The sequence below is a fragment of the Cyanistes caeruleus genome, chromosome 3 (assembly GCF_971803275.1).
Source record: "Cyanistes caeruleus chromosome 3, bCyaCae1.hap1.1, whole genome shotgun sequence".
NCBI classification, from domain to species: domain Eukaryota; kingdom Metazoa; phylum Chordata; class Aves; order Passeriformes; family Paridae; genus Cyanistes; species Cyanistes caeruleus.
In genome coordinates this window covers 44,669,831-44,741,919 of record NC_141703.1, presented here as the reverse complement: position 1 = coordinate 44,741,919, position 72,089 = coordinate 44,669,831, and the positions used below count along the sequence as shown (strand labels likewise).

The 72,089-nt window shown below is 35.3% G+C and overlaps 1 long non-coding RNA gene across 2 annotated transcripts; it reads right to left on the bottom strand.

The window, feature by feature from the left end:
* Nucleotides 1-22,408: 22,408 nt before the first annotated feature.
* Nucleotides 22,409-67,070, bottom strand: LOC111926182 (uncharacterized). Of its 2 annotated transcripts, none has more exons than XR_015284490.1 (3): nt 66,947-67,070; nt 28,616-28,719; nt 22,409-22,545 (listed from the first exon to the last, which is right to left on the bottom strand). It is a non-coding gene; the product is annotated as an uncharacterized LOC111926182 (long non-coding RNA). The 2 variants fall into 2 exon arrangements; XR_015284491.1 differs by lacking the exon at nt 22,409-22,545 and adding an exon at nt 23,500-23,841.
* Between the last annotated feature and the right edge of the window lie 5,019 nt (nt 67,071-72,089).

Below are 72,089 nucleotides of genomic sequence, written 5' to 3'. Positions count from 1 at the left end.
TGAACTAGATGTGGAAAGTTTAAATTCTCCAGCAGAAGTATTTATTATGTACCCCATAAATGATGGGTCCTGCTGACAATGAAGAGATTCTTTATATTTAATAAATCAGAATGCTTGTTTGATTCTAATTTCATGATTGATTATTGCATAACCTATATAATGCATGTAACATACAATGCTTGTTTACTCTGCTGTGACCCTGGAGTAAAATATAAATGTTGAGTTAATCCATGCAAAAATACTTCCATGCTGCTAATGTTTTTATTTCAGAATGAAACAAGATAGGTGCTACTGACCTTCCCTAATTCCGGACTGGTCACCATTCAGATATCTTGGCTTCTCTAGCTCCTGTTGGAGTCTTTTTTTGAAAAGGACTTTGTGAACACACTGGAATGGTAATTAAAAACTTGAAGACAAACTTGTTGTAGATACTGCACCGACACATAAAAACACTCATTTCCTTCCTGGTCCTGCTGTCCCTCAGACAACAGGTGTGGCACTGGTTACTGCCCAGACCAGCAAAGAGTTCAATCAAACAAAAAAATGGTGCAGGTATGAGTTCTTTCCTTTGTTAAATAAAAACAAACAACTAAACATTTAGCAGCTTCTTGACTCTTGGAACCTGAAACACCACGTTATATATGATCTTCCAAGTGTTCTGCTTTTCTAGGTTTTCTAAGACTCGACCTACTTCAATTTTCAATTCAATTTTCAATAACCTGGTCCTTTTTCTAGTTCTTACTTCTGTCTTTTAATTTCACTGGGACCTTTTTGTTATCTTGTTTTGTTATCTGTATATTTTTTAAAAAAATTATTTATTTTTTTAGTATTTCAGGTATGTCTACTCAGTATGCTGACCTAACTATAGGTCAGGCTGTACTATACTATGAAATTAACTTAAATGTAGTCTCAACACGAGAATGGTAATTAATCTAATTTTCACTCCAAACTCACAAACATGCCTTCAGTGAGTATCTTACTGGTGTCAAAACACAGGAGTTAGTCTGAACCCTCACTTCCACATCATTGGGGATGTCAGATAGCTGTCTCACTTCTAAATAAGTGAAAATAAAAGGTGAGATTTTCTCCTTTACATATTTAAGTTTTAGATAGTAGTATTGCTGAAAGGGTATAGCTATATATATAGACATCACTAAATAAGAATGACCATGTTACAAGGATAGGAACTGAAAAATATATGCTGTAATTTATGTTTTGCCACATAAAAGGAAGGAAAAAAATCTTTAACCATCTTTATTATATTTTACTGTTTTTAGGAAAGGAAGTTCCTCATCTGCAAATTAAATGTGCTTATATTTTTTTTCAGATGAGCAGTTTTAAATATTTTTTCTCCATTCCACAACTCTTGACAAAGCCAGTGCCTTTAGACAGTTCTTGTCACTGTATAACAGTATCTGTACTTTGAACAGATTAAGAGGTGAATGTTGTTTGTGGTGCTTTAAACATGTCCTATGAAATTTTCAAATTACAGCCATCTCATTGTCAAGATTCACGGTGATAGGAGGGGCTGTCTGGAGTTTTCTCATAATTTTAGTTCCTGTGGGCAATGTCTAAGATCATGATGATACAGAATCAAGCATATCAAATGACAGCAAGCTTGGAAGTTGGAGAAATTGTGATTATGTGCCAGAGGCATGAACTCTAGCTCCACTGTAATTGTCACTGTGATCTACTGAAATGAAAATAAAATGCATTTAATGGTGCTTTTCTCAATTAGCAATATCACTGCACAATGCTGAGAATATTTAACGACTTCAGCAGAATGACAGCAGACACAGCTTTATCCTACATAAATGGAAGAGTTGTAATAGGCTCAGACACAAATGTATATAACACAGCTGGGGATTGCTCAGTTCGTAACCTGCATTTCTCAGCATTTCCTCACACCACTAGAGCCAAACGAAGCTTTCCCCAGGGATAGCATGAGGGCAGTACTTCTAAATGGCATGCTGTCACATATGTCAAGCTCTTCCATGGCTTAAATCTGCCCTAGGCTCAACAGCAGATATCACTCAGCAGCACACTGAATTATTACTTCACTGCAACCCTATTTGGAATGATTACTTTATTGAGATCTTATGAAAGCTTTCTCCTTAATTTTATCCAAAATATTTAAGAAATGTTTAGATTACTGATTTCTTTACTGCCAATGGCAGAATGAAAACTTTCCAGAAAAGACTTAAAATAAGAATTTTGAAGATTCTTCCTTATTGGAAAATATTGTTATCATATTGGTTTTTATCATAATGCTGAACATTATTTGCCTCACCACTAAGATATCTATTGAATGATCATATCTCATTTTCAAAATGTTCAATATAGATGTCATCACATCTGATGTTACAAGTCACAATGTTGAATTAGATTATTTTTCTGAAATTTGTCACTGAAACATCATTTTTAAATGATGTCAAATCCTACTGATTTGACTTTATGTGTTTATCCAGCTCTATTTGATATCATCAAAATACGTGTACTGTAATAGAATCTTGGTTTTCAGTACTTGTATGAGTAGAAAACCATTCTAAAATGATTATACTTGCCTTGATTTTTACAGGGATTGAGTATGAAAACAAAAAGAAATAAAGTATATATATAGTTACATTTCATGGAAAATAAACAGCACTGCAAACACAAGTAATTTGTACAAGAGGAGAGACAATTTTGTCTCATTTCTCATTTCTTCCTTTCAAAAGTATTTTGATAGTGAACCCATTCCTCTGTCTTTTATGATGACACTTCATGCACAGCCTGACCAAGAGTTACTTTCATATATAAGGTAACTGGTCAACAAACTGATTTTTTGTTAAGGTCTTAAATGAAATGGACAGATATTAGCATAAGTTCTTCCCAATTCTTTAACAATTTGTACAGTTCTATAAGATATCACATCAAAGTGGAATCAAAGAGTGGAATCAAAGAGGTAACACTGTCATGTATGTTGGAATGGTGAAATCAGTTTAGAATCATCCTCCTGCAGCTGTTGGTTCTGAATAGACAAAAATGGAAAAGGAAGATTTGAATTATAGGTGAATTATCAAGTAGATCTGCTTTTTAACAATGTGCCTTAGGTGCCAAATATCAATACATCTACCACGGCCAGTACTGTTCAGAAAGGAAAACTTTTCATGAAGGAAAAGAGAGACAATTTTAAACTGGCTGAACAAAAGAAAATACTGGTAGACTGAGAGTTACAGATTTAAATAAGTTAAAAAAAAAATGTAAAATCACAATGAAAAGACAGATTCAGCTGTCTTAAGAGAACAAAAGCATGGTGTTAATCATGTTATGTTGCTACAGGTTAATTGCTGGTGATGTTTTATAAGGCTGAAAAATAATGACCAGATGAATATTTGGCAATCTCAGTGCATAAGCAGTTTGTGTTACATAGGTTCATAATGTCTGGAGCAGATGTTTGCTAGCAAAGAAACAGTGCTAAAATTTAATGGACTGTAATATATGTATAGACAATATGTGTGTGCATCTCTGTAGCCATAGAATTTCATTCTGTGTGATCTTTGAGGTGTTTTTGGGGATAAATAGACAGCTCTGAATAACTCCAAATTTTGTTCTCCTAAAACTTGCCCTTTATTTACATCTAGTATGATTTTCTTCTACAATGAATTCCTCTCAAAACATATGATTTTAATTATGATACTGTTAAATCTTAATTTATTCTTATACTAAAAGGATATAATAAATATAAATAAATAATATAATAACTTTTCACTTATTAAAATGCAAATTAGAAAGCAATACTAAAATATTTTATTAACAGATGCAAATAACACAATAAAAGTGTAGATGGTTTCTGAGAGCTGACTTTGACTATTAATTTTCATATGAAATGTCATTTACCTTTATTTGCAAAAAAATGTTCCTAAATCTTTTTCTCAGTGCCCAAGATATAAATAAAATCATATTTCAAGAATGAATTATGATAACTTTCCTTATTCTGTAACATAATTTTAATTAAAAAAATCTTGTTGAAATTATTGTGAATTTCCAATACATTGAAAGAGAAGATTCTTTTCCTCTTCTATAAGGAAAGTGAGTCAGAAGGAGCATAATGCTGTGTTGTAGTGACTTAGATGTTTTTCTATGCTGTAAAACAGGAACCTAGCTACTAGCCTTTGCTTTTAGGAGTTTTTTAGAATTTTACATTACTGTATTATGTCTTACAATGGGAAAGAAATAGTAAAATCAAAATACAGGAATGAAAAACAGCCTTATTTTTCACTTGAGATACTTAGTCATATAGAGGTAAAGCTGTCTTTTACCTTCTATCTCTGTAGTCCTCTGGTATTCCCAGCCACAATGTTTCAGCCTACAGGGAGGTCAAGGTTTCCATCTTGGGCTTCACTAAATAAGCCAGCATTCTTGTTATTTAAATTTTTGTTTCTGATGTTGAAGAAAATACAGATACTGACAATAAGAATATTCTACTGCCCTGTCAGTCAAACTTGTCTGAGGCTTGCTTAGGGAAAAAGAAATCAAACAAGCGGACAGATAGTTTAAATAAAGTCTAAAGTCACAACTAATCTGCCGTGATTTGAAATTAACTAAGTATATAAATATTGTATTGGAACATGACATCAAGTTCTGATAAGTCTTGCTAGGGAGAGGATGCATGAAGTAAAATGCCCAGTTTTCCGCTCTGTCATTCTGTCACAGTGTACCATTCACACTGCAGACAGAGCCAACAAAAAGGAAGAGCTTTCAGTGAAGGGTTATGTGTGGCACAAATCCTTTATACAAACCTAATTCCAATGACAATTTGACATTAAGATGGTAGATTTTACACAGAAATTTTAGCTGCTGGTGAGTGTTCTTTTCTGAAGTCTATCACAGAGAACGTAACCTACATTGGAAATCAGAGAAGAAACTATAGGGTGGGAGAGATTTTGCCAAATGTTTTGGATATGTAGAGAGGAAATTATAAAAATAACTGACAATCCTTTGGCTTTAATATCCTTGTAAATATTTTGATAAGAATTAGATCAGAGAAAATTTGTGACATTTTTATGTTTGGTTTTTTTTTGGTTTTTTTTCTCTACACGAGAAATAAAACCTTGAGTGTCTGTCTCCATCCTCCAACCCTGAAATATTAAATAAGTAGCTTTGGAGACGAGTTGTTTGGAATTTAGGTTCAGTTTCCTAGCACTATGAATATAGAATTTTCTGCTTAAAATAGAACATGTTGAATATGAGAGATCTAAAATCAGTGGGAGATATTCACATTGCTTAACATATATACCTGACTTTGGATGGAACTCATTTTGGGGGGGGATTTCCTGGGTGTCAGGTATGGACCAAGTTGTTCTATCACTACTGCCCTCAGCAGGACAGGGAGGAAAGAAAGTGACATGGAAAAGGTCTCCCTGTTGCAGTCCGCAACTGCAGGATCTCGTCCAGAGAAGCTGCAGGGTTCTGGGGACCAGCATGGAACACCAATGAGACGGGCTCCTGGTTCATGAAACCATTTATTCAGCACGGGAACAAACTCAGACCCAGAGCAGAGAGCCCTGAACAGAGGCCAAGCAGGGGTTTTTGACAGACAGAACTTTTGAGGGTCTCCACCTTTGAGGGTGGAGTTCAGGGTCCACTAGAAACACAACAAGGGAGAACCCCCCAGGGACTCAAACCCAATCAGAACTCCTGGGCCGCTCTTCGCAAGGGGTTTGGGGTGGGGTAACTTCATCCAGGGCTCACACTGCCAATTCCCCAACACAGGGGGTAAAAATTCATACACATGGCTTACAGCCATGCCTCTCCTTTAACAACGCTTGTATGAAACTAACTCTTTGCCTCCCTGAGGCACTTCACAACATCTCCCCTTTCCTCCTGATTCTTAGCTTTGATTGTTGAGTGGACACCATTAGGTACAGAATATCCCTTCTGTCAGTTTGAGTCAGCTGTGGCAGGTCTGTCCCCTCCCAAGATCTTCTCCACTGTCAGTGAGGAACAATGGGGAATGTTGTAGAGACAGTGATGATGATATGCTAGTGCTGCACAGCAATAGCCAAATCACTGGTGTGTTACCAAAGCCTTTCCAGCTACCAGTGCAAAGCACAGCACTACAAGGACTGCTGTGGGGAAGTTTAACTCCATCTCAGACAGACCAGATACACTCAGCTTTAAAGTGACAGAAAGAATTATGTTCCCATTTAAGAAACAGAAATGTCTCCATACAGGTGTGGATTTTTTTTTACATTTGCAATGTGATTTAGGTATGTAAATCACATTTCAATAAAATGAATGAGCATCCATTACTGGAGTCTAAAGAGTAATTGTGATGATTCTAAAGTAGGCATACAATGTTTGATTAAATTGCCTTAAAGGGGGGATTCTTAATCCTAGTTAACTTTAAAAGTTTCCAGGTGATCCAGAATTTCATTCCAGGTGTCTTGTAGGACCTGTATCAATCAAGTGAGTATCTTTCAGATATCTTAGGGCAAAAACAATGGCTGCACTGATGTATATACAAGCAAACCTAAACCAGTGTCTGGTTGTGATGAATTCATTTTTTTTTTTTGTGCTGCACAGACTGTAAGGTTATAAGAGCTGCCTAAAATTTGCCTCCAGTGTTATTTGAAGTTGCTTTAAATTATCTGAGAAAACAGATGGGAGATCCAAGCCTCCATGAAAATGGAGCTGGAGGCCAACTAAGATAGTCTAGGAACCAAATGGCACTTACCGTATTTCTTTAGACAAGTGAATTAAGTCCTTGAAGTCTACTGCCTATACTGGAAATCTGTACACATAATTCACATTTAGACACCACCCATGATCATCCAGGAATATGAAAAGGTATCACAGTTACCATGTGATCACTCTTTAGTTAAGGTATATCTAAATAATAGTATAATTAGACAAAGTACACATAATCAACTTTGTCAACATCCCTGTTTCCAATGTGCATTTATCTGTAAATGCATATGGATACTGCATTTTCTAGCTACTGGAAATATTGTATGCAACTCTTCAGGAGCTATAATTTCATTAATGAGATTAGGATGTTAGAATAAGACATTCTTCAGATCTAATGCTACCAGTGATTGATGAATCTGCATTGAGAAACAGGACTTTGTGTTGGTGATTCTGCTTAACACACTGTGTGTCCAATGAAGGTGGGCACTTTCACTTCTGCAACACCTGGGGTTCCTCACATCAGAAGGTGCAGAAGATTGATATCAACTCTTCTATACTTTCCAATCTTTATGCAATAAATCTCGTGATCAGCCTTGAATACTTCTTACTTTCTTATTGACATTTCAAAAGAAGCAGCACTTACTGAGTAGAAAACACACTAACACATGAAAAGTTTAATTAAATTGTCTAAATCTGGAATAGTATTTAATTGTAATAAGATTCTTGACATAGAATCATAGAGTCATAGAACAGTTTCATTTGGAAGGGACCTTTAAAGATCTTCTAGAGCATGAGACACATTTTTTTAGTGTCATTATATGTTTAGCAGATAATTATTCTGCCAGTTGTGTTTGGTTGCCTAGAAGAGAATGTGTTTCCTCTACAATCCTTATTAACTCTACATAGATGTCCCAGATGCCCTAGAGCTCCTCAGTGGGATAAACATCTTTATATGAGCAACAGAATTAAGGTTATAACGGTTTGAGAAACCAAAACTCCTTATACAGCTTGCAAAAAGATGCTAGTATCTCTCCCAGAGATCAATTCATCCACCCTTCCTTACGCAGTGAATTGTCCTTGGAGGTTATTACAAAGTGAGACCAGAGTGACTAATTAAGACTTGTATGCCTTTTAGATATCTAAAGTAGGGCAGATAAATCCAAAATATATGTACCTAAATTAGAAGACTAGTCTACACTGATTCTCATATAGGCAATGCAGAAAGATTGATTCCTCTAAAGAGCTACATGGAGCAGGCATCTAATTTAAGTGCTCTGCATATAAAATGTCTTCTCATCCTTTGCTAATTATGGAGAAAAACCTCAGGATTTTTACTTTCTCTGTCCTATTTTCTTTCATTTTAGGAGGCAAAAAGGAAATAAAAATATCAGGGGGATGTCGACATCAAAAAATACTGAGAGATGGTGTGACTGTGTTGTTTGAATGTGGTATGAAGGAACTAAGGATATGATCTGGTTTTGAATTATAAACTATAAAATTTTAATATCTTTCTGTAATTTTCAGGATGTGATACCTAAGCTGATAGAGCATTTCCTACAGGAATAATATTTCTGTCTCTGATTTTGACCAGAATTTCCACCTCAAGAACTGTTAATTCTGTTGAAGCTGATATGTTATGAAAAGAAGTTATTGAGAAAATGCCATGTATAATCAATGATATTATCAGAAAATAATCAAAAAAGAACAGTCAATAAGAAGAAATTGTAACCTATTATTTTATAATTAACTTATGTTGAAGATAATTTATTTTTAAAGATTGATGCAGGATTCACTCAGATTTTTAAATAATGTAATATTCAAGTGATATACCAAGAGACTCCCTGGGCTGATTCAACCCTCTGATTATTACCCACTGCTGATACCCTAGGCTGGTAGTGATGATATTGAAAAGAGAAGAGTCAGGGCAATTAAAAGTGACTTTAGGGCACTGGGTGACATGGTTGACAGGGCAGTAGCACAGGTAGTGTTCTGCTCAGTCCCTTTGATGGCGGAGACAAACAGTGAAAGGAATGGGAGAGCTCACATTATTAACAAGTGGCTCAAGGGCCGGTGTCATCAGCAAAATTTTGGGTTCTTTGATAGTGGGGCAACTTCTATGGTGCCTGGCCTTCTGGAACTGGATGGTCTCCATCTCTCTGTTACCGGCTTTAGCTCATGAACAGGCAGAAGTCAAAGAACTGATAGAGAGGGCTTTAAACTAGGTTTGAAGGGGGAAGGGGATGTACCTGGGCTGTCTAGAAGTAGGCCCAAGGGTGGAAAGCCTGAGTCAGGGGTGAAATCAGTAGCCCAGCTGAGGTGCATGTATGCCAAAGCACGCAGCATGGGAAACAAACAAGAAGAGCTGGAGGCCAGGGTGCAGCAGCAAAGCTATGATGTAGTCACCATCATGGAGATGTGGTGGGATGACTCACATAGCTGGAGCACTGCACTGAATGACTAAAAGCTCTTCAGAAGACATAGAAAAGGGGGAAGAGGTGGAGAGGTGGCCCTTTATAGTAGAGTGGCTTTGATGCCATGGATATTGAAACTAATGATGATGAAGTTGAATGTCTATGGGTAAGAATTAAGGTGAAGGCCAACAAGGCTGACAAGCCCTGTGAGGAACAGCTAAGGGATCTGGGGCTGTTCAGCCTGGAGAGAGGGAGACTCCGGGGTGACCTTATCATGCTATACAACTCCCTGAAAGGTGGCTGTAGTCAGGTGGGGGCTGGTCTCTTTCTCCAGGCAGCAAATGACAGAACCAGAGGACACAGTCTTAAGCTGCATCAAGTGAAATACAAGTTGAATACTAAGAAAAAGTTTTTTACAGAAGGAGTGATAAAGTACTGTAATTTTCTGCTTGGGAAGGTGGTGGAGTCACCATCTCTGGATGTGTTTATATAAAAGACTGGATGTGCTACTCAGTGCCATGGTCTAGTGGAGGTGTTAGGGCTGGATTGGACTCTATGATCTTAAAAGTCTCTTCCAACCTAGTGATTCTATGATAATATACTTCAAATAAGTTGGCCTTGATCACTGTAGTTCTTACATGCCTTTTATGCTCATAGAATAAATGTTTCTAATCCATCTAGAAGGAATATCTTCTAATAGAAGGAATATTTTCTAAGTAATGTGACAAAGGGAACTTATTAGACATACCACAACCGATCACAGACATATGGAATTACGGAAAACTTCTTCACCAAAAATGTTATCAAGCATTGGAATAGGTTGCCCAGGGAAGGACTGGAGTCACCATTCCTGGAGGTATTTATAAAATATTACACTTGTAATATTAGGATTGTGGATTAGTGGTAGACTTGACAGAGCTGGGTTAATGGTTGGACTCATTCATCTTAGAGATCTTTCCAACTTAAAAAATTCTATGATTCTATAAATTGAAAACAAAATCATAAATGTGTTACTGCTTAACTCAGATTATACTTTTTTAAGGTTGCATTAAATTCCAGTGTTTCCGTCTTGGACAAAAGCCCAAATATCTCAATATATATTTTTCTTGTATGAAAAACATATCCCTGAATGATTATTTAATTCTCTTTTTCCATCAATATTCTAACAAGATTTTACTATTGATTATTTATTTACTGTTATTCCCAAATTAAAATCTATTTATTCAATATTAAAAGCATTCTACAAGGCTAACTTTATTGCAATGAAATACAAAATAATAAAAGAGTTGCTTGATATTTACTGAGTGACCATTTATATAATTTGAAATATGAAACAAAACTTTGGTGCCACATTTGGATCTATTTCTATTTCTGTCAGAATTGCTATAGCATGGCAGTGAAACTTCAGCCTCTAAACCAAGTGTCTGCTAAAGCAAGATATTTAATTTGCATGCATAACACTAGAGAAGAGGAAATTAATTTGGCTGAATACAATCAATACATATATAATGGCAAACAACAGTCAAAATAAATCTTGCTATTTTTATACCTCCAGGGTGTAATCCAGACAGCTGTAATTAAGCACAGATCTCCTCTTCTAAGGGTTCTGGAAACAGGTAGAATGTGTTAGAAACCTCCATTCATTTGCACTTCAATGTGCTTTGTCTCAGGAACATATAAACCTCTGCTGCTAAATATTAGAGGACTTGTAAAAACAGTCTTTGTATTCTTGATTATTTTCATAATTTAATTACTTTTTTTTTTCCTTGACTCTGTTTTACTTAATTTTGTCCAAAACAATCTGCAATAGAGGGAGTAGCCACTAAGCCGTACAGACTCCTCCAGGCTGATTTGCCTTTGGACATCTGAGCTGGGGATTTGTTCCTAACACTGTTTATTTATTAGTACAGATATTGTGAATTTGTATAAATTTATGTATAAACTGCATTCCAAAACACTCACACAAGACCACAGCATGTATTTCAAAACATTTTGCAGCAGCTGCCAGGGTCAGGGGGCAAAAACAGTGGGCTGATCTCTGAGAGTCGATGAGCCAAGGGTGTCCCAAGGCATGAAGGACACTACCCTCACCAAGGAATGCAGACCCTGAGCCAAAGTCACTGAGCAAATCTGGCCACCCCAATCTCAATCAGACAAAAGGCCAGATGTCCAGAAAAGTACAGAGCAATGAAATAGATTTGAAGATGAAAAGCATGAAATCAGGCCATTGGGACTAACACAATACAGAAACTGACACAGGAATATCTGCAACATAACGTAGTCAAAGAAAGGACCTAAACTTGAATGAAGCTGAGATGAGTAAGATTCTTTTCACAACATTTTCCTTCAAAGCTTTCCTCATGGCAGTCTGATTCCAGGCAGCACAGCAGAACCAGATCACTGCTGGTTTGAGAGCAAGCAGCTAAGCCCCTTGGACACAGCCAAAGGTACTGAATTCTGGAACTTGATACTCAGCTGAAACCAATGATAGCCTAGAGGTGTCATCTTTGGCTCCTCTTGCTTATTTATGTGCCCAACAACACTCATGGCCACATGGCCTTAAAGCAAACCATGTAATAAGGCTTTGATACACAAGTAGAATATGGGAGCTGTCCATGAATCCATGGAGCAACAGAACTTCATAGGACAGTCTATGAGTAAAATAAGGTGAAACACAGATCAATGCTTAGTGCATGCCTCATTGTCTCCTCTAAGAATGAAGGGAGGCTAAAATTAATGGTTTAAGTGTAGACTTTTTTTCACTGATCATGGAGGGTTAACCCACCTGTTGGCAGAGCAAGAACAGAGGAAGAAATAAGAAAAACCTTGTGGCTTGGGGCAGTAACAGAGATATCACTTACAAGTTGTCATCAGAGGCAAAACAGACTTGATTGGAGGAAATTTAATTTAATTTACTGAAAATTAAAATAGATTTGAATCATGAGAAACAAAGACAAAATATTAAAACACCTTCATCCCCAACCTTTTCTCCATTTCCAACTCCTTTAAGCAGCCACATCCCCAGCAGTGTCCTCCTCACCACCCTTCAGCATTTCTCCTTTCTTGAATACTTTTTAACCAATATGCCATCTTGTCTGCTGGGCTCAGCCTTGCCCTGAGATGGGTCCACTCTCTGCTGGAAGCACCTGTGTCTGGAACAGGGATTCCTCTTGCAGAGGCCACCCTTCAGCCCCACCTCTGCCAACTGCTGGGCATCTGCAGCTGCCACACTGCTATTTGTGCGCAGCCAGTGAGTCCTGTCTTGGCTTCCCAGCATACCAGACTCTGCAAAGGCTTCTACAATAGCAGTGAGGTGTAGAATGCTGTGGTGTATATTGGGGAACCTCTATGCAGCAGATTTTTACAAAGCTTAACAGCTTGTCTCTTGAAGTTCAGAGGAATATTCTGATTTGGTGCCACTGACAAATTGCCTAAGCTTATCCACCCAAGATCTTTAATGTAATGTGCTACTAAATAGAAAAAACTATTTTTCTTGCCTGAAAATAAGAATTTCTATGCATGTCTGGAAAACTTTCAAACTAAACAGAGAGTTATCTAATTAATTTTAATGTCCTCGAGGTAACACAATGTAGGGAGGCAGACACACTATTTCTACGTGGTACACAAATTAATAGATGAGATTTTGGTAAATTTATCTATATACATATATTCATGGAGATCTTAATAGACATCCTATTCAAGTTTGTATTAAATTTTAATATTCATGCAATAATTAGTTTAGATGATTAATAGTTTATAATACTTCTGAATAGATTTAAATTAGCCTCTTACACTGTGAAAAGAAGAACACTGCTAAGTCACATGTGTAATAAGATTCCTTCTAATACATGATTCACATTTGTGGAATTTTGCAATATGTTCAGCACCTCCATATGTTGTTGTGGCACCATGCCAGTTACAAATAAGCTTTCTATAAAGTGCAGAGTTTTCATAGCCACACTTTAAAAATAACCTCAGAGGGGAAAGATAAAACATGGAAATCTGACAGAGAATCTGTCAAATGTCAGCTAGGATTACGATTGCACAGAACTTCCAAGAGATAACTAGAGGCCTTTTATCTGCTGATTGCATGGCTGACTATAATTTTCAAATCAAAAAGATGGTCCAAATCTGTCTGTCTATGGAAAATATTTTTATGGTTTCTATAATCAAGTTAAATTTAAAAAATGGTAATGTTATCTTGGGGAAAAATTAATACTTTTTGGCATTTGAATGGCAATGGGATGCACAGATAAAGGCATGTTTAAATATATGAATTATAGAACAACTTATACATCCAAAATCTCTATACCATCTTTTATCCCACAGGATTCTGTTCACAGGGGATTTCACTATTCATAACATAAATATTCAACCAGTTTTCTTAGGAATATATTACAATGAACAGAACTGAAATTAAGTTTTCAATGGCTTGTTAATAATCAGTCTAGAACTTGACCTGAAGATCTTACAGCCTCCTATCTGTGGCCACAGATCTTGCCAGAAAACCTGCTTCTGTGTGAGCTCCTCTCCCCAGGATCACAGGTCATGCCAGGATGTGATAGCATCCTTCAATGCATCTCCACCTGCTGTGGCATGGGATCCTTCTTAGGCTATATTTGCTCTGATGTGGACCACCGTGGCCTGCAGAGAGTTGACCTGCTTCATTATGGTCTTCATCAAGGGCTACAGGGCAGCCTCTGTTCTGGGGCCTGAAGCCTCTTCCCCTACTTCTTCACTAACCTTGGTGTCTGCAGAATTGTCTTACACATGTTCTCACTCCTCTGTCCTGGGCGCTGCTTTACCACAGGTTTTTTTGACGTGTTCTTTTATTCCGTCTTCTTAAATATGTTGTCCCAGAGCTGCTGCCACCATCACTGATGGCTTTGACCTTGACCAGCAGCAAGTCTGTTTGGGAACTGGCCGGCTTTGGCACTACTGGACCTGGGAGAAGATTCTCACAGAAGCCACTCCCACAGCCTCCCCATTAACAAAATCTTGCCATACAAAAGCAATGCATTTGCTTAGAATTTATTAAGGCTCCTAGGAGGATCTTAAACATATTTTCTGGACACTTTTCTTTTGAGATTTTCCTTCCAATTCCAACACTAGACAAATCTAATCATAAAACAAATATGAAATGTATTCAAGAAGATTTAATTCAGGCTTTTCTTTGTACAGCAAGAGAAATTGCAAACTGACTGCTACCCCCTTAATATTTCACAGTAATATAAAGCCATATATAATCACATATCAATATTTTGATTGAAAAGTCAATTATTTGAAGCTAGTTTCCATTCAGTAGTGTGAAGAAAACTCTCAGATATAAGGGGAATTCAGAGATAAATCCAACTCTGAAAGAGTACTTTGAAGATGGAGTACTGCTTTGCTGATATCCTGAAAAAAAGAGCCTAAAATTTTGTATTACATTAGTTTTTGTTTGGTTTTTTTTTAAGGAAATATTCAACATTCATGTATCATTGATATTCACCAATTTTTTAAATCTGTACTCCAATATGGTGGGAAACTGTTCACCTATGTTTCTACAGATAAAATCATACAGGTGACTAAATTTATTGGCAACACTATTGAAGCCTGACAAATGAACTGATGCTTAAAACCCTCATGCATTCATAAACCACCCAAGTTCTCATTTAAATCGAGGGCTTATCTGATAGATATGTCTAGCGAGCACAGCCACCTAAAATGCAGTATAAATTGATTGGTCTTGTCCTTACTAAATAGTCTAATTTTCTTTCTGATTCCAAGTGTTAATTTGCACTGTGAAAGCTGTAATATGTATTCTGGAAAAGGGAGAAGACAAGAAGGTGGCACTCTTTTTTGATTGACTCTTTTTATTTATTTTTTTCTTTTATGTATTAACAGTTACCAATTATTATTAAGTCTTTTTTGTACTCATTAGTCCAAGACCTGGACACAGGACTGTTTATTTTGTCCCAGACTCTCAAAGTAATATCTCTTAACATGTAATGGCAAAGGGCCACCTGTGTCCTGGGGGTCATCAGGCACAGCATCACCAACCAGGCAAGGGATGGGTTTGTCCTGCTCTGCTCTGCACAGGGACAGCCTCACCTGGAATTCTGAGTGCAGTTTTGGATGTCAAAATAAAAGGAAGATGTTAAGCCATTAGGGAGCATCCAAAGGAGGACAATGAGGATGGTGAAGGGTCTGGAGGTGAACCTGCACAAGGAGTGGCAAAGGTTACTCAGTCAGCCTGGAGGAGAGGAGACTGAGGGGAAACCTCACTGCAGTCTTCAATATCTTCAAGATGGGAAGTGGAGGGGCAAATACCAACTCTCATGACCAGTGACATGACCCAAGGGAATGGCCTGATGCTGAGTCAGGGGAGGTTTAGATGGGATATCAGGAAAAGGCTTTTCACCCAAAAAGGAGACTGAACATTGGTGGTTCCATTAGGCTCATTCTAACTATTCAAATCTTGGTGAGAAGTGAAATGGGCCCAGAATTTTCTGCTGTTTTACAACAAAACTCAATTAATACATATGCCTGACACTGAGATTTTTTTCCAAGATCGTTTGGATGTCAACAGAACTTAAAGATCTTCCTGAGCCCCTTCTTAAAATATATTGTAGATACATGTTTTTGCTTTAAACATTAAAGAAGACTTGTTATAAAATTTTATACTTTTTATTCATTTATACATTTTATTCAGGAAATGTGACTCCTCAGTTGTTTGAGCTCCTTTTGACCTCTGCTACTGAGGTAAAGTTGTCTAATTCCAAACCCATTGGCTGCAAACTCTTCTCAAGATTTCTCCAATCAAATCCTTTGCGCTAGTCAGCAAACTCACACCGAATAAAAATGAGCAGCAAATATCTTCTTAGATAAAAGTGCTCCCAACATACATACAATTCATAATGGAATTGTATGTATGCAATTACCAAAGTCAAGTAACTGTAGCAGGATAGTATTATGAGAACTACTGTTACCAAAAAGTCACTGTGGTTTTTTTGTTATGTGAGTTTGGACAAAAGAATGTTTTTCTTGCACGTTGACTAGGAATTGCTCTAAGGAACATCCTCCTGTGAGGATATTGCCTCTTACTGTAGCAAAGAAGGAATATGGGAGAAAAAACGTAATTACTAATGCTAGAGGAAAAATTCAATGATCCAACATTTAAATATCTCTATTCTCGAAAAGGCAGCTGAGAAGAGAATGTTCATGTTATTACACTTGTGGTAAAGTGGTTTGCACTGTACTGTATTCAGCTCAGAAAAATTCCTCTCTGAAAAACAATGTAAATGAAATATTACATTTTCAGTAAGTTTATTCAGACATTACTAGAACTATCCTCAATCTCCAGAGAACTCTGAAACAAAGAACTCTGTCAGACTGAGATAAGCATCAACCTTTATATGGAACATAATCTTCTCTTAATAAATATAAAAGATACATCCAAAATAATATTTGTCTAGGATTTTCCCAGTATGACATGATCATAAAGTCTATTAAGAGACTCTCTAAGCCCTTTCAAAACACCATAGATATAAAAAGCCTGGATATAAAGTAATTTAAGTTGCACACTGAACAAATATATCTAGTAATACTAAGCATGAATTATTATTATGGTAATTCTGGGGAATTGTAAAGGAGTGCCAGCAATGACAACAATGGCAGCATGAGGGCATCGCAAGATCATAGATATATAGTCAGCTGTCATTAAATCCACTTTCAAGCCCATGTTCATATGCTCAAAAATAGATCCCTTTATTGCATAATTGCTTCAAAGAATTAGAGACACCATTTTTGTAAGAAAAAAATGTTACTGATCCATTCTTTTACTTCATTTTTTCACAAAGCAAATCACAGATAATCAGACCTACCAACACTTAAGAAGCAGAGATCATATAATTTTTTTACTAGTACCTTTTTACTAGTACCTCTTGTTTGCTACACCTGTAGTATAAATTTGTTTTGAGCTGTTTCAGAAAATGCATTTTCATCCAGAAGGTTTTTCAATCCTTAAGCAATGTAAGGATACTTTTTCCCATAAAATCATTAAGTATTATCCTTATCGAAGATGTTTCTTAGACAGAAACTTCTTGACTCTAGCACAGAATATTAAATATAAAATTAATAATAAAAGCCTATATTTTTTCCCTAGGGATATGAAAGAAGTTATTTTCAGTTTCTGTCTGGAACAAACAGGACTAAACCTAGCTGTCACAGTGTCCAGTTTCTAGTAGTATCTGGTAATAGATACTTGGAAAAAAAAAACAGGACTTTGAAGATAGGCACAGTATACAGACTTGTTTCTCTAAATTGTCTCCCAACTTCCAACTCTGGAATAAGCATTTTCTAAGTTGGAAGCAAGATGTTTGTCTCTGACCACACTGATTTTATTTCCACTGCTTTCTGAATCCCTAAGGTTTATTGCCATCCAAGTGACAAGTTACACAGGTTTAGTAACATTTTTTATGGAGTTTTTAAGGGCTAGTACATTATGTTAAAATAAAATAACAACCAAAGAAAATCAACCAACCTAAAAATGTCTCAGGAGTCCCTGCTTGTAGTTTTGAGATGACCATGCTCTAATCCTATTCTCACATTTCTTTCCTGCTTTTGAGATTTCTCCAAAGTCTGTCTTTCTGCAGTGGCTTCTTAGGTGATTTCCTGTTAATGCCTTTACTTTTTATACTGTCACACTGGTGAGGAAGTTTGGGGTGCATAGGAGACTGGAAGGAGACACAGCTGGGACAGGTGACCCAAATGGACCAAAGGGATATTCCAGACAATATGACATCATGCTCAGTATAAAAACTGCAAAAGGAAGAAGGAGAAAGAGGTGACATTTGGAGTGATGGTGTTTGCCTTCCCAAGTCAGTGTTATGCACAATGCAGTCCTGCTCTCCTGGGGATGGCTGAACACCTGCCTACCCATGGGAAACAGTGATTCACTTCCTTGTTTTGTTTTGCTGGTGTGTGTGGATTTTGCTTTTCTTATTAAACTGTCTTTATCTCAACCCATGGGTTTTCTAGCTTGTAGGCTTCTGATTCACACCCCAATCCCACTGTTGGGGAAGTGAGCAAAAATGCCTGTGTGGCGCTTGAATTAATAACTGGGTTTGAACAATGACAGCATCAGAAATACTACAGGAAAAATATATCTTTCCACTAATAAAAGGATTGCCTAGGTATATAGAAAAACTTGCTAAAATTATTCCTTTTGCTTTCACTGGGAGTCAGGGTGCATATAATGAACTTCTAAATTCTCTGGAATTTCCATCCTGACTTGAAAATGAGCTGACCAGTCATTGCAGTTTCTTTTATCTCTAAGTACAGATGAATCAAAAATTCTCTGTCCTGGTGCTCTCAAATATTTTTCTCCATGATTTCCTGATTTGGGGATATTACTTTCCTTTTATTCAGACTTCATATTTGGGCTTCCACTTAATAACATCCTTTGCATGAAACATTGCATGCATTTTAGGGAGCTGTTACTATATTAGGAAAAAAAAAAAAAGTTGTAAAGAAGCCTCATAATATTAAGTTTATTTATCTCCTTGCAACACTCCATTAAATAGGAAAATACAACCTCAACTACAAGAACAAGGCAACAATGCATCTCTGAAAGTTCTAGCTAAATCCCAAGACATCGCACTAAAACTTTGGAGCAGGGAACTATGTTATTCAAATTGCAACAATGTTCTTTATTACCTTCTAAGTTAAAGAACTGAGGTTTTTTAAGTTCTATTAGTGGAAAGGATTTCCTGACAATAAAGAAATCTGCCTAAAAATCAAAGCTAGACAATCAATTTAGCCAATTTACTGCAATAATATGATTCTAACATCACAAACTACCAGAGACACAGTAGCTTAAAAGTGAATTTGCACCAAAAAAAAAAAAAAAAAAATCATGTCACTTAGCAGGAAGATTTTCTTGATGGGCAATAGTTTCAAAATGCAGATTTTAGTATGTTCCAGGGGTGTGTTTTACTATGTTCCAGGAGACTCTCCCCATAGCCCTTGATAAGGAATTAAGATATATTTATGAAAGACCCTTGCATGCCTGTATATTCCAGATAGTGGATCCAAGGTGGCTTTTACTGCTAGTATTTCATATCTTATAAACACATAGCTTTTTTTTTTTTTTTTTTTTTTTTTTACCTAAAACTGAAAAAACACATAAATCATTAATTCAAAACTCAAGAAGTGAGCCTTTTTAAAAAGAAACAGGTAAGTCTTGAGGAATGGATGTTAGATACTCCAAGGACATAGCAAAGAGTCAACAGAATGAAATAGAGAAAATTTTTTTCTTACATTAAAGCACTTTTTTATACAATGTCTTTAATTTTTTTAATTGATTTTCTGATTTAAAATCTGCTTTGAGAACATATGGTGGTTTTTAGCATATTTTATTGTTGATTAAGGTGTTCTGGTATTATGGTTTTATATTTGAACTTTAACTGTGATTCAAAGTATGAGCTTGGCTCTTACTGAGGCAAATGTACAGTCATAAAAAATGGTTCAGTAAACAGACATGCAATGGGGAATTCAAAAATGGACATTTGAAGATAAAATTAAAAAGAATGTGAAGTAGAATGGGATAGAATTAGTTGATATAACAATAATAAAAGTGAGTTTTAAACATTTACCTTCTTTAACAAACATCAGCACACATTCACACATACTCATACACAGGCGGACACACATAAAGTCAATTAACTAAGATTATGTAGGCAATTCTGCTTCATTAAATTTTTTTACAAAACAAATTAAAAAGTAATTGTATGGACATGTTTATTGGAAAGCAGAAGCTTTCTCTGTCTCTTAGGATAAACATAATATTGTCACAGGAACTATACAGAGAGTAAAAGATATTTTATGGAAAGCTCTAATTGAAAGGACCATCTCTGACAGGTTGGTCTAGGATTGAAAAATCATGTTACAGAATATTTCTGCCAAGGTACATAGGAGAGGTATGTAATCATCCATCTATGTCTTCCTTCAAATGCTCAGCTGGTAGAGCAGATGGTAGAAGTATAGCCGGCAGGAATCCCTAAGTCTCTGGTTCAATTCCAGATTGAAGGAGGTCCTTGGTTTCCATCCAAAGCAACCAGGACTAGCTGGAGAAACGGGCCCATGGGAATCTCATGAGGTTTAACTAGACAGAGTGCAAGGTGCTGCACCTGGATCACAGCAATCCTCTATATCAACACAGGCTGTACATACTGAGATTAGCTCTGCTGAGAAGGGCTTGGGGGTGCTGCTGGCTGAGAGGCTGAACATGACCCAGCCATGGGCACTCACAGCCCAGAGAGCCAAACGTGTCCTGGGCTGCATCCAGAGCAGCGTGGGCAGCAGGGGAAGGAGGGAATTCTGTCCCTCTGCTCTGCTGAGACCCCACCTGCAGGGCTGCATCAGCTCTGCAGCAAATGAAGGAGATTGATCTGTTGAAGCGAGTCCAGGGGAGGTCAGCAAGATTATTAGATGGATGGAGCAGCTATTGCATGAAGATAGGCTGAGAGAGTTGGGGTTGTTCATCCTGGAGAAGATACAGCTCAGGGGTGAGGTTATTGCAGCCTTGCAGTACCCAAAAGAAGCCTACAAGATAATTAGAGGGACTTTTTCAAGGACATGTAGGGATAGGACAAGGGAAATGGCTTCAAACTGAAAGAGAGTAGGTTTATATTAGATATTAAGAAAAAATCATTTATATGAGGATGGTGAGGCATTGGAACAACTTTCCCAGAGAAGCTGTGGGTTCCCCATCCCTGTGAATGATCGAGGCCAGGCTGGATGGAGCTCAGGGCAACCTAGTCTAATGAAAAGTGTCCCTGCCCATGGAAGGCAGGTTGGAATGAGATGATCTCAAAGATCTCTCCCAGCTCAAGCCATTCTATTAGTCTGTGATCCTATGCTATTTGCTCTATATCCTTTTAATATTCTTCGAGGGTATATATAGTGTGTTTTGATGGTTCTAAGTTGTCTCAGTGTAGCAGCATTTAAACCTGTGTAGAGTAGCAGGAGCAGATGCTAATCTCTTGGATCCATCAGACTCTACAGGCTCTTGCTGATGTTGCCAATGCAATTTCCTAGCAGTTATAGAATTATGTCTGTAACTTCCCAGTCTGTAACTTTGACTAACGCTTTCCCAGTCTATGACTTTGGCACCTGCAATCTCCACATTATTCCTTTAAACAAAATTAGTTTGTACAGAGTTGTACAATGCAATGGTTCAAAGGACAAAAATCTGACACAAATATTATGGATCATGTTTCAGATGCGTTCTATAATATCTTTTATTCAGCACCTTTCACACTGACAACGTTATAAAAGTCCATTTCAGTTTTAGACTCTTCTTTGTAACAATTTCTAAAGGCTTGCTCTTCTGTTTTAGTGTCAACCACAAGGTCTACAGAGAAATTTCCTTAATTTACTCTTTAATTTATATACAAAAAACTCTATTACAATCAAACCAGTACTTGAATACTAAGTAGGAACAAAAGCTTCTTGTACTAAAAGAAGATGTGATGAAATCAAGCAGGAGAAAATAAATATAGGGCAGAAGATTCTGTCAAATCTGCTAGGTTGTAAAAGACTTCTAAATATTTAACAGGAAGTTGTCACTGTTTTCTAATCCAGTCTTCTACTGAAAACTGTGAAACATTGGATTGTGGTCCCCAAAAGCAATCAACAGATATAAAGTTTATTGAAATTCAAAATGTGCAATACTGAAACTTTTGGATGATACATGAGACCCCCTTGCAGGATTTCCCAACTTTCATCTTCTGGTGGTCAGATGCCACTTCTTTTATTTTACAGGACACAAGGAAGAACAATATGTAGCACAGTTGTGAGGATAAAAAAAAATTGCAAAATAGATTTAAAAAAATATTTTACTTTATTGGAACTGTTATAAATGTTTTGCAAGCTTGAAAGTTATTAAAAAATTAGGTTTTGTCATCTGAAACATTTGAAGTAGGCTTTTCAGTGGAATCTTCTGAAGTTTAATGTGAAATAGACATTTTTTCAAGATAGAATTACAGTAAATGTTATTTCCTTTTTAATATATGTATCACAATTCACATTCAAATACCATTTCATAGTTTAGTAAATTGGAAAATTGAAAAGGGATATGTCATAAGTAGAAACATGAATTCTGAAAATACTAAAATGTTATTTTGAATGAAGAAGTTAGTAGTCAAAAGTAAAAACTGTGCTTTAAGCCAACTACCTTTCTTGAAAAGACAAATGTTTAAAATTACAAGTTTCTTTTAATATAAATATAACTGTTATTTGTTTTCTAATTTTTCAAGTTTAGAAATTTCATTTTACCATTACATTCAAAAAATAGAGCTATTAAAAATATTTTTAGTGTTAGTAAAGCCAAGTCTTTTTGAAAGTTTTGAAATATGCAAATATCTCTTCAGTTCTTTACTGCTGCAGTAGTAGAACTTGCTTTGGTGGACTCAGTGGTCTAAACATAAAAAAAAATGACAATAACATCAGTTCCAACTTACTAGACAGTGCCTTCTTAGTTACAGACATTAAAGAAATACTCTCTGCAGGGCTCTTTTCAGATATGCTGCTCATAATAGAGAGGAATTTCAACCTATGAAGAAAATGACTGACAGATTGCATTGGTTATTTCTCTTATAAACAGAGTCAGAATGGAGCTGAAGTTTAAAAGACCTTTTATCAGTAATAGAATAAGGAGTGGGAAAAGGAGTCTGCACTGTTTCTAACAACTCTGAAGATATTTAACACATGCATCACAAGTTTTTTCATTGCTTAAAAATGCAACTTTCCAGGGAAAATAAAAAAGCTATCTACTTAAATGAACTACACCACAAAGAAAAAAGCAATATATTGTTCAATACAATAAAGATGAGTGTGGGTTTCCAGCAATCCAGTCTCTCATTAACAGATCAAGTTTCTTTCTTTCTTTCTTTCTTTCTTTCTTTCTTTCTTTCTTTCTTTCTTTCTTTCTTTCTTTCTTTCTTTCTTTCTTTCTTTCTTTCTTTCTTTCTTTCTTTCTTTCTTTCTTTCTTTCTTTCTTTCTTTCTTTCTTTCTTTCTTTCTTTCTTTCTTTCTTTCTTTCTTTCTTTCTTTCTTTCTTTCTTTCTTTCTTTCTTTCTTTCTTTCTTTCTTTCTTTCTTTCTTTCTTTCTTTCTTTCTTTCTTTCTTTCTTTCTTTCTTTCTTTCTTTCTTTCTTTCTTTCTTTCTTCCTTTCTTTCTTCCTTTCTTCCTTCCTTCCTTCCTTCCTTTCTTCCTTCCTTTCTTCCTTCCTTTCTTCCTTCCTTTCTTCCTTCCTTTCTTCCTTCCTTTCTTCCTTTCTTCCTTTCTTTCTTCCTTTCTTCCTTTCTTCCTTTCTTCCTTTCTTCCTTCCTTTCTTCCTTTCTTCCTTTCTTCCTTTCTTTCCTTTCTTTCCTTTCTTCCTTTCTTTCCTTTCTTTCTTTCTTTTCTTTCCTTATTTTTTTTTTTTATTTAGATATAGGTTTTCACACTTAGCAACACTGGTGAAGCTCTGCACTGCCTATCAGTTTGTCAGCAGTAAACATCGAGCCTTTTCTACTACCTTTGATATGCATGTATAAGAAAGTGTCCTTGGAGTTTAATGTTCATTTCCAGATAACTCTCAGACGACTCCCCAGAAGACTGTTCTGATGGTGCTATTGAACTTTAAAATCTTTAGCATGTGGTCATTAAGTATTCTGCAAATGCTTTCCACACCTGATGTGCTCTTATAAGCTGCCAGGACTTAGCAATTGACCTGTGATGGATGAAGTGAGAAAAGCAAGAGCAGTCTGTAGAGTACCAGTGTCCAAACCCTTGCTCTGTGTCTAACTGACTTCTATGAGCAATATTAAAGTTTTATATCTGGCCAAAGAAAAAAGGGTTTTGCTTTGTCTCTATCACAAACTCATCAAAGTCTTTCACATTTAAAGTGTGAAACCTGGCTTATAAAATCAAGTTGTTACAAGCAACTTCTACTAAAAAGGGTGTGGAGCTTTTTTCTTATCCCTCTCTTTTCCCTTACCTCTTCTTTCCCCACAGTGTGAGCTTTTTCATGGAATTTTAGTGATAGAACTTAGGTATGTGATGTGTACTTCTTGAAGTAATATCAAGGGTATAGTATCATCTTGATTTTTACACCTTGTAATGCATAGTAAAATAATCCTGCTTTTTCAGGAGCCTCAGGAATTTCAGCATTTGAAGAATTAGCTGGTTTTAGTTGTTCACTTGAATTGATGTGTTCTCATTGGACATGATCAGAATAAACTAGTTTTCAACTGAAATCATTCACATTTGCTATGTATATTGAGTATGCATGTGTTCATATTTTCAAAAGCTGTTTCACAGTCTTGCTAACTACTGCTTGTAGTCCTTCAATGTGGAAAAAAATTATATATGTTAGCAGCAAATATCCTTAATTACTACTTCTCTTAAATATGTTTGATTTCTGGCTTAGATACTGCAGTGTTTCTTAGTTATCATATTCATTTCAGTAAATACAGACAGGAGCTCAGTTAATGGAAGATACTTAGATAAAACTCTCTCACTGACTTCCTGGAAATATGCTTTTATTTCTATAAAGAACTGTACTGAACCATCAACTTCGAACATCTAAACATCTACATGTTTTATACATTGTCTTTTGATTTATTTTCAGACTTTTATAGTTACTGTGAATTCCTGGGGGAAATCTGCCCCATGAAATTCGGTGTTGATTTGTTATACAAAAAAATTCATCTGACCTGAGAGTTACCTTAGGGTAGGCCTCAGCCATAAGAGATAACTTCATAAATATTTTCCATCACCTATTTTATCTGTCAAAGGAGGATAAGGAATTAAGTTTTGCTTGGAGGAACTGAGAAATAGTTACAGAGGTTCAAAGTAATGCTGTTTCCAACTCTGAATTTATGGCATGATACCAGTTAGACATTAAGGAAGCTATGCTGTGTTTCTGCTGACTGAAGACTATCATGTCAGGTAGAACTTTTCGTGTGAGCTATTCATGCCCACACCATTGGCTGTAAGATGTCATAGCTTTGATGCAGATTTCCACACTGTTTGATACACAGTACAAAGCTATAGTGCACACAGACTCTGTATAAATCCTATTTGCTTCTGTCACTTCCGTGTCTCTCAGAGATCCACTGGCACGTGACAAATGGTGATCAAGTCAGACTGTAGGTGCAAAAGAGTCAGGTGCCATTTGTCATGCCATTTAGTCCACAGTAACGAGGATGGGGTTGTTCTGTTTCTTCTGAATGATGTAAACATAACCTCTCTTTCATATTACAAAGTCAGGTAGGTTTTAGCAGAGCCTAAGCCTGAGCTTGTCTAAGGGCAGCTGTAGCTCACCTATCATATTGGCCAGTTCAACAGCACTTGTGAAATGCCACCAGGATTTTAAAAGCTTAATAAATCATGTGAAAGAAGCATGGAGCACTTATAAGCTGCCTAGTCTATTCATTGGTCTCCAACTTAGGATCAAACATGATTAATAGCTAATGTTTTTACTTAATCAATAAATGCCTGGGGTTGGAGGGAGGATCCTGATAGGAGTATCACAGAAAGCTCTTCATGTTTATCAAAGAGTCTAAGTTAATACAGGAAATCCAATGTGAACTCAGGCCTATTAATGAAACTATGACATGCATTCACATCATGTATAAACATTTCTCCTCTTAATTCTATTTTTTTTTTGATCTCTTATATTGAAAACAATATTTTGTTCCACTTTTAGTAAAATAAGCATGCAAATTTATTTGTTCTTTACTACCCTTCTCTTTTTTAAGCCAATATTAATGGTCTTCTAAATGGACATCTTGAAAATGAATCTACAAAGAAACATCTTTTAAATAATTCAAATTTTAATTTATTATACTATTGCCATTGATTTCTGTACACTTCAGTCTGAAACTAAATTCTTAATTCAGATTCAGAGTGCATTTATTTTCAACATAAAGAACATATTTTACATGATAGGAGATCAAAGAGATTATGATTTTGATATTGATCGAGTGTAAGCCTCTTATTTCATTAAAAACCACCTTTAAATTTAATGCTACAGCACCAGGAAAGTTTTATGAATTTTGACCTTTTTTTTACACTGAGAATTCCCCTACATACTTAAAAGAGATCAAACTTATATATTCAGAAGAAAAAAAAGAAAAAGGAATGTTAGATGAGTAAAGTCTTTAAAACAAAACAATTAATTTTTGTCTCTAGTGTCACCTCATCAGCAGGATCTGCTATTACCTCTGTACTAAAAGAATGAAATAAAATAATCTTGTAATGGCAAACATGTAAAATCTCCCTTAATCACATATTTAAATAATAAATCTGACTACAACTCCAGCAATAAAAATTAATCTTTTGCTTGTTGCAAGCATACCGCTAATGTAACACTGATTTGTTCCCCAAATATACCTCTCAATGGTAATATCAGAATTAAAATAAAATTGCAAAAAACTTTACAGCTGAAATGTTCACAGCCCATATCTAATAGTCTGTCATGGGAATAATTACCCGTAATGGGTATCCAAGGGATATAATTGTCTGCTGCTGTGAATTAGGAGTGCCACAGGTGGTGTTAATCACTTGGAATGTATTGGAGTAGAACAGCAGCCAGAGACGGAGCCTGCTTAAGCTTGATTTGTGGAACCATTGTTTCTGGACGCTTCAGACATAAATTGAGCACATGGTAGTAATAATGCACAGTCAAGTAGTTATACTGAAACAAAGGGATATAAGTATAAATAAAAAGCGGGGGAAAGTTTTGTTCCCTAGCAAAGGTTGCAGAAATGATCATGAGCAAAGTTGCTCTATGTTGTGGTGCTTGGATATTTTAATGGGCAAAAACAAGCTCAGTAGCTGCTTTTATTCCTTGCACTTGCCTGGTACATATCAGCAAAAGAGCTTTCATCAGTTAGGTACTCCAGAATCTTCCCTTTCATGGAATCCCATAATCACTGACATTGAAATATACTTATGAGGTCATCAAATTCTGTGGAGTATGATTTATATAGATATATCCAAGTGTAGTGCTTTCTTTGATGAGGAAAGTAAAACTTTCTTGAAATATGATATTGATTTATTACAACATCAACATCTGAATTTAAAAACACATCATCAATAGCTTTTCAGAAAATGTACTGACTTGAATTTGTGTGAAACATGTAAGCATACAGTAACTAAATAAGTGTGATGACACCTGGATCTCCTCAGAGCCAAGTCAAGGCCTTGACTGGTTTTCCATAGACAAACTAGAGGCAGAATAATGCAGTCCATGAATGACACCATACATCTTCGAAGATGGTGATAAAATTAAAAATGTAATTACTCCAATCTTTTAAAGGAATAAGTCTGTAAGCCCTCTATGAACTGTAAGAACAAAATCAGTACTCCCTCTAAGATATGAGTGAGTGGACAATTGGTCAAATATCACTTTGGAATATTCATTCTAAAAGCCAAAGTAATGTTTTTGTTTAGAAGTCCATTTGCATTTCAGAGTGCATAGTTTTATATATCCACTACAGAGAGAAAACCAAGTTATAATTGTGACTTTTACAATTTAAAAGATCATACCTAGGAAGTAACAAGTTCTAGCTATGCAAGTGTTTTAAAGAGAAAGGTAAAGAATTAAGTTAAGCCTCAAGTTTGATATTTTAAATTAATCAAGGTTTGGTTAGTACTTTTTTTGTCAGGGTTTTTTAAGTCATCTAGTTTACTATATTGTAAACTGCTGAACTATAATTTAATATCATTAAACCAAGTTTCATACCCCAGCAGTTTCTTCTTCTATCTAAAAATGCATAACTCTATGGGCTAATTACAGTTTGATAGTGAACCATTAAAATGATAAATATTATTAGCCAAAGTTTGAACATAAGGTATCAACACACAGACTGGATTAGGAGAAACCATCTGAACATCATCACAAAAAAAGAAACAGATACTTCAGCTTTTGCAGTTGCATGTTGTAAGTCCTAGATTGTACTTGTCCTTCAGCATATTTTTCTCAAATTTTCAGTTTGTCAGACACAAAAAAAGGAGGGAAAGAAGGTGACAATGAATCGTCATGGCAAATAATCCACTAGGAATATTGCCATAACCATTTTTGTCAAGAGCAGAACTGTTGCTGACAACTACAGCTCAGCAAGACAATAAGAAAATGTGTCATATAAATATGTGTTATGAAAGATGTTTTTTCCCTCGCTGCATGATTTTTTTGGTTATTATTCACATCCTAATAAGTATTTGCAGAAAAGGTACTTTATTTTATATTTTATTTCAAATGTTTCTGTAAAATTACAAGAATTGGTTCTCTGTGTAAGACTCTCAAAAGACTTTACCTGCAGCACCAAATGCCTCTCCTAACAGTAAAGAATTAACACACCATTGCACATACATAAAAATATTTTAATATGTAAATCTAGTAAAAGTTAGTAGAATACAGTCTGCCAAAATTCTGCGTGTGCTGTGAATAATTAAGTGGATTAATACACAGCTGTCTGTTATAAAGCATTTCAGCTTACCTTACAGCACTGCCAAAACAGTTTTTGGAGGAGATGTTGTGGTGGGTTGACCCTTGCTGGACACCAGATTCTCACCAAAGTCATTCCATCACCCTCCTCTTCAGCTAGACCAGGTAGAAAAAAATGTAATGAAAGGCTTGTGGGTTGAGATAAGCACAGGTAGAGGTCATTCACCAATTACCATCATGGACAAAATAGACTGGACTTGAGGAAAATTAATTTAACTTACTGCAGATCAAATCAGAGTCCAGTCATCATCACAATCTCTGAGAGTTTAATTATGTCACATAAATCGAATATGTATATGGCTGCATGACTGAGTAGCAGAAACCGTGTAATTCCCAGTAGATCTTTTCTAGGATATAGGACTTTGCCTTTGAATTTGGACATAATTTCCTCTGTCACTCCTTTCAATTTTACATTCTTTCCAAGCGACCATCATCTTGTAGTCTATGTGGGAAACTGCCAAAACACAATTTTAATTTTCTTTTTCTAAAATTACCAAGATATATTTTCTTGTAAAAAAGACTTATGACAGAAATTCTGGAAATTTGTTTGAATGTTGTGTAGGCAATAAAACAAAAGTAGCAGGGAAGTTTTGAGAAGAAAAGATTATTGGTTTCATGGGGTTTTTTGGCAGCAATCTGCAATGACCTCTTGATTCTTCAAATCGAGACTGGAAATTCTCTAAAATATGCTGTATCTGAAACACAAGCAAAGAGCTCAATAAATAGCTTATTGTAGTCAAATCTACAGCCTGTACTAAGCAGCAGGCAAGTCTAAATAGTCATCAGGATACTTTCTCTCCATAATTCTGTCAGTCTGTCAATGTGACATTTTACCATCATAGAAAAACAATTCACTGATGGAACTAAAATGACATGCATGCAAGGTATTGGGAGACCAGAAAATGCAACAGAAAACATGCAGGTGATACATTTATGTCAGAAATTGCAACTTTTTATACATAAAATGTATATGCATGGATCAGATAAAGCAAGAATTTTTTGTCTTCAGATTTGAAAATGGCACACAGGTACCATTGGAGGTGTATAGGAATATAGGCAACAGTTTCATCCTGTAAGTTTTAGAGGTTGGAGCCATGTGCTTGAAACTTATAGCACAAATAAATTTCTGGCTGCTACAGCTTGACAGTGTGCAACTCCTTTACGTTTCAATAAATTCCCTTTATATTTAGGTATCCTTTTCTATAGGTTTATCCCATCTTATACTTTTGGATCCAGACTGGTTATGGGGAATCATTCATCATCTTTAGCTATATATCTACTTTTCTCAAATCTGTCTGCAACAATCTCTGAGACACGGCAAAGCAGAGAGGATGCAGCACATTTATTGACAACACGACATTTTAAACAAGTAAAAACTGTATGTGTGGAAAATGAAAAATATTATACCATAAGCATATATGAAACAAAAATTATTAAGGTAAAAAACTATGAAATATACTTATTAGAGGAGAGAAAAAAAATATGAAAGAGATCTTAAGTATGAAGAAGAAATGCAGGGGGTCCCTACATAGCCTTCTACAATAACATGGCCAGAATAACAACTGCCCTTAAAGAGAATGGAAATGTAAACAGTATGAGATAAGGGATGGCCAAAATTCTCAGAGAGGACATTTGCCCAAAACTGATAGTCTTGAAGAAGATGACCTTCAGTAGGACTAAACTAAGAAGGCAAATTACAAAAAAAAAAAAAAAAAAAAAAATTGCAAAAAAGACTGATCTTGAAAAAATGTATAGAGAGAGTGCATGCATCTGTGAAAATGGGGACAGGTGGTGAGAGAAGCAGTAGCCATTGCAGTGGGGTGGCCCCTGATTGCAGTTTCCCCAAGGCACACCTGCCCTGCCCAGTCTGGGTGGCACAATCTCCCATGGGGTTCCAGGAGAAGCCTGCAGGCAGCAGTGGTCTTTCTGGAAGTGTGTGGGCAGTATGCATGGGACCACAGTCCCTGGTGTATGGACAAGGAGGTTACACAAAGCTGGGACACCAAACCTCAACCCATATGGCTGGACAGGGAAGTTGAGCTTGTAGCTCTGTACATGTACATTGAAGAGAGTTAGAGATTCCTGAGAATAGTTGTAGAAGAGTGATTAGAAAGTTGTTGGAGTTATTTGTCCAGTGTCAGGTGTTATGCTTCATCTGCTTTGTTTTTGTTATTGATCCTGAAGGTATAATTTCTGAGTGCTGGGTAATCACATGTCATTAATAAATCAATAAAAAGCTTCCTCATTTGACTTAAACTAAAAATGAGTGTTACTTTTTCTTACTGTGTATCTTCATAGAAATATATTAATTCTTACTGAAGCTGTATTGTATGATTAATTGCTAAAGGTATATATAATAGTTTGTCAATATACAAAATATATATCAGCCTGCATTACATTGAGGCTCTAGCCATACTGCTTTTTGGCTAGTGACATTGTCTGGGCAGATCTCTAGTGGTCTGTGTTGGAGGTATGCCACTTGCAGTGTGATGCCCTTTATTTTAATTACTCATGCTCTGATCTTGAGAACAGATTACCAAAAAGTAGTTACTGATATCATCTACACCTAGTCTAAGCAAAGCATCGCAGTAAGGCAAAATTAATATTCTTATAAGAATTATAATTCCCATCAGAATTAAGAATAAAGAAGACTTTAAATGTGAGGGGTTTAGTAGGTTACCTTCTAATAGAATATTGAAGAATCTTGCATTTAATAGTGTTTTATACACAAAACTGCCATAGAAATCAACAAGAACATATCTGTGATTATATCAACTCAACATAGTACATCTATGTGATGGGGATAAATTACAAATGGCATTATATCTTCAGAGAACTAAAATACTGTTGCTCCTAGTTTCCTTTAATGGAACTTTATCATTTTCTATAGGTTGAAGACCCTGCCTAGTATCTTCAGGATTAATTTTGCATTTAGTAACTTAGAAAGCACTAGTTCTTTATAGAACATTATTCCTGTGCATAATTTAAGGCATGGGATATAACTATGTTTGTCTTGAAATGGTTAATACTTTTGTGATTTAAGAGCAATTCATAGAGATTGGTCCTGTTACTATGAATAAGCATTTACATTAAAGAAACCTGAAACCAAGCATAACCATCTTCTGAGTTTAAGGAAAGGGACAGTTTGAGGGAGTTTTCCATTTAGCTCACAATGCCCTTCACCCTTACAGAAATTTACATTTCAGTTGGCATGATAACATATGTACATGAAAAAAAACCTATCCTTTACACTGCCCCAATATATATATCTGCTTCTGTCAGAGCTTATAGGTGTCAAAGGAAACATAACACATTTATTTACATAGATTAGTGTAGTTTAGAAAAAGGAAAGGCAAAAAGGCTGGACAGGTTTTAAAGGCTGGACTTGAATAAATAGAAAATCAAGAACTAATGATTGGAGTTTTCTGCATCCTCTCTTTCTAGGAGCCACTCACACATTCACATCCAAAGTCCTTGTGCTCTAACATTTCCGTGAATGCAAAAAAGAGTTGGCCATTTACAGTAAGAGAAATTTAACCACATTTAGCTAAAAGCCCATGGCTTAAACAGTGTTGATTCTCTACATTTCCTCTTCAGTTAGTGTGGAAAAAAAGGCTGAAAGTTTGAAGGTTCTTTTTTGAACTCATTAAGTCTATTATGTTATCTGGTGAATGGCATTAACAATACTTATCTCTTCCCAATGATTACAAGAGCTGTGAGCACATTCCAGCACCTGAATGTCTAAAATTAGACAGATTCCACATTTAACTGTGAAAATGAAAGCTGCTCAGTAAGACAGATTGCTTTTACAGCTTTTGTCCTGAAATCGGAAAGTGTCAATCTTTTGGGAGGAGTGAGGTAGAACACACACCAGAAAAAAAAGGAAAGAAAATTAAGGGTCAACTGTGTGTTTAAGATTAAATATTTCTTGGTTTCTTCTCTGAAGTATCTTCTCAATAATATGAGTTTATACATTTTTCTTTGCTTCTTTACAATTCATTGAGCAGCTATAAAATGCTATCCCATCTAAACAGAACCACCTTTCATTGTCAGTAAAATTTCTCTAAGTTTTGAGGTACATAATCAGACCCGTTGTACTTCAGGTATTTTTTTTTCCCTGGCTGATGGCATGACATGTGTGTGCTTATATAGCTCATTTTTATAACAGATGCTTACTGCCCTTAGCACCTTTTCCACATTCGTCTTACATAGGTAGAGACATAATGTGGATTGTGTTTAAACTGCAGTGGTTGATTGAGCTGTCTGTCTTCTGAGAAAAAAAAATAAAAATCTGATTTTAATGGAGGGTTACAGAGGGATGGTTCTCATTTGCTGCCTAAAATAATATTTCACTGTCTTGTTCATGCAAATATTGCAGCATGCAGAATGTGAAAATGAATTTACTCAGCTATTGCTCCCTTTTTGCCATGGAAAGCTTTTTCATTTGTACAGCTCTAGCTAGAATGACACACTCTTTGCAGAAACTGAACATTGGAAATATTTCTAAGTTACTTCTTAATGTGTAGCCTCCTGCTGCTGTTGTTTTCGTGCTGTTCTAGCTGTCAAATCATTCTTCTATTTATTAATTTCTTCATCCCTTCCCTCACGTGATGCCTTGGACAGTCTGTGAGAAATGAAGATTTTATGTGTCTCTCAGGGCAGCTTTAATACAGCCACCTCAGTCAGCAGAACATTTTTGAAATAGAGGCGAATTTTTAAAAACATAGGTGGATTTTCTAAAGAGAATTTCTGAAAGTATCAAGTAAACATACCTGGTTCTAGGAGTGAGTTCTGATAACCTGGGCTCCCTAGTGTTTTTCTCTTTGATCCCGCTAGTAATCCTGCTAGGAGGGGCTGGAGGAGGCATGGTTGCATCCTGAGTCAAAAACTGATCACAAGCTTATTTTGACAACAGGGATTTGAAATTTATGACAATGTAAGCCCTTTTGAAAACTGAGTGCTTCTAGGAAAAAAAGCATAATTCACCTGACGCACTGGCACAAATGCATTTTTGCCAAAAGGGTGGTCAACCTGGTGAGAAGAATTTTACACTTGGAAAAAATGGGGGAGGAAGATGCAAGGAAGTAAGGAAAATTAGTTTTAAGTGACAGTTAATTTCATGTATTTCATGGTTCTCTACTGGAATTCTACTCCATCTACATATTTAGGTGAGTTTTGAAGTTTTTTGTTATTTTTTAAGCTCTCAGGAAGTTGAAATTATTAAAGAGAAAAGTAACAGCCAATATAAATTTTAGAGGTTTAAGCTGTGTCCAACATTTAAATAATTAATTAATTTTTCTGACAGTGTAAGAATTTTTACAAATATAAGGTAAAGAATAACTGCTATGATAAAGCATTCTTTAGAAAATACTAGTTAAAGATTTTTAATACAATTAAAAAAAAAAAAAAGAAACAAAAAAACTTCTGAAATACCATACAAAGACCAACAACAATAATCCATTCAGTTGTTCAATTTTGGTAAATCTGTGGGTGGAAAATGGCTTTCTGTTTTCAGCTTTACATTTCATTGTCATTGTGGATCAAATTCAAGATCCCAGAAAACCATCAGAATTACCAAAGACTGAAAAAATTTTTATTTTTTTTAACCTTGAGAGGAAAACACTGATCCTAATCTTCAAAATATAGATTAGATTTTTAGAGTATAAGAAAGATTAAGATACCAACGTTCCTGTTTATTTAGAAAAAAATGACTAATTTTCACCAAAATATTAGATACTAAGAGAAAGTTACTGGTAAAGTATTTCCTTATTCAAAGTAGCTTTTTTTTTATAAAAAATTCTGTAGAAGACAATTTCTTTGAAAGAAGCTCAACTAGCACTAGAGTTCCTGAGATAAGGCAATAACAGGACATTTCAGCTCTATTTTCCCATAGTTTTAGAAACTCCAGGCAACTCCAAACTCAATCAAATACAATTCAAAACCAGCTTGTGTATGTTACTAAATTAATGCTACATGAGATAATTCAAGAGCAACATTTTCTCCTCTGTATGCAAGTGCTGTTATGCTCTATCTGCTCCTTGGTGCAGAGGGATAATAAAACAGGAACCGATTTGCTGTCATATCGTCAGAATAATTTGTAATTAGTGCTTTAAAATGAAAAAAAATGAGAAGATGTAGTATTAATTATTTTATTTATAATCGATTCCATTTCTGCTTGCCTGAAGCATACTTAATTTGGTAGGAATCTTTTAATTTGTAATTAGTCTTTAGGAAGGACTATTTTCTGATACTTTAAGCAGTGCACTACTTATTAATTTGTGTTCTCTCATTTTATCCAATGTTGATGCACTATGGACCAGATTCAGTACCCTCTGAGAGGTAATTGTAAATTAGTTCAGCATTTAGCTCATCTGGCTTTCTTATATTTTTGAACACATAAAACAAGATAAATTATGATTTAGTTTGCATCCTATCATCTCAGCTCAGCTTGTGCATAATTCTTACAGAGAGCAGAACATCTCGAAGAGCTATTTTTTGCTCTATTGATGTAAAAAGTAGTGGCAGCCACTTCTAGCTTTTGGCAGCAGAGGAAATATGGCTGCGACCACATCCACTGAAGCTCTTTTGAGACTTCATTCTGTTTGCTCATGAATATGTGAAACTAAATTAAGTAAATTTTATTTCACGTAATTCATAGTTGATAATGTCTCAGGTTGAAAACATACCATGAAAATAGTTAACTTGTAGTGTTTATGCACTTCTTAGACTACCTTAGCATCTTGGTATTAATTATATTGGTTTAAATATCATCTAGACCCTTTGTGCCAGGTACTGTGCTGTAAGGGGGACCTTACAGAAGCCCTCAATACTTAAAAGGATCTTACAAGAAAGATGGAGAGGGACTTTTAACAAAGGCATATAGTGACAGGACAAGGAGGAATGGCCTTAAACTGAAGGAAAGTAGGTTTAGACCGATGGATGCTAGCTGTGAAGCAGAGAGCACAGGTGCCTGTGAAAATTACAGGCCGCAGAGCTTTCTCAGTCTTGCCTGGGAAAGTGGCCTGGGAAATCATGGGGAGGAATTAAAACAATCCTCAGAGACAGAAAACAGCCTTGCAGGTGCTGTTTGTCTGTTCCTTATTTTCTTGCAAGAGAAAGTCGAGGGGTGGTGAACCCCACTGACCAATGATGGTGATGTAGTAGTTTACTAACCAATAAGAGTTTTCTTTTCTGTACTTTTCACGTATCGGTCTATAAAAAAAACCTGAGGAAATAAACTGAGGAGAGAATTCTCCAGTTTGACTCCATGAGAGTGTCTGTGTCGTTCTCACCATTCCCAATAAAGCAACATAGACCAGATACTAAGAAAAAGGTCTTTACTACCAGAGTGGTGAGACACAGGTTATTCAGAGAAGGTGTGGACTCCTCATCCTGGAGCTGTTCAAGACCAGGTTGGATGGGGCTCTGAGCAACCTGGTTTAATGAAGGTTTCCCTGCCCATAGCAGTGGGAAATGCAACGAGATGATCTTTAAGGTCCCTTCCAACCCAAACCCATATGGCTCTATGTAGATACACAACATATTTAATAAATTATTCCTGTCCTAATTGACTTAGAATGCAAATTTCAGAAAAGACACAGAGGAAAATTTCTGTAAAACAGACAAAACATAAGACTTTGTGGCCTCAAACTGCTGGCTTAAGTAGTCATTCTCTTTTTGAATAATCCAAGAGAATTCTAAATAGGGTGGCTACTAAGAGCATGAAGGTTCTCTCTTAACAAGAAGCAGCATGAAAAAGACAAATGGAGATGATATGAGTTTTGTAGGGAAGCATTTCATCTTTTTTATACTGAAAGCAACCTCTTCAGTGATTAGGTAGTCTCCATCTCTGAAGGTTTTCAAAACATATTGCAAGATAATCTTGTCTAGGTTCCATTTACAAAAAAAAATAAAAGGGATGGAATAGATGGTCCTTCATGGTCCCTTCCAACAGTTCTATATTTTTTTTTAAAAAGTATGTTTAAAAAAAAGGTAGAAGGAGAGAAAGAAAAAAAAAAAAGCTCCCTTAGAGGCATTTTCTTTTTCAGTAATATTTCCCAATTTTTTTAATCAAGATTTATTCTATCTTTAACCACTTTCTCACAATTAAAGTGATTTGAGCATCTGTTCTTTATTATTTTAGCTAAATGTGAAATTAGTTTGTAAAATCTTTCTTTATACTATATGCTTTATGTCTATACCTTTAAGTCATTGTTCGGTTTCCTCACTGTGAATTGTCTCTGAACCTTTTTGTTTTCTCACATTTAATTTCCAGCTGTTTTTCTGAGTGGTCAGTCTCCCTGCTTTTGTAGAAGGAGCTTGTACTTGGTATTCTAAGCCACCAGCTTTTTCCATCTACATCTTTTTTAATGGTCTGTGGCTGTGATTTCATTATGTCAAATAAAGGAAAAAAATGAGGTCAGGATTACCTGGATGACAGGTATAGGAATGTAGCAGAGGAGATGCATTGACCCATGTAGTTTGGATGTAATTTTTTTCTCAACTCTTGAGTCAAATGCAGAGGCATTTCTACATGTATGCATTTCCAGTATTAGGCAGCATAGGAAGAATTCTCTAATATCTCACACTAATATCTCCTATTTGCCAGCAAGACCTCTTTACTGCAATTATTCCATATATTATAGTTATTAATCATAATAACTTGAAATTTACTTGTGTAACAATGCCTTATAAAACAAGAACTTCAGTATATTGTTTCCTATTTTAATACACTATTAGAAATTTCTCTGTTGGGGGCTGGACTAGGTACTGAGAAACAGCCTGCAGATCTATAAGAAATTCAAGAAAGAATTTATTAATCTCCAAAGTATTGTAATTGTAAGAAAAGACATAGCATAAACTGTTAGAAATATATCTTTGTATGAATACAACTAAGTTGAAATAACCGGTACTGGATAAGGAAATTTAGAGTTCAGGTTTCAAGCGACCGCTATTTCCTTATTATCTTCATGCAATCTACTTTGGCAGTCATTTACCATGGTGAAATATCTTTGAAACTTCACACTTTATAGAGATTTCCTCAGTTTTAAAGCCTGAAGGGCTTTTAAATCATCTGATCTGATCGCCAGTATGATACAGGTTATTTCACTTCATTCACATATTTTTTTAGTGAATAAAATGTCTGCATTTCAGTCTTCAGAAATGAGTTGTATGCCATGTGAAGGAAATAAGAGAGACAGGAATAGGAATTCAGAATTATTTTGAAAAGTTAGAAAAAATATTGAAAAATTTTAAAATGAGTAATCAATTAAGTCAACTATGCATTTTCTATTTTGGTGACAATAGATAACTATAGAAAGTTGAGATATAGATAAACTGATTAGATGACAAAGCATAAAAAGCACTGGGAAATAAAAGATAATTACAGAACTGGTCTAAAATCTACACTAATACTGTTCTTCATAGAAAAACTACGTGGGAAACCACGTGGGATGAGTAAACAAAATGTCTTTATTCACTGCATTTATGGTTTCATTTGGAGAACTACACTTGCTTTTGAAAGAATTCTACACTTGTTGCTCTGTATCTTGGTATTGGCATTACTCACAACAAGCAGCAGGCTTCCTACTGACTCTAAAAAGTCCCAGGACAAAAACTACTGGTCTTGCTTTGCATGGATATGTGTAGGCCAGCCTGGCCCAGCCCTTTGTGTTCATCAGATTTACCAAAAAAAGCACTACTTTAATAATGAGACTGTTGCCTGAGTGGTTTTAGCTTCATTGTAGCTATATTGTGTGGTGGAATGTCTCTCAATTTTATTTTTTTTTTTTTTTTTTAGCAGTACCTAGTGGTAACATGTAGTTGTGTTGTGTGGAATCAACTATGTATGTCCATATACTAAAACTGTAATATTGAAGGGTGAAGCCTTAGGATGGCAAACAAAGCATTTTTTGCATTCTAAATCTTATTTTAGCCAAAAAAATCCACAGCATATGTAGGAAGTTAAGAAATTATTTTTGTCCTGATATTTAAATAACCTAATGAAGAAAAGTCATGTTAATAACCAAGTTAAAACTCTTGCACAACTTCCTTCCAGTGTTCTTTTGAATCCTAAGGATGGCAGGTTTGGTATTTGTTGAGAAGGTTTGCGTATTCGAAAACTTTTACAGGTCATGATACAATGAAAGCAGCATGCATACCATGTGTTCAGTTACATATAAAAACCCTCTCTGAAAATCAAGCAATGGAATCCTCTTTTACACCAGATTCTGGTCCAAAGGAAAAAAAAAAAAAATCATGGAAATAATTAATTCACAACATATGGCCCAGCAGTAGGGTAAATTTAACTTTTTAAAAGTAAGCAAGTTCACACACTGTGAATTGATCCTCTGTGGAGATGTGTGGCCAGAGATGCACCGGGCCTTCCTTTATTTAGCGCTATCAATAAATGATATTTTTTTTAATAGACGACTGTTGAGATTTCTTTTATCTCCTTTCTGGAAATCAGTGTTTTTCCAAGACAACAAGTTCTCAAGGAATTCATTAAATGAATTAAACATTTTTTGGTTTTGTTTTTTTTTTTCCCCTTGCATTATATAATGCATGTTTTCTACTGGGGAAAAAATAGGCTGAAAAATCGTTGTACTAACCCAAGAGATTGCACCTGAATATTATAATCCCTTTGGTTCAAAATCATATATGTTGTGATTATGACAAATTATGAAAAAGCTAAGGGCAATAAACACAGCCTTATGGGCAGGGATAAAAAGAACACTTATAAAATTATATATGCCAAGTGAAGAAAAAGCCTGTTAGTGTCAAATTTGGGCAGTCCTCCCCATCTGGAAACAAGGGGTTTGAAATACATAGCCTGATTTTTTTCCTGGAACCTACCTTTATTTCTGATTTTTCTTTGGTAGCTGCAAATCAGTTATTTTATCAAAGAAAAACATCTGCCTAAACAGCCTATGGCTCCCTGGGCCTTTTCTGCATTGTAATTGAAATATTGCTACTGTTTTAATCCTCTGAGGCTTTAAAAAAGTCTCCAGTTTCTTTCTGAGTTATTGGAAGATAAAATTAGTGGTTTGGAGATAATTCAACTCTTCAGTTCATCATAAGAAATTTATAGATCAGATGGTAAAACCAATTGTGTTACTATCACAGTAATTTTCTACTTCCTTTAAGAGTCTTGGGCATGAGTTGTCTAGATCTGTCAATTTCTCTATCTATGCCTAGTTAATTTTAGCAGATGCTGTTTCATATGTTCTGTTAGTACAGATGGTGAAATTTTTATTTCATGTAAGGGAGAAATTTTTTTTTCTTTTATTTCTACTTTTTTTTTTTATTTCTTCAGACAAGAGAGCTGAAACAGATTAAAGGAAATTTTCATGTAAGTTTTTATCCTAGTAGAGGTTCTACACACAAAAAATGTAGATACCAATTGTCATAGCAGAAGGTTTTTACTTTCTAGGAAAACTGGAGGAAATGTTTTAGTGTTGGTTTGGGTTTTTTGTTTGTTTGTTTATTTTTGTGGATTTTGTTTTGCTTTGGTGTTTGTATTTTGTTGTGTTTGGTTTTGTTTTATTTTTTAATTTCTTTGTTTTTGGCTTGGTTTTTTGTTTGTTTTTTTGTTTCATTATTTGGTTTGCGGTTTGCTTGAGTTTTTATGCTTTTTGTTGTTTCGGGTTTCTTTTGTTTGATGCTTCTAGCAGATGATGTATTTATTATTATTGCCATAATTCATCAGTATTCAATAAAAACAAAGATAAGGTTGAATGAACTGATTTACAGTTTTTGACCCATCTGATATTTATGTCCAATGAAACTGAAAACAAACACAAAGAAAAGTAATTTCAGCCACACTTTGATATTTGGGTTAAACATCCTACTGAATAAAAAAAAATAGAAAAATCTGACCAATGAAATACTTGAGGTTTTCTTTGCTTTTTTCTCCACCTTCCCTTATAATAATGTAAAACTAAGCCTAATATAAAATTTGATCGTATCTATCTGCCACTGACACATATTAAAAATCAATTTGTGCAGACTTCTGCTCACCTCCTCCTGCAGTGCTTAACTTACTGACCTCCCTGCCTGTGCAAACATCCCTTAGGCAATGCTGCCATCTCTGCCTGCCCAAGGCTTGTAGAAAGGCAGCAAACACTCCATGGTCTGTGCTGGATGGCTGTGTCCTCCTTGCAGAATTAAATGGGAGTTCAAGAGGTGTCTGGTGTGCTGGGGTAGCTGCTTCCGCTGCTGCTGGGATCTGTGCCCTGTGGCACACCACTGCCAGCGCTGAGCCGTCCCACATTCAACACAGTTTTTGGAAACCTTCCACCTTAACTGCTGCACAAATTGCTACCTCTGTTTGCTGTGCTCCCATCTGGCTTTGCTTTCCCTGGTGCCAGCTGAGGAGGTACTTGACAATTCCCAACTCTAAATTAAGGATTTTAATATGGCTGAAGATAGCAGATGCAAGCACCTTTCAGTACGAATAACTCCCAGGGGCTTTTAGAAACTGCTCGAGCTTCTAGGAATAAACACATCTCTTAGCTACCTGTGTGGGTAGCAGCAGCACCCTTTGGGCAGGAGAGCCCAAAAATCACTTCATTAATTTCTGTATCCCTTATCTGCTTCCATTTGCACTGACCTTCCCTGGAGTGTCCTAGTCTACTCACTGAGTCCATCTCCATTTCAGAATCTTCCATCTTTATGTCTGTCTGATGCTGTTGAAGAATGGGACATATTTATCAGTAAACATGAACACAAGATATGTGCCTACTCCATGTCTGCTGTTTGCTTCCTCTTGGCACTTGCTTTAGCTCATGTGCAGTGTGCTGCAGTTTGTGCCAGTACTTGTTTTACTAGTACCAATGAAGTGGAGTCAATGTAGTTGAAAATGCTCATTAATGCTAATGGAATCAAAGCATCCAAAACCATTCTGACAACAATTCTGACAGATATGGGAAACATACATGCAGGCTCTGAGGCAACCCAGGAGGGACTTATATAACTTATTTGTAGTGTGGTGACCACCATTTTCTTAATTTAAAGTGAAGGATTTACAGATTCTACAATCATCAAAACATACGATAATTTATTAGTAGTAATTTATTACAATTTAAAGGTTTAAGTAAAAAATGCCACATGAAATTCATACTTCTATTTTATTTTTTCTTTTTGATCAATTAGGACAAAGAAAATACTATTCCAGAAAATACTTTCTTTCCATTTTTACATTATAAACTATCTTTTTTTTTGTTAAATATAAAAGTTATGACGATGATGAAAAGAAATATTGTATTTATCTTAACAGGGCAAGGTTCCTGAAGACCAAAAATTAACAAAAAACTTCAACTTTGTTTAAAACTCTAAACTTCACATAAATGTCATACTTTTGAATAAGATTTTTATCGGCTCCAAAGCACTACAGAATTTGATGTTTGCTGCTATTTCAACTCACAATGCCAGGATGTGGCTGGGACATTTCATATGTAGATATATGAATTTAATTGAAAACAGTTTTTCTTCTTGATTTCTTTGTTTTCACAGAAAAGAAACCAGTTTGTATGTCAGGAATTTCCTTACAATTAAAGCTTTCTTGTATAAATATACTTTATGTATACTGTATGTCTAGGTGGAGAAAAAATACCAAAAAAAACAACCACAAAAAACATGTCTGTTTGAAAGTGTGAGAAGTGTTTAGTAGAATAGGGTAGATTTGAAGAATTACTAGATTTTATTGGTGCATAGGAGCAAGCACCATGTTTTCAAGAAAATTTATTTCTTCTCCTTTAAAGGTATATAGTTGTTCATAAGAAGTACCTTGCCTGAAGGGCACAGATCGAGTGGCTATATACCAAGCTACTAATTTTCAGAATGATGGGCACTGACATTTATTCAGTGAAAGCAGCTGCTCACAATTTACCTAAAAACAACTTTATTCCTTGATCTATTTTTTAGTCTCAGTTCCCTCAGCCATGTATTGGTCACAGATTTTTCTTCAGACTTATAAGAAACAAGGCAATGACCGAGTTTTGCCAAGATTAGCAGTTATTTAAAATAAAAGTCTTACAAAATTTTATTTTGAAATAACCATATTTATGTTTATATGGTTATTTTGAAATAACCACATTGACACATTTTGTATTTTTTATTTGTATTTTAAAATTAGAAATGCTTTTTTTGAATACCCTATGTTCCATATACTGAACCTGCCTAGTCAAGAAAAAATGCTTTGGATTAATTTTCCTGAACTCTGTCAAGCTCTTCTGTAACCACTTCCCTGGGGAACCCATTTCAGTGCCCAAGAACCCTCTGGATGAAGAATCTTTTTCTAACATCCAGCCTAAACCTCTCCTGACACAGCTCCAGGCCATTCCCTTGGGTTCTGTCGTTGGTCACCACATGAGAGATCAGTGCCTGCCCCTCCTCTTTCCCTCACAAGGAAGTTACAGACTGCAATGAGGTCTCCCCTCAGTCTTTTCCTCTCCAGGCTGAGCAGACCAAGTGACCTTAGTCACTCCTCATGCAGCTTCCCCTCCAGACCCTTCACCATCTTTGTTGCCCTCCTTTGGATGGTGTCTCACAACTTAATGTATTTCTTGTGCTGTGGTGAATTTGAAGGAAAGTATATTCAATAGCTCAACATGAATAAAAGTTTCTAAACCATTCTGAATATGTATGGGATGTAAGAAATTAGTGGTGCTTCATTATTTTACACTAGATGAGTACTTAGTTCTTATATATCAACCTCTACAGTGTGAAAATTTCACTTTGTTTTTAAAAAAATATGTATGCATTATTATGGAATTAGCTTACTATTGTTGTATAGCTGCCTCTGAAAACATCCAGTGTACTTTCTAACATTCACGTGCCCAATTTAAAGCTTATTTGAAGCCACAGACATTTTAGACATACAGATAGACACATATGCACGAACTTTCTATATGATAAGAAAAGTTTTTCTTTGCCATATTAAGAGTAGATGAATAATTTTCTTTTATTTTTTGAACAGGATTCTGATGAGTTTCAATTTCCCCATGAATAGTAGAGGAGACCTGTATAGGAGGCCTGCTAAGCTCTGAGTCAAACATAGAAATATAATACACCTAAGCAAGATACACACCAATAGTGGGCAATTAAGCACTGAAAGATTGAAATAATTTTGTTTCGGAAGGACTTGTGGGAATTTCTGTTTTCTTGCCTTTTTGCCCTATTAAAGATGTTTACTACTTCACAGCACTAGTAAAATTATTTCTTGTAGAAGGAAAAGCACTACAAGAAGAAGTTTGAATCCTTATGTTCTTGACTTTCTAAATAGTTCTTTTGAATTTTTCATGTGCTGCGATTTCTTCTGCAATTATAATAACATTAAAAAAGCTATTTTGTATGAATTACAAGCAGATTCCTTTTCAAACACTAGAAAATGCAAGCTATTTTAATGTGTAAACAAGAGTCTGAAACACACTGAATGATTTTCCAACTGTATCTAACAAGGTTTTCATAGTGATAATCTTCCTGGTGACTCTTTATTTTCATAAAAAACATTTCTTCAGGAATAACTGACATTATAATAAGCACTTGAAAAAGCCATTATAAGTATGGTTAGCTATACTGATATTACCTATATATTAAAAGAACAACATTAAATTACTTTAAGCATTCAGTTAAATAAATGCTTTAAACTATGTAAACCTTTCTAATGTTTTATTTCTGTAGGCTCCATTCAACTGACATCTTAGTCCCCCTGTTTTCCAACATGACATAATTTTGTATACACTGAATTTCATAAAGCTGTCATCCCTAGACATACATTCTAATTCTCCTACTGTTTGCAAAAGCAGTGCTTTTTCACTCCTCTCATTTGAAGAGGATGACTTAATCACCAAGCAGTGATGTATTCTGATTTTTTTGCCCATCACCTTTTCCTTTGAAGCTGAGCCACTGAATATACAAGTAGGAGTGTTCATATCAAATCACAGAAAAAGAGACCTTGATTCTCATCTAGTGATTAGGGCACTTGAAATTGAAGCTCATTCATTTAAAGCAGGTGTCCAAGTCACATTTATCTCCCACTGTAGGGGCTATTTTTAACAGTGATTCATTTATCCAAGGACATTTTGTTCTTCTATTCACATAATGGAAAATGTTACAAATGTCAGTCATCTAGTCAGAATGGTTCAGCTTCATGGTAGTCTCATGATATTGAAAGGTCAAAACATTAAAAATACTGGTATGTGTGTCTCCCTTGGTTCTTCATGGAGGTTATCCTTTCATTGCAAATGTAGCTATTCCATCTACAAAATTCCTTGGAAGTTACTATTTTTTCCTAAAGAACAAGACTGACACATATGACACCTAAGGGCACCCTGCATTAGAAAAGGTAACAGTCCCTACCAGTGACTGCTGAAACACAAGCTTATATTTCTAGCACAGCAAACACAGGTCATTGCTCCTGTCTCCATTATCAACAGCATGAGATAAAGGAGTTGATCACAAGCAGAAAAGGCAATTGTAAAATATCCCATACTTCCACACTACTTGAAATGCAATCAGTCTTCCCCACCTCCTGGAAATACAAAAGTTTCTTAAATGGGTTGGCTGAACATTTCTTTCTTTTTTATAGATATTTGACACCTGGGTTCACTGGTCTGGTGAGTTTAGCATTTAAGAGCATATTATTGAGATATCTTTGTGGAATGAAAGCAGCAGCTTTGATAAGCAGTTTGAAGATAACACAAAGAATTCACACTGTATCAGGCAGAAACCAATGAATTTAAGCAAGTAGTATGGCTATGCATAATGTGCATAACCATGTATAAGTTTTTGTAGCTCCAGTCCAAAATTACAGTATATAATGCTGGGGAAGGAAACATGTAACAGGAATGAGTCCTAATGTAAATGCATCAAATTTTCTGTTGGAAATGTGAGAGATGCAAAACAGCTTGATTGACTGAGCTTTCAAGAGTGGAAAAACTTACAAAAATAGCAATCATAGGAAAGTGGCATGGGGAGATCTACTATTAACTATTACATGGAATATTACCTTCCACACTGAAAAAGCAAAGAGATAATAGAATCATAAAATACCTTAGGTCCCTGTTAGAAGGGACCCATAAGTATCATTAAGACAATCTCCAAGAGGTTCACCATGTGCCTGAGAACACTGCCCAAAAGCTTCTTGAACATTTTTGAAGCTGGTCTGTGATCACTTGTCTGGAGAGCCTGTTCCGTTTTGCAAACACCCTCTGGGAGAAGAATCTTTTTCTAAAATCCAACCTAAACCTCCTCTGACACAGTTTCACATCATCTGGTCACCACAGGGAGGAGATCAGTGTCTGCCCCTCTTCATCCCCTCAGGTTTCCACTTAGTGTTTTCTTTTCTAGGCTGAGCAAAACAAGTGACCACTAGTAGCAAAAGGTATGTATGGAGCAGCCTCAACATAGAAAGAACTGTTTGTGTGTCCTCACCAACCCTAAAACAGCATACTTCAACCAAAGTTCATAATGTTTGCTACAGTATCTTCAGTGATGTCCCACATCTTCTTAAGATTCTAGCATTTTTAAACTTCTTTCTTCAGTTTGGGATGCTGCAAGAATTGTGATAGAGTCCCAAAATCCTGGTAGCTTTGTTTTTGTATTCTTTTACACATTTCTTAATAATTTAACGTTAATGATCTCCAGTCTACACCACCTTCTGCTCGCCCAGCTAACCCCCTTATTAGGCTAGATTTAGGTGCTCTCACACACTTCACTCACACCCCCTTGATTGACTATCCCATCCATAGCTATTTCCCTGCACTTACTGTAGTTTTCCAAGTCTAAATGTCTTCAGCCTCTATGTTTGCACTTGCTTCACATTTGTCTAATCTTTGGTGCTCCCACAAACCACAGACTGCTTTCTCTTTCCCTCTGTTTCTGGTCATCTAAGTGCCCACTCCAGACTTGTAGAGAAAAGTCATGGATTTTTTTTTTATTTTATACTGGGAAAGAATGAAAGTGAGGATTTTCAGTTCACTCAAGGAGCACTACTCTCATCAAGGGAAAGAAACCTTTGCTTCTGTGCTGATAAAAGCCCTGAAATTTTTGTTAATGAATGTGGAATTTAAAAAAAAAAATAAATAAATTCCTTCTCTTTGTTTTCTTGACTAATATCCTTACTATCATATTACTGCAAATGTGGTATTTTCTTTGCTGCTGCTACACACTAGCACATTAAAAAAGGTCATGGAGTGTTGCCTACAGTTCAGCTGAAATCCTTTAAACTGTGGACAACACTGAGCAGGGCTTCAGCCATGAGAAAGGGAGATTAACCACCAGACTGTGCATCCAAGAAAATATGATGTTTCTACAAATCACTAAAGGCCACCACCTTCTGAGTGACTTAGCAATTCATGCCCTTAGTCATGTCAAGGATTGTCTTGACTGTGGATCTTTTTAAGCTGTGACTGCAAACATTTCTGAGGAGAGTCAGGAAAGGGTCAAGAAGGCTGTGTCCTTGAAATGAGCACTGATTCCACAGTATCTTATTTCCTATTATATTGCAATATGTCATTTTTCTTCCTCTTGGTCTTGAATCTGCAGTGGAAAGACTCAACCATATATGGCAGCTATCTAATAAAATCAATTAGTTGGTAAACAACTAATTAACTTGTGAGTAAAAGAGGAAAGAAAGAGTGTCCAAGTAGATTTTGTAACAACACCGAAGAAAAATTCTTTGGTGGACCTGAGAATGGGGCTGTAAAAACCCACTGCCTTTACCACATAACTCCGCCCAGAGGACAGTTCTCGATATTAATGACTGACTGCATTGGCCTGAATGATGTCTGATCCCACTGACATTAAGAGAGGATTATGGAAGGGATAAATATAACATAAAGGGAAAGTTTAGATACTATAAAATCTGTGTACAACAATTCTGACTGCATAATTCATGGAAATTACTAATAAGTGGATAATTGGACTGCATATGTTAGGATCATCATTACTGAGTATGATTGTATTGCAAATAGTTTGTTAAGAAAATAATAAGAGGAATAATCAAGTCATATTTTTATATATAAGATCAGTTCCCTTTCTCAACTTTTTCAGCTTTTTTTTTAATAAAAATTTTTACAAATGATATATTAAATAAGTGTGGGAGCTCTACTCTAGGCTGAAGAATGTGATAACCATGCTCTGAACATTTGTGCAGGTCTGAAAAGGGCTAAGATATAAGGCTGATAAATTCAAAAGGGTTGGAAGGATGAAGTAGGCACAAGTTACACAGGTTTTGAAGAGGTAAGAACCAAGAAAAAGGATTGGAGAATGTAGCCAAGCTCTCATACTTTCCCAAACTCATCTCACTGGTTGCAGGGTCAGGAACAGAATAGTGAGCTAGATTTGTCAAACTGGCCAGACTCAAAAATGTTCCTAATGTCATTCTGTATCCATCTTTCAAGGATGACTTCAATCAAAGCCTTATAATGTGCAAAAAAGTAACAACAAAAGTAGTCCACTGTGTAAAGTGTGAACTGTTTGGCATTCCTAGCCTGTTAGACAAAGTTCTGCTGTTGGCATAGCCAGAGAAATATATTAATAAAATAACCACAGGGACTCTGTATGCCAGTATCTCAGTGGTGTGAAGACTGGATTCCTACTTTAAAAAACATTAAGGGAGTGGTACAAAAATACAGACCTGTGGTAGGGTCTACGTGTCTGCCTACAGAGTCAGTTTGGTGTTTAGGTATTCACTTTCCTCGGTAGCTTGTCACTCAGTTTTCAGAATTATGAATGTACAAGTGGCAAGGCTGTGGAAGATGAACAATTTGACTTTTAACTAAAAAAACTCCTCCAATAATTCAGCAAATATATACTAAGAATTCAAATATATTCTAAGAATTTTGTCTAATAGGCAAAATTTGACACTAGAAGTGATTGGCAAAGTTTTAGAACCTTATTCTTAATATATGTAATAGTAATTAATTATTTTGACAAAATAACTGTATGCTAATTGTGTAGCCCTAATAAATGTGGTTATAAGAGCGTTTTCTTTAACTGAATTCAATAAAATCTTTGTTTATTGATTGAATGAAATTTATATGCAGTTAATATCTATCATATGGTGGCTAAATAATTAAGAAGAATGACTACTTACTAATTGACTAATGAATGACTAATTTAAATGGATTAATAATATTTTTACACTATAATATATTTTTCTATTGAAATTTGATAAAAGTCCAATTTGCTCATTATCCTCCTAGCTGTGATAAAACCAAATATTTTCTTGAGACATTTTTATGATTAAAAAATGGTTTGTTCTGAGATACTTCTGTGCAATGATCACAAGAAACACCTCAGGAGTTCATTTTTACTTATCTTAAAAGGTCCACTCTGTTGTTAGCCTTTAACAGTACTTCTGGAAAAGGCTTTATTATATTTTTTAATTAATAATTTAGTTTTCCTGATGTGCAGTTGACAATTAACCCAATTTGTCATGTCAGATACTTGACTGTTGATTAGAATGTTGATTAGGTGTTTGATTGGTGATTCAGATACTTCAATTAATTTCACGCATTAAAATAATTTACACATAGAAAGAACAGTCTGACAAAGTTGTTAGAATACCTCCATGTTCTAATAGATCTTTAATAATTGCAGCAGTTAAGTGACAGATTAATTATACAACTTGATACAGAATGCTGGCATTGTTGAATTTCTCCTAAATCTATTCAGCACCTGCTTGAAAATGTAACTTTTTTTTTTCCCCCTACTTTCATTTCCTTCATGTAAATGTCTGATAGCATAAATTCATGACTGAATATATTTTCTAGGGAAATTTTTTTTCCTTGCCTTTTTTTCCCCTCTGAGGATTCTAGGAGATGTTATACATACAGGAAATAGTATTTTCTATGGTCATTCAGAAAATATAATAATTTCACATAGTTCCAGCATATAATGTCACAATGCAAGCACTGTGAAACCTTATTAAGAACAATAATGTTATGAAAACAATAGCAGGTAATGAAGCAAAGGTGTTCGAATAACAACTTTTATTTGTTTAGAGCTCAATAGAATTGCTATTATTAGTTAGTATTATAACTGTAGAAAACTGATGCTTAGGAATTTTGAAAAGATTGTGTAGCACTCACTCTTGAGGACTCCATTCTACATGCTATACAAAATTTGCATCTCTTCTGTGAACTGCTTGTTATGTCTGCTCTGGGGTTTTTTATTACATGTTGTCAAAGAGGGATTTTTTTTTTTTCTTAGTTTGTCTTCTTTTTCCCCAGCAGGTGCAGATCTGTGTACAACATACATAGATAATATACATATTGATAAAATACTTCCCATGTAAGAAATGCAGCTTGATACTGTTTAATAATATAAACAATTTCAAGCCTAGAAATTTCAGCAAAACCAAAACTACTGCTTCCTTAGATCTTCAGGAAGATACTTGTACCTGGTATTTCAGTATTTATACATAACAAAAGCAATCTAGAAGAATGGCATGGGGATACAGATGCACCCTGCCACAGACAAGACTTAAAAATTTTGATGTCTGGCATTTATAAAGTGAAATCATAATCTTTTCAGCATATGTCACACGATAATTTAGTCTTTTTTAAAGCAAAGGTCAGCTGCTGCTCCTGAAAGCAGTCTGGTATGCCTTGGAGAAGAAGAGGGACAATACCGGTGTATTTTCATGTAGAAGAAGCAACATAATTTTTTAAAATGGTTTTGCACACTTAAAAACTCTAATACACTGGACTATTATTTTAGAAAAAAATACAAATAATTAGGGTGTAATAAACATTAACTTATTTCTCTTGGAAATCATTGGGAGGGAATTTACTCTTGATGCTACTTATGGTGACCTAAAAAAATGTCAGAAAAGTGTTCTTAGTACATTAATACCTCTGTTAACCAGAGGTTGTTTTTTATTAAATCACATCCTGCAAAATCGTGAACTTCGGCTACAAAGTGCTTCTGAAGTCTCTCTCAATATCCACTAAACCAAGTGACAGTAGTTTATAATCTGATCTACTTGGGTTAATAATAAATGCCCTTCTCTATATGACAGGAATGGCATAACAACTGAAAGCATCATAGCCTTGTTTTTTATTAAAGGAATTGGGAAGAACAAGGTTAACAACATTCCAGAAACACCAGGATCATAGTAATGACATGCAAAAAAAGACATACAGAGTGTGGCTTATCAGCAAAGGAATCTTTATCTTTTAAATATGTATGAAGATTTAAACAGATAATTTTCTGTAATTTACTTACCTACTGCATATTATCATTATATCTTCTTATATAAAGAGAGAAGCATGAATTATGGAAATTTTTGATTGTGTTATCAAGCACTCTTGTATCATGGTAATAACTGCTTGGTGGTTTGCTCTTCGGAAGAAATGTCAGACAAATTTCCCTACCAGACTTAAAATTTGTTGAAGAAATAAATAAGAAGTTTTACAAATAGAGCAGTGTTTTTATTAAAAGAAAAAAAAAATAGTTAATATATAGCTTTTATATATAGTTTTTAAATATTAAGAATTTATTTTTAAAGTTATATCTAGTATATGTTGTTTCCACAAAGCTGCTATTTGAATTTTTTTTGCAATTATCAGGATTTAAGCCTTGGTCTTAGTATTCAAAAGCCATCAGTCACTTTTACTCTGAGCAACAAACACTATTTCAAATCTTTCTCAGTGCCTGAGGAATGCTGAACCTCTTACCCTAGCAAGAATGCCCAGAATAAAACTACATTTCTGATGATATAGGACTTTGAAATAAATTGGCCTCAAGCACTCTTCTTACCCCAAAAGTGAAAAGAAAGAGAGTAGAAGGAGTTTGCCTGATAGCTGTCAAGAACAAAAATTGGATTCTTAATTGGATTTTTTCTTGAGGGGAAAATAAATTAAATACAGTGTTTAAGAAGACATTAGTTACTTCCAACAAACTGTCTTTCACTAGGATTCTGAAACTGAAGAGCCCTCTGCAGAAGTCTAAATTCTGGTAACGCGTAGTCTGCCAAAACAAGTTCTCTTTATTAATGTTATTGTCATTATTACTTTATGGAATATGCTAATTTACATTCACCAAAATTGAAAAGAAACACACAGAGAGAGGGAGAATGGAACATGTATTGTAGGAGGGAAAAATCACAAAACAATTGGATGAACTTGTCTCTTTTTTGCTAGTGTGACTCTGTAGCCTTTCAGCTCAAAGAAAAAGGTCCCAGATTTGCATCCTTGATAGCTGTTGCCATTACTTTTGTCACTAATTCTTAAGGTAAGAAAGTCCAATAAATATGTTTCAGATCTATCCTGATTCATTCTTTTATGTCAGTCCAACATCTCTTTTAATGGATGGTGCTTATTCCTCAACACAAGATATGACAGTCTTAGACTAGCAAAGAATTTCAGATTTTATACAGCCTTAGTAATCTTAGTTGGACCTTATCCAGATTGTTTAGAAATCAATAAGAAATATGCATTTTTCTACTCATTTTAAATGGGGATGGTGAAGAGCCTGCATATGTAAATTATATAATCCTACTTACCTCCAACTTTAATATATACACAGCTGTGTCAGATTTTTCAGGTGTTTCAAAAAAAAAAAAAAAAAAAAATCTAAACAGATATTGATTATACCGAAACAAGGATTTAACTGCTGATGAGCACAGACATTAAAAATAAAGCTTTTTATATTATCCATATAACATTTGCCACAAAATGTGAATTCAAAAGTGTTACTTTAGTGTGTATATAAAGTTGCAATATAGAGTAGCATAAAATCAACTCCCTGAGCAACTTAATTTTTCTTCCAAGTCAGAAATAACTGGTTTCTGGAACATCAGCCTTTAGATTATGATAATGATGATGAAGATGAGGATAAGAATTATGTCAATCCAATAACTTGATGACTATAGGGAACAGATCCTAGACGTTTTCTATATATAATTTCCCTACGGTATAAAGCTTCTTATCAATCCTGAAAGTATGAAACTCCCACATAAAGAGGGCAACGTGTCTGTCTATTTCATTTTCACTATTAATCAAATAGTGCAAATTATATCAGCATTTTATCAACTTCTTTTAGAAAGAGGCAGTTATGAACTGTCTAAACATCTCTGGCAAATCTGATTGCACTTTACTAGACTAGATACCTTTCTTTAACTGATTTATTTATCTTAAACTTCGCTGATAGCTACATAAGACACGGTATGCATACGTACTTCTGATGTCTTTGTTATTACACAGAACTTAAAGATACCCTATGGGCATTAATTGCAAAAAAGCTGTTTAAAACATATTGCCCAAATTGAGCTTGTCTTTGATTATAATGGTGTGTGGAGTGTGATTACTGGGGAAGGGTGGTGGTCTGTATACATGTGAGTGTGTTTGTGTGCATGTGAATTCCAATTTATTGCAAATAGCTCCTAACAGATATATTATAAAATGCCATCATGCTGAAAAGTTAAAGACGGAATAAGGTCAATAAAATTAATGTTTCTTCATAAAGGAAGTGTTTAAATTTTAAGAACTTAAAGAACTTTGCAGATATGAGCAGCCTGTTCATGAACACAGAATTAATCCAGTGAAAATCTAAACAAGTCCTTTGAAATTAGTGGTAAAATGCCTCATATACATAAATTTTAGATACCTTCTGGGGGGAAAAGTTGATGCTGCTTCAGAAAATGAAAAGTTCTACAAACCTGAGATCTATGGAAATGTTGTCCAAATAGAGATAGTGGAACAGTGTTTTTGTTGCTCAAAAGGTAACAAAATTTCTGGCTGATATAAGACATGAATATTGTGTAGCATTGAAATTTTTTCTTTAATAAAGTTTTGACATGAGCAAATCTTTCACAGGAGAATGAAATTATATGAAATTTAAAAGAAAAAAGTTAGTGAATATGAGCTGAGAACAGTAGTTAAACTTACCGAGCTCAAGTTGTTTTGCAAAAATGTACTAAAAGTGTGTAAAATTCTGTTTTTCTCCAGTGCCATAAAAGAAGATGCTTTTCATTGACAGGTGGGAAGAAACTTTCCTTAGCAGTTAATGTCAATCATTTCCTGATTTTAGCTACTTTTTAGGACAAGAAGGTACCATTCAGATAATTCATGCCAGCCTACTGAAAAATGCAAACCACCACTTGAAAGACAAAATTTGAAAATTGGCGAAAACTTACTGGCCTTTTACTGAGATGATGTCAAAAAAATCCTAAATAAAGGAAAACATATCTGATTTTCAATTTGAACATTGCTAACTTCAGCATGTCTTTTTTTTCAACTTACTCGTTCAAGTGCTTTCTTTACATCAGAGTGAATGTTTTGTTCTGTAAAAATTATCATAACCTATGAGAAACATGTCTCTTAGCACTCTGCTTATGTCATTTTGATTACTCATCTTTTCATTTTAAGGCATATTTTCAAGACCACAAACACATACATATCTAGCTGTAGATGCTCTGCTGTCTGTGTTTATCTCAGGTTCCATTGTGGTGGCTTCTCTTACAGGAACAGTGTTTTGAGACATGCAGATACATGGTGTAATTCCCCACAATAGTATACAAAATAGTTCAGCTGAGTAATATTCTCAGGCAATATATGTGAGGTAAAGTCACATGAAAAATTCCTGCTCTCAATAGAATCTTCACAAACAGATGATTTGGATCAATAATAGCAGAAGGTTGGAAATAGTCTGTGGGGGTTTTAGCAAATGAAGTATAGCAGCTTCCTTGGAAGCTCAGCACAAGATAATACCCACAAAATTTTCCAGAACATTTTTTTCCCTCTTGATTATCACCTAATGAAGTTTTCTATATTTTTTTTTAATTGACTACTTATAATATGATAATGTCCATTGATCTAGAATTGAAACACAACCCATTATGCTATACACTGTACAAACATGTAATTTTATATAGTAGCTGCTTCAAGTTACTCACAAACTCATTTAACATCTTTAGAATGCACCTTAAATATACATTAGAGGGAATAGATGATTAAAGGAACACTTTTCATGGGATTTCACAAATTATTTACCTGGCTTATCATGAAACTTGGTGTGATAATCTTCCATAATCACTGCTGGAATGAATCAACTGGCTAGAATGAGAAAAAGTTAGTGTGCTCTGCCAGCATCAAAGTTAAAATCCTTGAAAGTACTGCTTGCGGATACACCCTTTAATCACCATCATCAGTCTCATTCTTATAGTTTTTTTAAAATTTTATACTTTTCATACTCCCACAATTCAAAAAAAAGCAGGTAGTCTAACAGCAAAATTCTAAAGTATATCTAGTCAGAAGATCTGAAAATGCATTTCGTTAAGTTTAGTACTTTACAAATGTGTGGAAAATATAATAATTGCATTTAAATATTCTCTATTAATTGAAAAGTTTGGTACTGAACTCTAGTTCTGTGACAACTGGATGGGCTGTGCTGACCCCTCACTTACCATCACTGGTCAGAACTGAAACATACAGAGTTTTATCACATTGCAACTGTAATAACCACAAGTTAGATGTGTACATCATAGACTGTGGAGGTAGAACCAGTGGCATTTAGAGAATAGTTCAGTATCCAAATTAAAATGTGTCATATGATTCATCTAGTACCCCAGCCCAGATATCCCCATTCCAGAAAGACAAAGATAGTCTATATTAACCAGCTTCATGAAGATGTCCTACAGACTTAATGAAATATCAGATGTAAGTAGTTGTCTTTAAGCAGGGAACCGAATGAAGTCCAGAGAACACCACAGACCACATTTACTGAAACAAGATCTTCACTGCTTGACTGCAGTCACTTTAGCTCTCATAAATATATTTTGATGCCAACATCTAAATCAGTTTGACAGGTCACTTCTGAAGTGAGAGATCTCTCTTTAATTGCTCAGATCAGAGAATACAGAACTAATAATCTTTAGCCATAAATACACATTTGTTTGACCAGAATCTCTCATTCTTCATTCACTCTTAAAATATTAAAGAAATTAAATAATCAGAATATATATGTACCATGTTGCAGTATAACGTACTTTTAAATATCAGAGTCCATATGTCCACTCTGATTTTAAGTTATTCCTTTCACTTCATCAGTTTTCAATTGTTAATATTCTTTTCTGTTGCTGTTGTGAGACTAACTTTGCAGAAAAAGTGGTTAATGCTACCCCAGCAGAAAGAATCATCCATAAAATTTTTCTTGATTATGGGGATTGCAAAGTTGTTCAGTGATAAATAAAACCTTCTGTATTTCAGTGCCTGTATTTCAGTGATTTATTGCACTTTAGCAACTGTAAAAATTATGAGAGTAGGTGAAATCAGAAATGCCCTGGAAGAGTAATCCATATTTGTGAAGAAAGTTCTTTGTGGCTGTTTTATTTCTAGCTTCGATTTTGAGAAATCACTTTGGATTTAATTGAAAGAATACTGTATATTCAGAAAGCTTTTATACTTAATAGCTAGCATAATTTCAAAGTCATGTAGATTTGGGGGAATTTGTGTGATTTCAGAAGGTGATTATTCCCTTGTCATAGTCTTAGGAAAATATTGCTTTGATACTGCATGCTGAACATCTAGTTCAGCTTAGAAGAGAACAGATTTTTTTTTTCCCCACACCATATTCCATTTCTGTTTTAGATTCTTCTTGGGTCTTCAACTTTCTGTACAAATGGAGAGATTACAGCTATGCTTGAAGGAAAGGATTTAAATTCCAAGCAGCCATGAAAGACCATTAATCTGCTGAAAAATGGAAAGAAATTCAAGGAGAGAAGTAAAGGTTACAGAGGGCAGTTAAAATCAATTGGATATTATGGGGGAAAAAGTGTTTAGGCAACAGTTATTTAGAGAAGGATTTGTGGGTTATAATGAGTGACAAGATGGACATGACAGAGAAATGTGCATGCTGTGGATTAAAAAATAAAAAAATTCACCAAACCACAAAATAACCAACATCAGAAAAACCTTAAAAATTGTCCTTGTATGTAATAGAAGAATAATAGAAGAAAATCTATATTTATGGCTCATTTCAGCACAGGGGTTGGAGCTGGGTCTTTGATTCTTCTGGGTTGTGAGACTTGAGAATCTGGGATGTAATGGACAGATCCAGAAAAGAGTAACTGGAATGATATGTCTGTTACACCAAGACCAAAACCAAACATCTGAAAGAACCGAGTGATTTATCCCAGGTGGAAATAAAAAGGTCTGAATTCATGAAGAGAAAGATTTCAAAGAAATGGAAAAATATGTTCTGCTCTCTGAATATACACGACTTAGAGCAGGAAGCAATGAATTATACCACAGCAAAAAGACTTAATTATGAATGCCTCTACAGCCAGGATGCTTCCTGGATAACCACATACAGGGCAAAGTAGCTTCCTATTGATGGGATTAATTTGCTTTCACGTAAGTATTGAAAAGCAGCCACTTCAGCTTAAAGTAGTCACTTCTCCTTACTTTTGCAGACATTGAAAGCAAATCCACATCTCCACAGGGCAATTCATCCCATTTAAAAATGGAAAGAGAGAGTAAGCATACTCAAAACACTCGTGATCGCACAATATGGGAGGTGAGCAGAGGACAGGAATCAGTACTTATAAATTAAGCAGGGATAAATGAAGTTACTGACTGTCTCAGGTTAAGTAAGAGTCTGGATATCCAGACTTGGGATTCTTGACATTCACAGAGCTCTTTCTTCATGGAAAAGTGAGCTACAAAAATATTATGAATTTTCAAATGTCACCTCATTCTGTGCACTGCTGGAAGAAATCTGAGACTGGCAGATAAATATTCATCTATAGACAAGGAAAAATTCCATGGAAGATAATGTTTGTTCATAAATAATAGCAGAGGAACAGCTTTCCTAGGCTATTTTTTTTTTATATTGTAATATTGATTTTGTTTAAACTTTATAATAATTTGAATAGATCTACATATGTAGTCTTAATTAGCATTTTAGTGGGTTTTGTTAATAAAAAGGAACATTAAAGTATCATACGTGGGTTAGTTGTACTGGAATTATGCAGAAATAATCCAGAACTTTGTCATATAACACTTTTTTTTAAGACTCAGTTTAAGACAAGTGTGCCTTTATATCTTCACTCTTGGCACATCGATACCACTGTATAGAGTAACAGGAAAATAACATTCTGATATTCTGACACTGGTTAGCTCCCCTTTCTCTGAAACAGTGGTAATAGGATGCCATTCCATTCCTACACAGGTTATTTCTTGACCATTTTCAAATGTTTTTACCCTTAAAAGAAAATTACTGTAAAATTCAATATCCCAAAGAATCACAGCAGCTAGTCAAGAAAAGTTGTGTTGCATCACCTTGTTAATGTCCAGGCAATACAAGCGTACCTCCTGCTGAGTAGGAAGTATCCTAGTAGAAGTTTGAATTTTCCCCACAAAAACATATTCTATGCTTGGTTTTACAGTCAAAATTTTTCTAATTTCCAGTCATAGAGAGAGGTAAGAGTAAATTAATTATCTGCTGTAAATACAGAATATTATTCAAGGTTATGGCCCCATTTTCAAAGGCTATTTCCTGTTTCTGTATGATAAGTCCTGTAACTCCAGTATAGTACCAGCCAGCTTACTGAAGAGGTAACATGAGATGAACTCATTAGGTCACTCTATATGATTAACATTCTAGTTTAAGATAATTTCCTCTATCTTTATATCATATTTACATTTTATTATGAGCAACTTTTTTTTCTAGATTATTCCCATAGGAAATATTGTATATCATAGGACTTAATAGTGATTTCTATTCAACCCTGCCAAAAACACCCACTTCAATCAAGATCCCACCAAGAGTGGGATTTGAGATGTTAATTATGCATCTAGAGCACATTTATTCATATTGTGCTTTGCCAGTTCTGTGTGTGTACAGGTGTTTTTAATCAAAGGTCTTGCAGGAAGAAATCAAATACTGAACAAATGTTACATTTCTGAGCTAAATTTATACTCTCATAAAAAGAAAATCAAACTTTTTGTCACAGTTTTCATTGGCATTAAGCATATCACTCTCCTTTAATTCTAAACCAAAAGATTTTGAGTCGGTGTTTTGTATTATTATCTCCAGGCCCAGTGTCAGAATAACAAGTTTAGAGTTCTATGAGTTCACTGGGTTTTTTTGAATCATGGTACAGTATTAGTACTCTTCCATCAGCTGCATAGCCTGAAAGAACTGAGAACTTCAGGCAGGCATGTCACAGGATTGGCCAGCATTATTCCTTACCTTTTGAACTCAAATTGCACTCCATAAAATGTTTAGTGCCTTGGAAGCCTTTAACATAGGCTGTCTTTCCCACTGATGTTGCAATAGGTCTCACAGAGGACCACAGGTAGCTACCATTTTATGCTGTATGTGTTTCACTTCAAAGGGACAACCCATTTTTTAATAGATGTTGATGCATTATCAGGTTGGACAAAATGCAGTCTCAAATTTCAGTGTTGTGCAAGCATTATCTCTTAGCCTAAGTGCATAAGAGGTGCTGAGTTTAGGTAATCTGGCATTTTTTCCTCTTCCTGAATGCATTCTACATTAGACAGTTATTTTTAATGTGAAAATAAATCTGTGCTCTAATGGAAACACAGCATCAAAATATATAGAACAGAACAGAATATATTAAAAAAGTTTCTGTATAAGTCTTTGTCCTACTATATTTCTAACTAGCACTCTTTGTTCATGTAAGGATTCCACAACTGTTTTAAGCAGTAGCTGTTTTCCAAAAATAGAAGATTCTCATCTATTATGGAGATAATTTTCCAATAATGATTTCAGGAACTGGCAGAGAGGAAAGGCTGCACTGTAGCTGCAACAAACAGCCATCCCCACCGGTGATTTTAGGATACCAGTTATTAAAAAGTCATTTTCCTGACATTTGAATGGTAAACTCAGATCTCACTCTGATGATAAATATATCTCTTGGGTTCACCTTCTGGGGCAAGCCTCAGGGAGACATCCACAGTAAATAATGGGATTTTTGTTTTATCATTGTTTCATTTATTTTGATTTGGTTGGTTCTTCTAGAGCTCATAAAATTTTTCAAATACAAAATTCAGCAAACATATAATTATGGGTTGACTTCAGTGCAGAGTAATGAAATAAATGGCAATTTTTTTTACTTTGTTGGAGGCCAAAAGACACAGAATAAACACAAGGTGTCAGATATGAAGAAGCAGATTTCTCAACTTAGGTTTTAGTCTGCAAAACTCATTTCAGAATGCCACCAACAATAAATTTCTTATGTTGAGCTGATCATTATTAGATAAAATCTATTTTTTCTTTAATAAAGACCAATCTGGCTCACACCTTTGTTTTCAGAAAGTATTGAAAATAATTTTTTTTTTAATATTAATTTTTAATGTTGTTTAACTTATTTTTTGCCTCTTATTTTAAATATTTCTCACTTAGTGAGGGGGTATTAGTCAGATAAATCAATATGAAATGAGTGGTAGCATAGTAAAAACAAATATAATTTAACAGCCCAGTGAGAACTGAAGTGCAAAATGTATGGATAATAGAGTTGGACAACAGCAACTGCTGCCTTCTAAGTTTACTGTTGAATCTTATCCTCGGGAGGTGTGAGTAAATTAAGTTTCCAAAGAAAAAGTAATTAAGAATGAAAAAAAAATTTAAAAAAGAAAAAAATTGTATTTGATCATGCATAGTTTTATACTAATACTGACAGAAAATATAAAATATATATTTTAACTTTTCACATGGAAAAGAGTGTTTTTTACAGTTTTGCATGCATGACTAGATATGTTTGCTGCCTCAGTTTGAGCATACCTTAAAATGACCTGTTTTTTGGGACCATACCGAGGGCTGGAAATCTGTTATTATGCCTTAGTTTTTAATGTTTGAAGTCTGACTCCCAGAAGCCTTAGTTTAACAATTCATCAGTCATCCTAGACATGGCTTAATAACATTTATACATAGAGAAGAACCAACAACTGGTCATAGTTCCACTTTACATTATAAATTAGACCTTTGAAGATGACTTAGGAATGTTTTTACCCATATGCAAAACTGTACACTTCATTCCATTTGTTGTGTAACCTGCTCTAACATTTTTCTTTTTGTGCTGATTTTATGATAATATAAGGAGAAAAAAAATATATAAAAGCTTTTCTGAACAGTTAACCCAAAAGGTTAGTCAAATTAGAAATATGTTTCAAAGCCATATGTAGGTTTTTATATGCATAATTAGTATTGCCATTAATGAAATATATTGACATTAGTTTTTCAGGTCACGCAGAGAGGATTGTGATACAATCTTACACACATCCATTATCATCACTTGTGCAAAGCATCTGATACTGTCCCAGTGACATGGAAAGTGGAACTGAGTTCACCTTCAGCAAGTCTGACAACAGCACTAAACTGTTTGGTGCAGTCTACACCCTTGAGGGAAGGGATGCCATCCACAGGCCTAAGAGGTGGGCTTGTGTGAACCTCATGAAGTGCAACATGACCAAATACACCCAGGTCAGGACAATACCAAGTATAAATACAATCTGAGCAGAGAAATGATTGAGAGAAGCACTGGGGAGAAGGATTTGGCAATGCTGGTGGATGAGAAGCCCAACATGATCCATCAGTGCATACTCATACCCCAGAAGGCAAACTGTATCCCCGGCCAGTGATCAAGGGATTTGATTCTACCCTTCTACTCCACTCTAGTGGGACTCTACCTGGAGTACTGCATCCAGCTCTGTGGCTCCAAAGGTAAGAAGGATGTGGTCCTTACTCACTGCTGGAGTGAGTCCAGAGGTGCATCATGAACAGGGGCACCTCTCCTGTGAGACAGGCTAAGAGATTTGGGGTTGTTCAACCTGGAGAAGAGAATGCTCTGAGGAGACCTTAGTGCAGCCTTCCAGTACCAAAAGGGAAACTACAGGAAAGCTGAAGAGGGACTTCTTACAAGGATGTGTAGTGACATGACAAGGAACAACATCTTTAAACTGAAACAGGGTAGGCTTAGAGCAGATATTAGTAAGAAATTCTCTACTGTGAGTATGATGAGGCACTGGAACAGGTTTCCCAGAGAAATTGTGGGTGCACAGTCTCTGGAAATGTTAATTGCCAGGTTCACTGGGGCTTTGAGCAAATTAGTCTAGTGGAAGGTGAACCTGTCATGGCAGGGGGTCTGGATCTAAGTTTTCTTTAATATCCCTTCTAAACCAAGACATTCTTTCATTCTATGATTTTCATGTATCATGCAGCAAACTATATTTTAAATGTGGCTGGGTTTTGTTTTGGTTTTGTTTTGTTTCAGTTTTCTTTACACAAATTGGAACACTGTATCTGGTGTGATTTTCATCTGATTTATTAAAAAGAAACAGTCTCTCTATCCATCTGAATCTAACTCTGATTTTCATGCATCAGAGTTGTATCTATAATAGCCTTATCTTCATTCTCTCGGAAGAGATGGAAAAATTGCTTTGATTACTGGATTTTTATATGTTGTAGACTGCAGGGCTAGAGACCTTGTTTCCTACTTTTTCTGAACAGTAAAGGAAAGTTTGCATATAAGTGTTTTGTAGAATCTGTTTGGCATAAAGGATGACTTTCTGATTCTGACAATTCCTGGACAGCTTTCCTGGGTAATGTTTCTTTAACCTTGTCAGAGAAACATGAACCAATGTCTCTAACCTTCCAGTATCTAAAGTACTAAAAGTAGTTAATCAAGAAGGCTTTCCTAATCTGCTCTTTTTCCATCTGTTCCTATTGGAAGAGTAGTTAACTCTTCTAGAATGTCTGTAGCATATAAGAACAGTAGACAGCACAATAAATTCTTCATTGATAGATGCTTGGTGACAGTGAAATTATGTAAAACTGTATCTCCCACTGTGCTATACATGCACAAAGAGTGTTTGTACATGAACAGCAGCATAAGTAGGGTTATAAAGTATGGCAAAATAAACACACAGCTTCTAAAAAGCTAAATGAAGCAAAGCAATTTAAACTCTGAGCATTCCACAACTTGATCTCTCTCTCACCCTGAGCAGCATACACAGAGAGGAGGGTTAGGAAAAAAATGAAAATCTGTAAAGGAACATTACAACATTTGTTCAAACTGTGAGCTGTCAAAAATCATGCATAATTTAAGATTGCAGCCGCTAACAATTTCACCATGTTTTTCTCTGCTTGAGGAACTAAGTTTTCTGATGTGTCCCTGATGAGATTACAGTGGCCCTAACAGCATCTTTTAAATAACCCATACTACCCCTGCACAGAGCAAAAATTAGATTTCATTGTTTACAGGCCTAAATCATAAACACTGGTCTGCCCCACAGTCACAGCATCATCCAAATTTGTTAATTAAAGAAACATTGTCAAAATGCAGATATTATCAAATTCCCTTTGGTATGATGGCATATAATAACATGTTGAAATTATTAAACACTATGTCAAAATGTAGACTTTTTTCTCTTCTTTTTGAGGAATTTGGCTTTTGTAATTCTCAGTGCTGTGCACAATGTTCTCTTAGTGTTAAAAGGGAGAATAATTCTAAATGTCAAGGGGATTTATGCAAGGAAACATTACATTTATGTGAAAGAAACAGAAATCAGGTGAGGATTTCAACAAAGACAGATAACCGATACTTTTTATGTAATTCACAAAAGACAGAGACAAATGAAAAGCTAAACAAAGGCAAACCTTTTTAACCTTGAGACTATTTGTTTGTTTGCTTTCTGGGGATTGTTTTTTCTTCTGTGTGAAAATCATACACTGTTATAAATGTGACATGTTCTAAGAGTTCAGTCTTTAAATTGCCACAAGAGTAAACAATTTTTTCTCTCTTTCCTGATTTTTTTTTTTTCATTAAAAATGTTTTGTTCTCATGTGGAACCTTTTTGGCAAAGTTTGAAGTAGAGTGTTGGTCAAAATATTAGATTAAAACCTATCAAAATTCAATTTATTTTTGCTTACATGACTATATTTAGGACATGAAATGAGAATGGTACTACTATAACCATTAAATTAAGAAATCTGAAGCAATCAAAAAAGATGTTACTCTTGAGTGATCTTGTGATTGGAAACTAGTAGTAACGGATAAATCAGTATTATGAAAAGGATTTTAACTTCAATCTCACATATGGAGGTAAGTTTACAATTACTGTATTTATTCCTGACATTTTTTAATACGAAGTGTTCTCATAATGAGCTCAGAAACTTTGCCATTTTATAGGAACATTCATTTATGCAAAACCAAATGCCAAACAGGTAAACGTGAGTTCACACATTCCAGATATAAGAGAGGCAGGCTGTGACAGCCATATTGTTTTAAGGTTTTCTTGCTTCCTGCTCTGTGCTACATACTAAAATAATAAATTTTCTAGGATAAAATCTGTGAATTATTAAAATTGTATACACAAATATATAATAATTCTTTTTAACATCACTCTATGCAAAAATCTCCAAAAGTTTCTCATTTCTCATAATGTATACCAATTGCTGCCTACCTGCTGAGATATCAAAGTCCTTGAAAGGAAATACGACCATCAAAATACATTTTGATGTACATTTTCAGCAGGACACTAAGCATACATTAGCACAGTTTCTCAGAAAGTCATTTAGCTGCTTCTTAAACCATTCAAGGTTGTAAAACCTAGGTCACCTTCTGCTTATGTTAATCACAAAACCCAGTCCAATAATTATTTGACTGAAATCACTACAGTGTGAACACTGCACTGTGTTGTAGAAGATGCAGTGACCTGGCACATTGTACGTCCCTTTTGCTCAGTAACTCAGCAAGTACTCCACTCACTCAGGCTGAAGGATGACACAGCTCAGTCACTCAATCTGAAAATAAAAGCCTGTCCCAACATCTCTTAGGTGGATGCTTTAGCCAGAAGCTTATAAAATTGATTAGAAACAGATGATTGTTCTCTTTTATGATGCCTTGTTGAAACACCTTAACTTTTCATGGGCCACAGAACAAGACTATGTATATTCCAGGAGATAAATATGTTCTCTCTTATCTAGAAAAAGGACCCTGAACAAAACATTTTATGTTGCGAGATAAGAGTGAGGTAAGGACGTATCCCTGGCTTCAAGGATATGTAGCAGAGATTATCATGTGGTCACAGTTTGTTTTCAGATCAGTGGTTTTCTAACGGGAGTGTCTCAGTGGCCCAAAGAAGGTCAGAAAGCGAGTTAACAACTGTGCAGTGTCAGCAATCACAGCCCTCAAGCTCACTCCCTAGCTTTCTCTTACTAGAGAGAATCTCTATAATGCTCAAAATAATTTTAAACAGATCTTCATTAAATACTCAGTAAAGTAAATATTTTACATAAAACTGGATATTCCATCTTCTAAACTCTATGTGTACATTCTCTTTCTGGCAAATGTAATAATTCTTAACAAAGACTTGATATGAGAGTTTGGAAGCCGGTCAACCAAAGCATTCCTTTGAGATGATGAATATGCAACTCCCAACCAACCACAAGAAAAGCAGAACCTGCCACAACCATAGCTGACCCTTTGAATTTACATAATCTTATTCTAGCTTATGTCTGAGGAGTGGATGATCCAAATGGCTCAGTCTCAGTAGAAACATGCACAGCTCTGAGTTTTGTTTGTGGCCTTCTTTGAAAAAGGCAGGACAGACACTTTCTACTTCTTGCTTCGTGTTTTTCTTTGGAGAGGTTGTGTCCCAAATTATATACATAGAATATTTCAAAATTTTGCATTTAAAAATCCACTTCCAGATTAAAATGTATATTCGATATTCACAGTTTCATAGACTTCGTCCATTCAAGAAACACTGACTTCTTAAGCATTATTGTTTCAGGATCCTAACAGCTAAACTCTCCCAGCTAGAATGTCCCAAACTGTTAATTGCATTCTTCTGTTCTCTTTAGCTACAGAAGAAGGAAAATAATTTAATAATGTTTTCAGTGTTCCAATAATGCTTTAATTTCTCTAATGGTTTCTCAGAAAAAAAAAAAAAAAAATAAAATATATATTTTTGCACTGGACATTGAAATCAATTTGATTTTTTTCCACACACTCTCCCTATAGAAAAAGGAGCTAATTATCAGGAGAATTATACTGCAGGATATTAATGTATGAAATGACTACTAAACACTTTTGTGTTAATCAATTCAGAATAAATCACTAATCCCTTAAGATCCCAAAGACTAATTTAACAAAAAGGAAATAGCCAAAACCATGGTGGTTGGGACCACGGACTTGCACTGATATCCTGGCTTTGTGTCAATGAAATCTAGATCCTAGACAAAAATCAGACATTTGTATACTAGGGGAGCACAAAGAGCTTCAAAATATATTGAGTTATTCTCCACTTCACACTGTCCCTGGCTATGCCTGCATATATGTTTAAACAAATGTGGCTTTTTTGCAGACCATCTCCCATTAATGTATTCTGATTGCACCAATCCACATCTAGGATAGTGAGCAGTGATTATGATTACCTGAGCACAGAATATCCCAGTCAGAATAAAGTATATTGCATATAAACTTTTTTCTCACAGTTTTATCCTGTTAAATGATTTTCTTTGACCAAAAAATAATATGCCACTAAAGGCTGCACAAATAAAAGTATCAGGAGAACTTAGTATCTTAAATATATATTAATTATTTTTTTTTTTAGAAGGCTACCTTTGTTTCTACCTAATATTGGAAAATTTGCTATTGAATTCATTTTCACAATTAATAGTCCCTTGTAAATAATTTAATTATTTTTCTACCATTAGATAATGAAAAAAAATAAAATAAAAAAAATTAGTCAGCAGTATGTCCAGGCCAAGAAGGCCAATGGCATCCTGGTTTGTAACAGAAATAGTAGAGCCAGCAGGACCAGGCAGCTGATACTTCCTCTCTACTGGTGGGCACCGGTGAGGGCACACCTTGAATCTTTGTTCATTTCTGGGCCACTCAGCTCAGGAGGGACATTGAAGTGCTGGAGTGTGTCCAGAGAAGGGCAGCAAAGCTGGTGAAGGGTCTGGAGTGCTTAGCCTATGAGGAGTGGCTGAGGGAGCTGGGGTTCCTGAGCTTGGAGAAAAGAAGGCTTAGGAGACAATTCCCCCTCATTATTCTTCTCCACAACTGCCTGAAAGGAGGTTGCAGCTATAGGACAAGAAGACATAGTCATAGAGTGCACTAGGGTAGGTTTAGGTCAGACATTAGAAAGAATTTCTTTACAGACAGTGGAATGGGCTGCTCTCATGGGGTAACTTTACCTTTAAGGTGGTTGTGAGAGCTAAGGAAGTTGAAGTTGCTGGGGACTGAAAGGAGTCCCTTCTCCTGACCAATTATTGGTCATTACTGGGAATTGACAGCAATTTTAACCATTGAAAAGGAAGATCAACTTGTGAACTTTACCTTAAGATGTAAAGTCAGAGCACTTTTGGTCTCTTTGTTTTCTGGCTGTGAAAGGTAACAGAGCTCCAGCTGGCCTCCCGTTCCCTGCCCAGGCCATGCGGCCCCGTGGGGCAGGGGCTGGGCTGGGCCCAGCGGCTCCCGGCCGGGAGATGGGGCCTGTGGGGCTTGCCCCGGGCTCTGGCCGGGCCAGGCCGGTCCCTGGCTTGGCTGCAGTTTCTGCTGTGACTAAATTCACTAGAAACTGCCGAGTGAAGAAAGAAAGAGGCTCTGAACCTGCGGCGACTACACTTTCCAGAACAGCCATGAGGAATCTTTTATCACAGACAGCTCCAGCTCCTGCACCAGCAGAAGTCACAGAACCATCTACAAAGCCTGGGCAAGATTTTAACTCTTTCATTACCCAGATGAGACTTGCAGATTAATCTTTTTATCCAGAGAGGGAAAAAGAGAGTGATCAACATGAAAAGAGACTTTATAAACTACCAGTGACAGGAAAGAAAAGAAGCTTCAGGAAAGGTAGAGAATAAGAAGATGCTTTAATTAAGCTGAAATATCTTTCTGTTAAAGCTATAGAGATGGACAATAAAGTCCTGAAAAAACTCCTTTAATTCATGACCGTATATAGGGAGGAATAGAGTGTTCTAAATGTAAATTTTGAGTAATAAGTAGAGTGATTGTGATATAGTGAAGTGCTGGAAACAGTGAAGCGAAAATTTGAAGCCTTGGGAGGCAATGAGAAAAACTGTTTTCTAGTGAAGCTCACAGAGACAGATGAAGAAGACTTTTGCCTTTGAATAACTCATCCTTAAAATGCCATCCCTAGACTCATGGCCCATACACACCTCAGAGTGATGTGAAATGGGAGGAGTGAGCTCTGATAACAGCAGCTCTGGGCAGCTGACATCAGGGCAATGGAAAACTATAACAGAAGTAGTTTTCTTGTGAGAAACTCCATAAATTAACAGAATGAGACTTCTGTTTCTCTACAAAGACTGGTGAAAAGACTGTCCAGGAATTGGGACTGTTTTAACTGCCAAAGTTCCAAAGTTTTTGTCTCTGTTGTCATGTGAACAAGGGAATGGTGGGTAGTGAGAGATAAAAAGGATTTTTCTGGAAGTTTATTCTGGTGTTCTTATTTTTGTAGTTTGTTCATAAACTTTCTTTATTCCTTTTAAGTTTTATGCCTGTTTTGCTCTTGTTCTAATCCATATCTCACAGCAAGAAATAAGTCTTTTTTTTTTTTAGTTACTGGTTTAAAACCACGACGGCTGCCCAGGGAGGTTGTCAAGTCACTGTCCCTGAGGTGTTTATGGAAAGCACGGTCTGGTTGACATGATGATGTTAGGTCATAGCTTGGGCTTGATGATCTTAGAGGTCTTTTCCAACCTGATTAATTTCATGATATTTTTTAAAAATGGCTTCATGTTAAATAATAACATTCCCTTAATTTGGATAAAAAATATAAATCAATTTTGCCTCATTCCATTACAAGCTACTAGAACTTAAAAAACCCCCAAGGTTGTCCTGCCACTCAATGTCTTTTATATTTGACAGATTTTTATCATCCTGTCCTTTACTATTTTCCATTTAGCTTTTCAGTTTACAAAAAAATAATTATGCCAACATCCTTGGTGTCAAATACACCTTTTTAAAATATTTTTACAGACCAAAAATATATAACATAAGCATTGAGCTGTCACATTTTTGATGTTGTGCAACATCCATAAACAAATTCTAAGACAAGTAAGAATTGCTTCTTGCAGCCAAATAAATTTATGGAGTTTAATGTTCATTGTATTAAGTCACAATCACTAAATGTCTAGAAGTTTTTGAGGGTTATTTCTTTGCATATTTTGATGTTTTGGTGTTGTTTTTTTTATCTCCAGAGGTGCTTCTCAGGATAGACATTTCCTTTTAAAAGATGTAATTCTACTTACTTACTCACTTATGATGAATAAACCCAAAAAACCTCTCTATTCAGTCAACTCTTTTTTTCAGTGAGAGTGAAGAATTTCATTAACATTCCACAGATTTTACCTGAATATTTTTCATCTCACCCACTTTAAAATGAAATACCTACAAATGCTGGACATATTTATGAACTGGAGAAATAGTGTAGAGTAACTCAAGCCAGTAAGACAAAACAGGAGTTATTTTGTAAGATAGTGCTATTCCATTAAGAGAGCTGAGTGGTATACTGTATACATGGAGAAATATTTGAAGTAGAAAATACAAAATTCTTATAAAATCTCCCAGTCTTTGAAAGATTAACAGAGTGAAGGTAAAAATTTAAACTTTGTCCTAGTTTCAGAGAAGAGGATGAAATTTATATCTCTGTCTCTGTGACTGTATGATTTTATGATTCTACCATTTATGGACATTTTATTGACATTTAGCAGGGGTGGCCTGTAGGCTAAGGAAATTAAATCTTTTTATTTATCAAAGCCTGAGAAGTGGTGTAGTGGTTACTGAGGATATATTGGATAGCGTGGGACCTAGCAGGATGAAAATGGTGTAGAATCAGTGATAGAGAATATGCTGGTTTTGGCAAAGGTAGAGCTGATTCTCATTGCAGTAGCTAGTATGGGTCTGTGTTTTGGGTTTGTGCTGGAAATGGTGTTGATAACACAGGGATGTTTCCATTGTTGCTGAGCAATGTTCACACTAGGGCTGATCTTTTCATCCTGCTGGAGCAGCGAGCAGGGTGGGGGTGCACAAGAAGCTGAGAGAGAGGACAGATGACACAAGTGACCCCAGCTGAACAAAGAGATAATGTATACCCTGTGACATCATGATCAGCAACAGATGAGGGGCAGGTGTGCCTGGAGGCTTGTTCAACACTGGATGGGCATTATTTGTTTGTTTGTGTACTGTTGTTAGCATTAACATTACTTGTCTTTCTTAGGTTTTATTTCTTTCACTTGGTTATTTTCCTTTTCATTACAATATTAGTGTATTAAATATATATATATATAATTATATATTATATAATAACATATATTATTTAAAATAAATTATTATTTTTATTTGATTTATTAAACTGTTCTTCAATCAACCAATTTTTCTAATTTTTACCCTTCCAGTTCCCTCATTCTGCTAGAGCATGGAGTAAGCAAGTCACAATGTGGTGCTTAGTTGCTGACTGGGGTTAAACCATGAATAAATCATACCAAAAAAAGTAGAGAGGGGAAATGTTGATATAAATGAGGGTTTAAATAGAATTTCAATTTTATCATTATAAGGATAATGGATATGGCATTTTCTCACACACATATCTTTATTTTCAAAAATTTATAAATCTTGTTCAATTCTTACTTTATGTACCTCAAAAATCTCTAAATCCAGAATTCTGGACTATCTGGGATTTTTTTTTTTTTTTTTTTTTTTATGAGCTTAAGGCTCATTGTGATGATACAAAAGAAGAGCTGCTCATGTAAATATGAGTCAGTTGTATACAAACAAATCAACATGTTTCCATGGAGAATAATGCAGAAAAAAATTTGCTGCCCTGTGTACATAAATAACATTGTTAAAATCTGGTGAGAAAACCCCCATATTTTGTTGCCAGCATTTATATTCAAAGCTAGGTTTTGAATCCCTGTCCCAGGAATTTTTCATTCACAAACCTTCTACCTTGTGCAGAGATTCAGCAAGAAAGATTTACATGCCTGAAAGCAGAGGAAGGCAATTATTGACTAAAGCACACAGCAAATAGCTGAGATGAGCGAGCTGTTGGGCTGAGTGGTATTGTGTTCACCACCTCTGTAACACATCCATTGAGTTTTTGCTAGCCAAGCATTTGTCAGTCAGGCTGGGAAGGGTCAGGCCCTATTACTCTTTGAAAGAGGATAATCCTCAGTGCTGCTGAGTTTCCATCTTCTGATTTTCTGTTTTTACTTTAAAATTTTTGATTTTTTTCAAGTTAGTCTGTTACCTCTTCAGCTGCTTGAGTATCCACACTTCAACAGTGTCACCACAGCTTGAAATTTTACATTTTCTTATCTTCTTGGCTCTAGTCTAGGTACTTTCTCACAGTTTAGCAGTTTTCCCAGATGTCTGAGCCAAAGTTACAATGCTGTGCTATATCAAAACTAGGTCATGATTCACAAACAGCTGAATCTCTAAGAGAAGAATTGCAATTCACTTCCATCAGAATAAATAATAATGAATTTAATAAATCAGATAATCTGGGAGAAGGAAAGGATTTCTAGGGAGATCCACTCCTATAATTATTCAAAAAGTCAGAAAATACTTCATTCCTAATTTCAAGCACTTAAGTAAACTGGACTTATATTTATCTGAAAGAAACCCACCTGGCAATCTCTTAGGATGGAAATCTAAGACATTTTCAGGTGTACACAAAAATTGAAAGATCCCACAAAGGCATCTCACTATAAACAACAAAACAGACCAAAAATACCCCGCACCAAAACAAGCAAGAAGAGCCACACAAAAATAAACAACCCAAGCTCCAGAATGCCTCACTATGTTTTCTCTAAGCTTGCCTGAAATGACTGTCTAGTATTTGTATCTATTTATTTAATTAATATATAATATTTTATATTATGTATTTATCTATTTTTTATTATATATTTTATATTTGTACTATATATTTATATTTTATGTATTCTATTTTAGTTCTATTCATTTATATAATAAATATATATGTTTATGTAATAAATATTAGAAATGAGAAAGTGTAAGATAAAATATATATATAAACAATGAGTTAATGAAGACTGAAGTTTTGCAATATAACTTTTAAAATCCTTCTCTAAGATGTCTGTTCCTTTTCTCACATAATGAAAAGGGACCCATTGAACAAAATGAAACAAGAAATAACAAAGATAAAGAAGGAAATGTTTTTTTTCACAGGGGATTAAATTAATCCCATGTAGTTTGAGTTGCTGTAAAAGTTGATTTTTCCAAAGGGGGCCTTGCTGGAATTTCCATAGTTCATTCAACAGAAGACAACACAAAATTGTATTGCTGAGTTCTTTTTGCAGGAAAAAAATATATATTGTAAGGTGAATTAGAGTAAAATCTGATGGATAGACTGAAGAGTTTAGACAAGGACTTTACATGATATGAATAATTCTGACTGGTAGAAAAAGAATAAATAAGAACTTATGAAGCTAACCTA